Source organism: Argiope bruennichi, chromosome 2 (genome assembly GCF_947563725.1).
Source record: "Argiope bruennichi chromosome 2, qqArgBrue1.1, whole genome shotgun sequence".
Classification (NCBI taxonomy): domain Eukaryota; kingdom Metazoa; phylum Arthropoda; class Arachnida; order Araneae; family Araneidae; genus Argiope; species Argiope bruennichi.
The window spans coordinates 18,460,888-18,532,976 of NC_079152.1; the positions used below are offsets into that span (position 1 = coordinate 18,460,888).

Genomic DNA, 72,089 nt, shown 5'->3' on the forward strand with positions numbered 1-72,089 from the left:
AAAAATTTGAACTAGAGATTTTGACGAGTATCCACATTGTAGGCTTCTCTGAGTTCGAAAACTTATTTTTGGAAAATGTCCATCTGTCTGCACGTGACACGATAACTCAAAAATGCTTTGACTTGGATGGACGAAATTTGGTATACGGTCTTTATACCAAATTTGTAGATATCTTTCAAATTTTGAGCAAAATCCGCTATGAGGAAGTCTGTCAGGCTTTTCGAATATAGTTTTACACGATAACCACAAAATTAAAAAGATAAAAATTAGATTACTGAATAAACATCTAGAGGCAAGACACCTATCAAATTTTGAGCCAAATCGAATAAAGGATTGACCGTCTGTCGATCAGTAAGTCTCAAGTCAAAGTCGCAATGGCTATATCAAATTTGGTATGTGATTTTGTCTCTACACGTGACATTTTTAGTCAAATTTTTATTTCAATCGGTTGGGAAAAATACTTTTAAAACAAAAATTCGATTTTCGGATACTATCAATCGCATACCAGGGATTAACAGCCAAATAACTCGCCAATGATGACACGATGGATTCGATAAAAATGATAAATTCAGGCCAAAGATTAATATTTCGTAACTGTTATAAGCCAATAATCTGTAAGGCGTTGTAGCGGATTGTTAGGAGCAAGGATAGAACCTGGGACCTTGTGGTTCGCAGCTGAGTAACAAGACCACAAGGCAAAAGCAATTGCCCGTGTCCAGTAGCTGTTATCTGGCTTATAAGCTTCACAATATTACTCTCCCTCTAGTGGGCCGAACGATATTGCTGTTGAATGTTGATGTATTAGCTGTTGAGTCTAATGCCCTGTACACATTTGAGTAGCGCCAAGCGTTATGGCGAGCGTTTGTGGGTGAGTGGTTACTGTTGCGTCAAGTGAGTCAAACGACTTTGGATTGTTGTGGGTAGATGGAGCCACAACAGCTATCCGAAGGTCCGAGGTCACCAATGTGAAGGTTGAATTGGCTGGAATAGAACCGGGGACCTTGTGGTTCACTGCCGAGTAACAAGACAAAAGAAATTACTCGTGTCCCCTACCTGTTATCTGGCTTATAAGCTTTTATTACAGCGTTCTATAGGACAGTACATTTAAGCAGTACGAGAAAGTTTTGGTTAGACCATTACGGCTGGGTTTTGTATGTTCAAATGTGAGAAAATAAATAAAAATAAAATAAATGAATAAAATCCTCTCACTTTTTTTTATTGAATTACTCTTTTTTCTACCTCTTCTCAAATTTATATCGTTTAATCAAAAATAATCTTAATATCAATTATTTAAAAATATAAAATTGATTGCGAAAAAGTCAGATTTATCAGAAATCTTTAAAAAAGAGGAAGTACTAATAGTTGACTGATAATGCCGAGTATCAGAAACTTCAACCGAAACGATTTCAACGCAAATATTGCAATTATTTTTCTACTTTATGATCAAAGAGTAGAATTCTCAGTCTTGTTTAATCAATTAATGCCCTTATATGTTCATATTTTCATTGGTTGTTAAGAAGTCTTAATCACATGCTAAAAATTAACTGCAATATCATTGATCCTACAGCGCACATTGCTTTAAATTGTGCCGTGATAACACGGTCTTCATCCTCCTGCATGTAAAATGGATTCAAAACGAAAATCAGCACTGGTTTTTTTATGTGCATCACGTGATTATGGATGGATTCCATTAAGAAAGAAACGCTTTATTTTTCAAAAGAAAAAAGCCAATTTGTGTCCAGATGTAAATGTTTGTTTTGAAGAGTACATTAAAGATGCAGCGTGCATAAAGAAGCCAATCTATATTGCGTTTTCAAGAAAACATTCCGCTGCTTCTAGACTGTTGTTTACCCTGGATACGCTGCTGCATTCAAAATAGAAAAGAAAATTTGGCTTTGTTTTGGCGCGTATTTTCGGTTGTTTGTGATGAATAAATTAGCTCATGTTTTATAAATCCCACAAAGAGTTATTTAAAAAAATCTAGCGGAACAAAATGCATAACTTCCTTAGAAATTTTGCTATAAAAAATGGTGGTCTAAACTATTTTCTATAATTATTCCATTATAGTTTGAGTAAAAGATTCAAAGATATATTTTTTACTTTTCAATTAGAATTATATTGCATGCGCAAAAGGTTCTTATGGTACCAACAAAATTCTGTATTTAAAATATAGAAAGTTTTTAAATTTTGATTATATACAAAAAAGAAATTAGAAATTTGCATTCGAGATTTTGACGAATCTCCAACTTTTTAAATCTTCCTGAATTCGAAAAAACACTTTTTTCAAAAACTTTCGCCTGTCTGTCTGTGACAAAGATAACTCAAAACGCTTTGAGCTAGAAAGTTGAAATTTGGTATACGGTCACTTTTATAAACTTATTTATTTGGTTTATATTTTTATTTATTTGGTATAAACACTTTTTTCTTTAAACCGAATTAGCAGTTTTTTAAAAACAAATTTCAGTAAAATCTGCTCAAAAGAAGTCCATCTGTCCAAATAACACGATAATTACAAAACGATTAACTGTTAACATGATAATTACAAAACGAAGAGAACTAAATAGATAAAATTCGGTGCATATATTTAACATCTATAGTGCAGACACCTGTCAGATTTTGGACCAAATCCAATAAAGGGCTGACTGTCAGTCGGCCTGTACTTTCATAAGCATGTAAAGACGATAATTCAAAAACGATATGATTTAAATATATCAACTTTCAGATGGGATTTTCTGACTACAAGTGCAGTTTTGTGTCAAATTTTTGTTTCAATCGGTTAAACAAAGCGCGTCTAAAACGCAAATTCCATTTTCAGATATTATTAACTTTAAGCCAAGGATGAATAGACCAAATAACTCGCCAAGGATGACAGAATAGATTTAGAAAAAAGGCCAAATTCACGTCAAAAGTTAATATTTCATCACTATTAAACTATATGTAATACTTTCTTTGGCATGCCAAGTTCATTAGATAGTATGCGAGAAAGTTTTGGGAAGACCACTCAAGCAACTCAGAATTAATATAATATTATGGAAACTAGTTGTGTTCATATGTTTAGATAATATGAAACAAAATAGGTTTACTATGATCGTGCGTAAGATTCATCAGAGCAGAATTTGTAATTTTGGACAAAAAAATTAGTTTGGGGGGGGGGAGGGGTATGAAAATGATTTATATATCATTTAATGAACAGACAATTATTTTTTCAATAATTTGAATTTAACTATGGTACAATTTTTCTTTAATTTTTAAGACGAAATTTAATTGTTGTACAATTTTTTCTTTAGTTTTTATAAATTTTACAAAATTTATTTTAAACACATTCTGTATCAAACCTTTCTATTGTTTTAATTAAATTAAAACTCATTGTATTGCTTCACCATACCCGCTTTTCATATATTTTTGCCATTTCTAAAGTAATGAGAGAAATATTATTTTCTGGAAAATTAACTTCGGATCAATATTTTTCATTTACTTTTTTTTTTCTCTCGTATCCTCCTTTTAATATACACACACAGCAATCCAGTGCTTTAGTTTAATTATGAAGCGAATTGATTAATCAATTTCTATGTTTCGTTTAATTTTCAAGGAATTTTTAAATTATCTTTATTAGTGAGTGAGACCATTCAAGGATACTGATTCCTTTTTTATCAAAGAGAAGAGATTCAGAGGGAAAAAAAGAGGAAAACTGAGAAGAGTTTTAAGATCAGGCATGTAAACACAAAAAAGAAGGGAATAGTATTTCAGAACATAATAATAAAAATCATAATATTCAGTATTTTGTTCCCGAAGCAATAATAGAAAAGGTAATATGGTTTTCTGTGATTGTGTTCAAACTAGAGAGATAAAAGTAAGAGAGGTGTTTAGCCAGTGGTCGAAAAATTTACAAAGTTTAAATTTTGGGATGATATCTTTTTTTCTAATTCATAAATTAAAGGTTAACCGCTGTGACTCTGAGAGAGTTCAAACACCCTATTAGAAGTGTATATTTGGAAAACGAGTGACGGCTCAGTGGGCGCCCTTGTCATCTGAAAGGTCGTCACGGTTGAAAATAACAAGGCTTTTACCCAATAACCCTATTTAGTTTAGAAAAGTACTGTTCACATGGCAAAATCAAACATTGCAGAGATTGTTTTCATGACAAATAATAATAAAAAGATCCCATCCTATAGAAAATTTTCTTCTTCATTAATTAAATAATCCATTCGTGATGCATTAATTTTCGAAAATGCCCCGCGAAGACCTTGCTGTCGAAAATAATAGCGAAGAAAAACTTTTCTCTTTCGCATCGCTAGATTCGCGTGCTATCACCCTTAGCAACGAATAGAATAAAAGCAAGGGGCAGGTGTTAACCTTACTTCATTCCATTCGAAACAATGACGGACACCAGGAGCCGGGTAAGCAAAATATTTTTACCCTCTAATAGCAAGCATGTGCCAAACGAGATTTTGAGGACAGAATTTTTTATTAAGGAAGAGTTTGTTAGTAGAAAATAATTTAAGGTGAATTTTGTAGGTTTGTTTAAAACATGAGTTACAAGTCGGGTGCAATTAAAAAGAAATAGAATTATTTTGCTATGTGGAATTATTTATGTAGCAAACTTATTAAAAAGCTTTTTTTTATAAAGAATTATAATTAAATAGTTTACAAGTAGTTTTGAATACTAAATAAAGCTTGTAAAAATTATGTTTATATAGGATGGTTGTATGTCTATTTTTATAAATTGCTGTCTTTTACGTCTAAATCTTTCAATATTTGTAAAAAAAAAAAAAACTGTTATCGTTTGGGAATTTAATAAATAAAATGTAAGACATATAAATATTTATAATAATTTAAAACTATTTTTTTTCAGATAAAATATCACGTGCATTAGGTATAAAAACAATCTAAATACAACTATTTTATATTTCTTTCCTATTTATTTTACTTACTGAAATTCGATGAATGCATTATAAAAGATAATCTGGTGGAAATGTTTTAAATTTTTTACTCTAAATAACTTTTTTTTCATATTATGTAAAAAATGTTTTAAATGTTTAAAATGTTTTTTAATGTAATAAATGTTTTTAAATTTTGTATTAAATAAGGAAGTATATAACTAATATTAAAAAATAATTATTTTTGTAAATCAAATAATTGGAAACATTTAAAGCATCCATTTTAAAGGATCATTCACTGTCTGTAGATTGTCTTAATTGTAAGATACTCACGCGTCATTAAATTTTTAATTTGTTTTATTCTCATATTTATTGAATGAATATTTAATAGCGTTATGCATAAAATTACTCTATAGTATCTGCGACAAATGTATGCACATAAAATCGAATTTTTGTAATGCGTGTTAATACATTTTCCTTTCTTTGACAATCAGTTGATTTGTCCGGAATATTCCTTATGTTTAAATTACTTTAAATATATTAAGCTCGCATAGCTTTCTTCATGTTCATGATTTTTCAAAAGATCATTTTTAAAAATATTCGTTGGAAAAAGTATTAAGTATGATATATTATAGTGTGTTAGTTTAATAACCTTGCATTTATTCTATTTATTGTATAAATGAATCTTCCTAATGGAGTCAAGTCCCATAGCATCATAATGCTATTAAAACCACTGAAGCAATGAAAATGGCTAGAATTTCACTGTAACAATAACAAACATATTGAATGTTCCAATCCTCCCTGAGGCCCAAGCATAAAGGCCGCCATGACAGCATTGGCAGGAACTAAGGTTGAGTTATAAGAGCCATCATCGGCCAAAGATACAACCCTTCCCATGAGAAGTACGTCTCGTCATTGGTATGGGGTAGTTGACCCGATACCATTTCTCTGCTCACCAGAATGGCTAGAACCAGCCATCATGTCGGGAGCTTCTCATACTCATATCTGAGGTGCCTCCTCCCCCCCCCCAGTGGGTCACTGTAACAATGAAATATGATATTGAAAAATTACACTAAAAATAGATTTAAATAATTATCAAAATTCAGAAAAAAATTACCTGACAAATAATTTATTTTCCTTAAAAAATAATTGTTAATTTCAAAACAGTTTAAAAATCAATTTTATATAATAACATTTTCGGAAAATACTACAAAATTTTTTCAAAAAATCTTAGAATTTTTAATTGATTAAAAATTTTTAAAAACTCACTCTAGCTGCACATTTTTATCCACCAAAAGATATATTTTGCATTTAATAAATTTGTTGGTTCTTGATCAAAAAATCTGGCCTGCAGAGCACTAACAAGTGCACACATACTCACATTTCCTTTTATTATCAATTCATTCCTCTGGCCTTTGGAAACCGTTAGTTCACCCTAATTAATTATTGTTAAAACTGTAATGAAATATTTTTTCAAATATGTTTTAATTGCACCAAGGCGAGGCATTTTCAAATTTTGGTAGTTGTATAACTCATACTAGTATAAAGTCCGTTATACTATACATTACGGTGTTATTTTCTCTGTCTTTAACACAATAAATCCAATCATATCATAGAGAAGAGCAGGATTAAAAAAAAATGCTTCACTACTGCAAGACTCTGAAGTTAAATCTCAATTGTAAATACAGCAAGATTTAAAATTTTATTAAAAGCAAAAGTTACACTGAAACCTACTAAACATGAAAATTTAAACCCAATCTTTATATTTTGATCAACAATGGAAAAAAGACCGGCAGGATGAAATATTAGTAGTAACGATGAATCAGGGGGAGCGTAATCGTCAAAACTTTCTCTCATATCTATACTTATAATAAAGCTCAATGTGTGCGTGTGTGTGTGTGTGTTGGCGCTCTACAGGCCAGACCGTTTGATCTACAGCTACCAAATTTGGCACATGCATACCTTGGAGATCGGGAATGTGCACCTGGGGTCTCTTTTTTTGAATTTCTGATTAGAATTTTAATTATTAATTAAAAACTAACTTTCTCTCCAAAAAAATCTTTTCATTTCCCAACCGCCAAATAAGTAAGTCTTCAGTTTTTTTCCCACGCTAAAGAGGATAGGCTTAATAAATTTTCGGCCGCTTATTTCAAACGATTCTGTTTATTTTCTTAATGTTTGATGCATTTAAAATTAAACATTGTTAATGAATCGATCTTTCAGATTCATTCTGAAATAATTTTGAATAAAAATAAAACAGAATAAAGGAAATTAAAAATTTCTAATCTGCAAAGCGTTACCCCAACTGGCGTAGAAAAATTCACGCATTTGCGTTACCGTAAGTGGCGAAGAAAATTCACGCATGCGCATTGTTTTCTGATTGTTGCCATGACAACCATTATCAACGGATGATTTTAATTATTTTTAGGTTAGTTGCATGCTTTTGTAAGTAAATTGTATTTATGTTAGTTATATATTTTTTGTATATGCTTATAGTTTTAAGTACATCGTTTTTTAAGTAGTTTTTTTAACCTGTTTTCAATGATTTAAATTATTTTTAGGTTAGTTGCATGCTTTTGTAATTAAATTGTATTTATGTTAGTTATATATTTTTTTGTATATGCTTATAGTTTTAAGTACATCGTTTTTTAAGTAGTTTTTTTAAACCTGTTTTCGGCCGATTATTTCAAACGATTCTGTTTATTTTCTTAATGTTTGATGAATTTAAAATTAAACATTGTTAATGAATCGATCTTTCAGATTCATTCTGAAATACTTTTGAATAAAAATAAAACAGAATAAAGGAAATTAAAAATTTCTAATCTGCATAGCGTTACCCCAACTGGCGTAGAAAATTTACGCATTTGTGTTACCATAATTGGCGTTGAAAATTCACGCATGCGCATTGTGTTCTGATTGTTGACAACGGATACGGACTTGGTTTTGAAGGTTTAATATGTTTTCGACAGATTATTTCAAACGATTCTGTTTATTTTTTTAGTTTTTGATGCATTTAAAACTAAACATTGTTAATGAATCGATCTGTTCATGATGAATCTGAGAAAATTTTGTTGAAAACTTCTTGAGATATTATATAAATTAAGAAAAATATTCTTTAGTGCCCATAAGGTTTAAATACTCAGCGATTCTCTTTTCAGTACTAATTTTTAAAAAAATGCTTCGTTTCAATAAAAAAAAAATATTATTATATTAATTGCAGTTTAATCATTTCCACTTTAATTTAAAGCATAAATTCTACGGGAGCTAACAGAAAATGAGAGAGATACATATTACGTTATGGCTGAAGGCCTTTATAATATTATGAGTGAATTATATATCTATTAAAATTTGAAGTTTTAAAATATTTTAATGAAGAAGCAATTAAAATGGGAGTTCCGTAAAATATTTAATTATTAAAATTTTAATGTGCATTAAGATTGGCGAACCGGCTGGTCGCCTAACGCGGCTAGTTCTCTAATAAAGGTGTTATCCCCCAACCTCCACAAAAAGTTGTTGACCATGGGTGAAGCATAAAACGCCATTGGCGTTGTTGAAACTTTATTTACATCACTCGAGGTCCAAAGTTTTCTGTCCAAGGGCGCTGTGTCCCCCTCTGGGTTTGTTTGTCTTACCCAGTCTTGTTGTGTACGTGGTGATGTCATGTTGTATTGTCTTTGTGCGCTTTCCTGTATAAATGCTGTGCGTTCCTGTTCCCTGCTCTATAGTGGTTTAAAATATTCTGCTTCCGCCTTTCTGACAGAGGCTCTGACTTTTTTTAAACATTCCAGATCCATTTTAGCTAATTCGCATCTAGTTTAGTTTCGCATCTAAAGGTATATCCGATCGAATGGGGCGTTTCCCGGGTCTCGGCACCAAAAAATGATTAGATTTCAATCCAATTTCTATTAGCCAATGGAAATGATTCAAAGAACTCTTACCAGTCAGAAAGGAACTGGGGTCAACTATTGGATTTTTCACATTTTATTCACACTCAGCAGGAAACAGGAACACATAGCGTTTATACAGGACAGCGCACAAAGATAATACAACATGACATCACCACGTACACAACAAGACTGGCTAAAGCGGCTTTCGTACGACCTGTCCACCCGGCAGACGAGGCACGCGTTCCCCCCTCGACCCCTCTTGTGGTTTTCTGGGGTGCTTTGATGTTTGTCCAGGTTACCGAGAATTTGTTGGTAAACTAGACAGGCATCAAAACCTCGCCTGAAAATTCCCCGGTCGTAGGAACGCCGCTTATTACAAACAAAACCCAGACGTGGACATAGCGCCCTCTGGCGGAAAACCTTGGACCTCAAGGGGTGTAAATAAAGTTTCAACAGGCGTATGAGAGTTCCGAAATACTACTATTTGGCTTGAATTTTGCATTTCAGTACTGGATTTCTTGGGGATTAATTCCTGGCTGGCAAAAATCGAATTTGTGTTTTAGACACGGTTTTGTTCAACCGTTTGAAAAAATAAAATTACATACCAGATTTTACATACATAAGTCATTACGTTTTAGAGCTTCTGAAGCATGACAGGTCAACAAACAAACGGTCAATACCTATCTAAATTTGGCTCAAAACTTGATTAATGTTATATATGTGCAACGAATTTTATCCATTTAGCTCTTTTTGTTTGTAGTTGTAGTATCAAATTATATTAGGACAGCCGGACAAGACACTTGGTGGATTTTTCTAAAAATTTGATAGAAATTTATCAATTTGGTCAAAGGACTATATATTAAATTATATTCGTGTCGCTCAAAGTATTTTTGAGTCATATTTGTCACAAACAGAAGGACAGACAGACTGACATAATACCAAAAATGTGTTAGGTAAAAAAAGGTAAGGGAGATCTAAAATGTAAAGATTCTGGGCAAAGATAAACTCGAGTTCGAATTTTTTGATGACTACAATGCTTTCTCTGAACAAGAAATTAAAAAGATTTAAGATTCACTTAAGCAATGAAATATACTGTTTTAAAATACCTTTAAATTATTTTTTTTTTAAAATCGACTAAAAATAGAAAAAAAATATAAAACAAAAATCTTAATATCATTGGAGAAGTAATTTATTTGATTTTAAGATGACGCAGAAATCTTTTTTGTTGCTGTTGTTATTGAAATATTTTCAGATATTATTGCGCCAAAATTTCGCTCAGTTTTTAATTAGTTAAAATATTAAGAAATTCTTCCAATTTGCACATTTTTACTTGCCAAAGTATATATGTGTCACGATTGACCGCGCAGAATTAAACGGTCTACCCTGTAACGCTCCAATACTTACACATGTTCATTTTTATTATTAATAGAGATAAAGATGAGGGGATGTAAAAGGGAATAAATAAGTGAAAAAAGAGATTAAACTGTATTGTGCTATTATAAATTATCGGTATATAAAAAGATAATAAAAAAAATTCAGTATTTTTTCCAATATTTATTATCTCATTAGAAGTAACCTGCTATTCTATGTTAAACATCAATATGTGCACGGTTAGATATAATTTTCGATGATAAATTCTAAAATCATAAAATTGTGGTTACTTCCTGATTGTATTGTTTAGTACAAATGACGAAATAATAGTTAATTGCTTCATAGCTCGTTTTCTTAATCTGTGAATTTCAATCCCATATGGACTCATGAAGTATAAATTTGGCTTGTGAACACTTTTATCGCATGATTATCAGCCTGCTGCTTCAATATTAATAATTCAAAAGTGCCAAAATTCCTTTTATAAATTGTCCACTAAGCAATTGTATTTAATGGACCGTTTGTCCAATTGACCAATTGATGAAGACTGAAGATCAGATCGACTCGGATATGTGGAAATTCAGAAATTAAGTAAAAAACAAACAAAAAAAATGAATTTGAGTTTATGAAATTAACCTTAAGATTTATGAAAAAAAAGCATACAATTTAAATTATATAGGAGTACTCATTACACATACACTTTTGGAAAATTCCATTTGAATAATAAGATGTTTTTTTTACCCTCTTTTGGTTGAAACATATAAAAAAAAGGTGCGCAAATATTGAAAAATATAACTCATTTCCGCTAACAAGGCCTTGTAGGCAGTTGACAAAAGGCTGATACTCTTTCTGATACTCTTCTTTTCTAACATTTTTAATGCTCTTGAACTCTTCTTGGTACGTAGGATAGTTTCATCTTATATCTCTCCTCCAGTTCTCCCCGTCATCCCTTTGCTCTATCAACTCGGTGAAAGAACAACATGTTTCTGTTTTGAGACCATTTTGGACTTCAAATCTTAAAAGGCGTCACTGAGTTCGGAAAATTACACCGGAGTAATTAAATACAAAATCAACATGCAATATAATCATTGAAATGGATGTCATGCAACATCAAGGAAAGCAAAGAATATGGAGGGAATGAGTTGTCCCAAAGAAGAGGCGGGTCCCTTAGTGTTATGTATATTCTCCTTTGGTGGAAAGAAACGAGTCAAAGCCACTGTCCAGTTTCGCTTCAATTATCATCTCCCGAATCACTTTCTTTCAAAGTCGAGTAGAGGCCATTGATCATTCGTTCTCCAATTAATATTTTCCCCTCAAATCACGCCAAGGCCACTGATTATTCGGTCGGCAGTTATTATTTTCCCAATCGCTTTTTTTTCCTGGAAATTACGGCAGGGCCACGGATCATTAGCTCTCTAATTATTATTTTTTCTATTACTTTTACTCCCAAAATCGCATTCAAAGGCTATTGAACATCCGTTCTCTAATTATTATATTCCCAATTACTATTGTCTCGATGTCACCTCAAGGTCACTTGATATTCGGTGCCTAGTTATTATTTTCTCAGGGTTTTTCCCCCCCTAAAAATTGATTTAGCAGTTGGAGAGTCGTACAGCTGAACTTCGGATACTCGGAGTTCTACTATATATTAAAAGATATTCCTTTTTTTCTCTTGAATTTTTCTTACGCAACTTTATGTTTGGGTCACGGAAAAACTTCCATGACATAAAGAAGAATCGTGGAAATTTTTTAAATCGAAAGGAGATTGAAAATTAGTGAAAGTTCAAGAAACTTTTGTTTGATCAATTACATATTAGATCACAGAATTAACATATTAGATTATATCTTACTTCAAATTGACTGAATATAGAGAAACCATATTGGTATGTAATTTGTGACTTAACACTGGAGGATAACTGGAAGTCTTTAAATCGCAACAAAACTAGAGAGCCATATGTATCGTTTGAGATAAAATTACTCTAAGATAATTAAAGTAATTTAATTAATTCCAAGTAAAATGTATGTGAAATATATTTTCAGTTTCTGAATACTTAAAATTTCTCCAATGACGGCATCAATGAAAAAAAATTAATGCTTGATAAAACATTGAAGTTGAAAACATTGAAGAACCGACAAGTGAAAAAGTTCTCTAGTAACATATCACCAGTCTATGGTTATCTGAGGGAGGGAATCAAGCAAATACGATTTCGGAATTTCCATCAATAGTCTGAGACAAAAATGCACCAGGCGAATTGATCTTCTTGGATATAACATGGTTCGCCCTAGATTAAATCTTGTAAAAGTCGAAATAAAAAGATGAACACGCAACAGTTCTACGCTTTATCAGTAACTTTGTTGAATGTTACTATTTTATACCAGGTTTTTCTTCCATTATTTAGGGTTTATTTGAACTATAACCGTAACATGTACGTATTCACTTTATGTATTATGTCAGCAGGAACAAGGTTATATATAACCTTTGTGATTTTTCGTGTTATTTAATCCTAGGATTTCTCTCTCTCTCTATATATATATATATACATATATATAAATTATTTCGTGTATTTCGGAAACGGTTCGAACGATTTGATCAAATTTTATATTTAAATAAGGTTTCGCTTTATAAGTTTATCTGTATAGGTGTCTTTCTACAGAAAAACCCATTTCACACACAAAAAACATTCTTTTATAATAAACTATTTGGATAAGTATATTCAACTATTCAACTTCCGCTTCGAAGTGTGGGCAGTACAGTATAGTGATCAGAACCACATGAATGGCGCATGTATTGCGGGTCCTTGGTTTGAGTCGCCCTTTTTACTTTTTTTTTTTTTTTTTACTTATGTATTTATATTTAATATTTTTGCTTTTAAAGTTTATCTATATAACTGTTTTTCTTGATAAAACGTGATTTTACACATAAAAAAAAAACTTTTTTATAATTATTAGAGCTTTTTTCTATCTGCTTTCATGCTGACAATGTCATGCAGTGCCATCTCGGACCCGATTTCACCATAATAAAACTGAGTGTAATATAAGTAATGATACATAAATTGTAAAATGAATACTGTAATACAGCAGATTGTTTCAAAATAACATGCTAGACTAAGTGAATTCATGATTTTTTTTAAATTAAATTACTAGTTCACATATGGGTAAGATTGAAAGGTATTCATATGCAATCAATATGTGATTCGTATCTAAATATTTTGTCCAAAAAACATTATTTTACAAAAAAAAAAAAAAAAAAATGCCGAGCGAAGCTTTGTCTTTCAGATATTAAAAATTTTATGAATAGAAATGTTATTTCATATGCGCCCACATGTTCATTCGCTGCAATTTTACAACTTATAACTTTCTGAGTGAACACTTTCTATATGGCATTTGTTCATTTACACTTAAAAGATAAAAAATTTCCTGTTTGAAAAAACAAATTTTTTGTCTTCTTTTAACCACTTAATTGTATAAAAAATAAAAGCGACTAAAGTCTTACTTTAAAACTAAAAGCATTACAAGTAATTTGATATTATAAGGAAGAATGAAGATATTTTAAAATATTATAAATTGAAGTAATTAAATTTTGTTGCAGTTTATTGGTTTTAATTGTGAATTTATAATTCCAGTCAGGATAGTGAAAATGGAAGCAATTAAAGAACAACTTTTGCAATGAATTTTAAGTCAAAACTTTTATTATTATTAAAATACAATGTAAAATTCGAACTTTTTAAAAATATGTAAATTAATACCTTAAAGTCTAAAGACCGAATACATATCCTGATTACAATGTATACATTTTTTGTTAATTTCTTCAATTTAAAGACAACGCCTACTAATTTAAGCATATGGGCGTTATCCGCGATTGAACTTTAATGTTTTTAGGAAATGTTCTGAATACTGAAGAGATAAAGGAAATGATTTAACAAATGAGTTCCGCATAGAAATTATTTTCGCTTTTATAATTTTCATGATCTTCCACTTTTAGTCATGATTTTAATAACAGCGTAAATTCAGAATAAATTGTATCATTTTAATATTTATTACTCTGAAAATTACTCTGAAATATCATAACCGTGCTTGTAATAAAAGCATGTAAAATATTTCTTTTAATTTTCAGACATCATTTTAAGGTCTTTGCATTATGTATTTTTTGCTTAATTTTTCCCCTTATATTTTAATACAAATCAATATTTTGATACTTAATAGAAATGAGAAATCTAATCAGAAAAATATAAAATTGTTTCTGTTTCACTTTTTATGAATAAAATCTTAGTTTTGTATGCCCCTTATTTCACGAAACATACCAACAGTGCCAACTCAAGATGGCCGACCATATAAACAATACTCTGAAGCAATTACAGTTACACACCATTTTTTTCACCTGTAATGAGCCTTTAAAAACCCAATTTACATTAAATACCCACCATTTTTTTAAAATTATTAGATTTATTGATCAACATTTTTTTTTCTAAGAACAATTTTTAAAATTTTATGGATCATAATTGCTAATTTCTTTTGAGTTCTGAAATCACAAACTTCTGCAAGCTGGTTTGTATTTTAGACAGCAAAATTCGAACATGCGATGCCTTCGGTATCTGAAGGAGCTGCGAACAGAATCTTATAACTTATAAAAAAACATACTTGCAGCGGGAGCGGGAAACTAGATTTGCTAGCACATTGAACATAAGGAGTTATTTTTCGAATAACTCAAAAAAATGGAATAAATTGAGTAAACGATGCCTTCTGCATCTAAAGAAAACACGTAATATAATTTTTTTTTATCTTAAAACAACATCCTACGGCTTCGCTAGCATTTGAAGAAGGAGCCTAATAGTTTCGCTAACTCATTAAATTTGAAGATTCTGAGATTAACAAGAACAGCACAAGGAAAAATGAAAACATCCATTACTAGTAGCATCACTACTAAAGACTGATGCTTTTCTTAAGAAGAAATTTGAAGGAGTAAATGCACTTACCGAATACAACTAATTCTTCATTTGAGCTGGGAACTATTTTGGAATTTCCATGAAAAAAAGCAGTGAAACTTTTCAGTGAAGTCGTTCTGTCGGTGTCATATATATTTCAAAATGTAGGCATCGAATTCTCAAATCCAATATCCATCATAATATTTGTGATCATAATATTACTGATTATACCAATCTTCAGACTTTAGATTATTGAATACTCACAAACCCGTCGAATTATCAAAGGACATCCACGAAAAAGACAACAAATGGTAAAAAATTCCGTTAGAATGGTAGGATAATATTAAAATGAAAAACTGCAAAATAAAGACAAACGATTTTAAAATATTCGAGCAGATGTTTTTAAGTTGTTTTATTTTTTTTCTGTTCTTACAAAATTCTGTTCCGACATTACTTTTATTCTGTTCCGACAGAAATTCGTTAAGCAGAAGATTTTAATTAGAATGAAATCATTCGAACAAGAAATACAAAAGGATAAATATTATCTTCTCGTAGTTCACTTTAAATTAACTCTGATTGTTTTATTAGCAGTAATGTTACTTTTAATAAAAAAAACCAGATTTAATTAAATTTTTAATGGATGTTTATTTCGCGATTATTTTTAATTTTCATTTCTAAAAATTCTCAACAAGCGAAAAAAATTCTAAACAAATCGGTATTACGGTTATTGGGAAAATAATTCTGATTGCTTTTTCGGGCTGCCATATTGGCGACCAGCTTGGGGGCACACTAAACTAGGATTCAACCTTCTTATTTTGCTTAAGTATAATAGTTTTATGAATAAAGAAATATACTGTGAATTATATGTTTGAAATCGACACGAACAGAAGCGAAAATGAATATATAATTTCAAACAATAATTTATTGATGTGTAATCACCGAAAATACAAAACTAATCATGACAATTTTGTCTGGAAATTTTTGTGCTAATATGAGCTTATATTTTACATTTTTAAATAATAATTAAAAACTTCTAGCAAGAACCGAATCAATCTTATTCCAAATATTGTAAATAAAATAACAAAATTCAGATAAGAGCTAATACCATTGCTAAATATTTCGGAATAATGTTAGGAATAAACCCCAAATCTGTCCGATGGGTAGGTGTAGTGAAAAATCTAACAGGATCAGTAATAAATAACGACTCTTTATTCTTCATAAAAGCACGCATAACGCAGAAGCAAAGCGCAACCGAAGTTTACAAAAAACAGCATTTGCAGTAAACAGCAGCATACAAGAAGAAAACTGTTTATAAACAACTGCAACAGCGCAAAGCGTCAGACTCTCTGGAGACTTTGCTCAACAGCGATAATTTTCAAAATTATTATCTTAAAACAGAAAATTTTACACCTTTTTAAAATTTAAAAAGTAATTTTTCCATGATGCCAATTTAATAGTAGTGCGAATTTTGGCAATTATTTAGAACTTTTTTATTTTGCCTGATTTTCAACAATATTATTACTCTGAAGTTCAAAACGTTCTATTTGTTTGATTAACTACTTGATTGCAAAAATTTTTTTTCCACTGTTGAAAACTAAAGATGAAAATTTCTATTAAATAACTATGTAGTTTACGAGATGTATAAAAAATCAAAGTGTCAAAATTATGAAATTCGGAAGATAGATGACCGGATATTTACATATTTAATAGCGCTGTGACGTCATGGAACAGAACTCCATTAGAAAGATTAAGAAAGCATAAGAAAAACATAAACTAATTAAGACAATTGAAAGGAAACGGCTTTATTGTGAGACAATTTAGCAGAATCATGAACATGGAATTATAAAAATCGATTCACTTGAAAAACTAATATAATCAATATTCCTGAAAAATCAATTAGTCGCCTAAGGCAATAAATGTAATATACAAACGACTTGAATGTCAAAAAAACTCCTAAGAAAAATACCATATATATATATAGAGAGAGAGAGGAGAGAGAGAGAAAAGGTTGTGAAAAAGGAAAAATATACCATTTTATACTCCTGTTTAAGTGTCACAAAAAAGGTATCCTTTCTAGTAAATGGTGGCAGTTTCCCTAGTGCATTTCATACTTGTTCATGAAATTAAGAACATTTATAAAATGTTCATGACTCATAAGATGTTTTACAGGAGTATTGCTGTTTTCAAATACGAGATTTTCTATCTGCTTGTGCAGTGAGTTTCTGCAAAAACTGTTGTGTTGTTTTTTGTACACTTTGGAACAATATCTATAGCCCAAACCCAAAAAATCGCCAAACTCTAAATTTTTTAAAGCTAATTAAGAAGATCGAACTTAAATTTATGTCACTAATTATACATTTAATTGCTTTCAAATTGTATTTGCGGTTTTGGGTTACCGTTTTATTATGAGCTTTTGTTTGTTTCGAATATATCCATCAAAACAGAACAAAAGCTCAATTTTTTTCCAGCCCAAGCTTGTAAACAATCGTGACAAAAACTAAAAGCTGCAAGCTTTAACATATTTCTTTGTTTCCTTTAACTGGGAGGAAGTATTTTAATTGAAAGCTGTCAAAAGCAAGAACTCAGACTTTTAGTCAAACACTTAAAGCAACATTAGCTACAAAAATTGTAACAACTTAATGGAAATTTTCCTTAAGAGAAGTCGCCAATCCATTCATAGAGATTTTGTCAGTGTGAAAGTAAACGATTAATCAACTTAGTTCACGTGCGTGAAGAAAATGTTTTCATACGTTTTTATATCAGCAAAATGGACGTCAGAACAATGGCTGAACCTAAAAACATATTTAGTTAATCTGCATTAACGTCATTCCATGCCAAATCCATTTAATTGGCTCGGATTTAAATTCTCTACGTTGGAACCTCAGTTACTAAGAAACAAGACGGTTAAAGTTAAAAGCGTTAGAGACTAATGGAATGTTACAATTCTAATCTGTTTGCAATCAAATTGACGGCTCGCGTGACAGAGTTTTGCTTTCTTCTCTTATCTTGATATGTATTTTAACCTGGTTCCTGTCATACGGATAACGCGGCATGAGATAATGATTTAGACTTTTGCTTGTTTTTGACCTTTTCAGATTGTTATTTGAAAGATTTAGAAATGTTCTGGAAAAGTAACTATTCTTCCTTGACTTACACAAAATGTTGTATTTCGATTCAAAGCAGAAAAGTGATAACATCCATTAGAAAGAGAGTCTTTTTTTTATTGAATTGGATTTCCAAAATAATCTTCAAAATGAATAAAGATGTGTATATAAAATTGGGAATCCATTTCTTTGCTTGTATGTTTGAACCATTTTGACATATTCAGAGGAAATTTGGTGCACTTATATTTCTTAGTATTTAGAAGAATTTACTGCGCTATTTAAAAGGTTCTACTTTCTACTACCATTTTTCTACTACTATTAAAAAGTTTCGCTTTTAACTTTAAAAGATGCGAAAAGAGGACTCGGAGATTTTATGTTGTTTCAAAATAACTTCTAAACAAATAATTATATAAAAATTATTTTTACATCTTCTTAACATTTTAAAAAACTTTTGCTTTTTAGCGACATGAATTTTATTTCTAAACTGTAATTTTTCTAATTTTAATTAATTTTAATACATTTTAAGTTATTTTTTTATAAAATATCAAACTTATTTTACTGTTTAATTGCAACTACCACTCACGCACCTTTACCATTGTTGAAATTAATTTTATTTTTTCCTACACATTTTTTTTTTTTTTTTTTTTGCTTTTATTATGTAATTTTTTAAAATTTGAATTGAGTATTCTTGTTTGAGCTTCCTAAAGTTCTTCGAAAAAATCTTTAAATAAGGTTGAATTCAGAATAATTAGAAGGCACTTTCTTCGTGTTTGTTATAATTAATGCTTTACAAGTATTTTAACGAGCTATACTAAATCATAAATATTTTGAGGATGTACTAAATTTCGATATAAAAAATTTAATGAAAAAGTCTTTGGCATAATATACAGATAATCGAAAAGCAATCAACAACAACAAAAAATTACCAGTAATAACGTAATGTAATGGGTAAAAGGGAAAAAAAATAGCGTGAATAATGATAATCTCTTGAAATAGACAAAATTGTATTTACCTTCACTTTACTTTATTGCGAGTGAATGTTAATTCAAAAACAATTGGAGAAATTATCAATAGTTGCACATTTTGAATGAAAAACGATGCAAAGATAAGATTTACCCCTTTTTTAAAACTATCATTCCGTTGTTTTGCATAACTATCACACGTTGAGGCCGGGATAGCCTGGTTGGTAGGGCGATGGATTCACGTCACTTTGGTTGCGAGTTCTAACCCGGCCTGCCAAAGACTCTCCGTGTGTGGTGGCTGGCGCACTTTTAAATCTTCCGTGGTCACAAAATACTCCATGTCAAGAGAAATACCACTGGGGGTACTGGATCAGGGGTGATCGTTCTCTGACTCACGTGTAAGTTACAATCTGTGAATGAAATGAATGAATGAAGTCCGCCCCGTAAAGCGGGTTGTGATGTGTGTGTGTGTAGCTAAGTAGTACTCTTGGCTTTAGATGGCGCTACTGAAAAAAGAAGAGACGCACCCTTGGCTTAAAATCACTGACTTCTAAAGTCAGTGGGCTTGTCTATGACAAGTGTCATTAGTATCAACAACATCACAAGTTGACTACACCGACTCTCCCTGAGGCACACGATAAATCTGAATAACCGAACTGCCGAAACAGCACTGGTGGGACTGAGGTTAAGTCACCTCACTTCCTAAGAGGCCGTCACCGGCTAAGGTATAACCCCTCCTTTAAGAGAAACATCTCGTCATCGGTAGGGAGTAGTCGACCCCATAACGTTTCTCTTCCCACCCGCTTGGCCAGAACCAATCACCGTACCAGAAGCTTATCATTCTCATATCTGAGGTGAACCGCCTGGGAGGATCTGCCTTAACTATCCTTTATAAGGTCTAATTGGTAATTAAATTTGTCCCACATATTCTTCGTTGTTTTTGTAGTTAACTACACCAAAGCTATTGACATGCTACCGACATCCAAAGGAAGCACAAACTCTTTTATACATCCCCATGGGAAAAAATCAATTGTAGTAATATCAAGAATGGAATAACACAAAGCAATTTCTTGAGGTTCTCAATGATCGATTAATCGGTTTGGAAGATGCTGATTAAACAAACGGGAATAGTCTCTCCGAAACTTTCTCGGATACTTTCCAATAAAGGTCTTATTCCTCCTCCTTCACATAAAATTGGGGACCATGGGTAAAATCGCTTATACCGTGCATGGCATTGGTGAACGATAGTTACAAAATATATATCTTTAGGGTGAAATATTCATCTTCAGCTTTTGAATGTATTGCAAGAATATGTATTTTGGACGTCTTTGATATTTTAAATTCAAAATTATACTACAGTTATATTCATAAGGTAACTTTTAAGAATGTGAAGTCATTCCGCAGGCTCTGGTCTCTGATTTTCTGCGCTTGTTGTAAGGCGACATACATTTTTAATTTTCTTTTACTTTTCCTTATAAACATCTTGAAATCATTCAATTCAAATCGTCAATTAAAAAGTTAAAGTAGTTTGTAATCAGTATTGAAGTTTCGAATAACTTTCTTTTTAGGTTTAAAAAAAAGATTTCGAATAACTCTTTTTAATTAAAAACAGAGTTTTATATTTTAAGAAACCAAAGCTATCTCTGATTGATTGTAAAATATGTGTTGAAAAGTACTTTGGGGCAAATTTGATTGTTTTTTTATATTTTAGATTATTTATTTCTGAAATCTTGAATCATGGATATAATTTTTTTTTTCATTTTAACTTTTTTTAAAAAAATTATTTTACAAGGAAATTTGTGCTTCATGCAATATTTTAAAGCAATTATTTTAAATTCTATTTTGTTGGGCTTCGATTGAGAAAATTAAAATCATTTTTTCCGTTACCGATAAAAATTTTCGTAAAGCATTAATTAAGATTGATAAATACATCATAAATTTGTGGTAAAAACAGATGAATTAAACCATAGTAAATAAGGTCTATATATAGATGATTATAACTGTATAATGTTATATGATTATAGCTGAATATATGATATATAACTGTATATATGATTTAAACGAAATGTTTCTTTATAATTATTTTTGGTACATTTCAGGGAACTATTTTGCCTGTTACCAACTTCAATGCAGAAAAAGTTGCTTCCAGGTTAAGGAGAGCAATGCGCGGAATAGGTGAGATTATTTAATACACTTTTTAATTTGTAAGTGAAGTATAAAGAATTAGAAATTGGTTAGATTCTTGATTAAGATTCTTCTTGATAATTCTTCATTAATAATAGTAGGTTGTCCTCTTATCTGAAGTTAAGCAAAGATTATGACGAGATGGGCATTTAAATCATAAACCATAATCAGATTACAATATCGATCTCTGAATTTCAATCTAAAGTTTATCTACAATTTAATATTAATTATAAACTACAATAAAATATATTTTAGATGGAAATTCGGAATAAAAATCAAGACATTTTTCGAGGGTGATGAGCGTTCACATCCAGAAATTCAATATGATATATTATAAATTATTATGTTCCATTATGGAACCCGTTGTGTGGACAGAATTTCGATGTAATGCAAAGTTACTATTAAAAAATTTTCAAATATTAATGTGAAAAATTGATATCTGAAGCTACTTACAATAATCTAACTGGTATTGAGAATTTTGATATTCTCGATAGAATATCAAAATGCCAAATTCGCGACGTATAACCAAATTCAACCCACTTCTATTATTTTTGGTTAATTTTACTTTGCAAATGAGTAACGAGCTGTGAATAACCAGTGCGAGTGATCTTTTCAAAACTTTCCCTCATGCTCTCTAATAAAGCTGTTATGCCCCAGAATCCCTTGCATGGCATTGGTGTACAATGCCTACGAAATATCAACCTTTGGCGAGAATTTAGCGCTTTTACTGAAACTGTCGTGTGATCCTTAGCGAGTATTTTAGCAATTAATCCCCGGCATGACGTTAATAGTATTTAAAAATCTAATTGATGTAATAATTTCAAAAGTCTAATCTATGTCACGTCATAACGATTGAAACAAAAATTTGACATAAAACCATATTTGTAGCCACAAGATCATGTTTGAGTTATCGTGTTTACACGCTTCTGAGAACACAGATCGACAGATGGACAACCCCTCTTTAGATTCGGTTCAATATTAGATAGGTGTTTACACTATCGATATTAATTCTGTCTCGAATTTTATCTCTCTAGATCTCTTCGTTTTTCAGTTATCGCGTTAAATTATATTTGAAAAGCCGGACAGGCAGATCATTTATAAACAGTTTTTGTACAAAACGTGACAGAAATCTCAGAATTTGGAATAAAGACCAAATTTCATCCGTCTCCGTATAAGCGTTTTCCAATTATCTTTGTTACAGACAAACAGATGGACATTTTACAAAAATGTGTTTTTCAAATTCATGGAGGTCTAAAATATGAAGATTCGTCAAAATCTCGAATTCAAATGTTTTTGGCGCTTACAATACTTTATCTTTATTTCGTATATGTAAAACTAAAAACAGAGCAGCATTTGGTTCTTTGCTAAGCCTTGCTCTTTGTTTTATTTGATGTGGGTTGTTTTTTTTTTTCAATCCTTTTTCCCTCTTTGTCATTTTTGATTCGTATTATCTGATTTTGACTCAAAATTTCTGTATTTTTATACGGTAAGTTAAAGTGCATAAGAAGAGAAATTATTGCAATAAATAAAATTATATAACATTAATAACAGAATAACATAGTGTTACGGAATTTCCGGGGTTCGTTTGGATAGTGGGAGTTATATGGTGTGGAGAACGCTCAATCAGCAGGCGGCAGTAGAAAATAAAACAACGACGCTTATTTACACGAAGATACACAGGATAGCACAAAGATGACAACTATATACAGCACAGAAAACGATTATCTTCAGCCGAGACGTGCAGCATACAACAGCATGCACAGCAGCATACAACAGTATACACAGCAGTATTCAACAGTATACACAGCAGCTTTACACCGTCGCTGCTCCTCTAGTCCCTGGAAGAGTTCTTCAGCTTCGCTTCCGACTACTCTTCGACTCCACTGGTCCACGACTCAATTCACCTTCCGTTCACCACTACTGGGCCACGACTCCAATTCACCACTGGTTCACCACTCGACTAACCACTCCTCTGCTCTGCTCTGCCGCTTCCGACTTCTTCTCAATTCACCGTCCCGGTTCACGACTGCCCGGCAGCTCAGGTGTCGTCCTCGTCATCTGACCGCGGTTCAAAATTACAAGGTCCGTCCCAAAATAGTACTAGTGTTGCTTTACAACGGGACGTTAATATAACTAAACTAAAACAAACTAAGATATATCGTGTTTCATTTTACATAATGTTGAAATATCGAATATAATAATATACAAGGTGTTTCAGTGAACCGTTTCAGAACTTCTAAGAGGGGTAGGGTACATCCTGACGAACCAAAATCATATGCCCATGGGCAGTCAGAAATGCTTTCCTGACGCCGTAGATGGCCATATCTGGGCGGTCGGGAACCCACATGCAATACACGTCGTGCAGCACAGAATTGATTTTCGGTCAATGTATGGGCCGGTATTGTGGGAGATCACCTCATCGGACCTTACCTGTTACCGGGTCGTCTAACCGGACCTACGTGTTTGCTCTTTCTGCAGCAAGTATTGCCACAACTTTTGAGAGATGAACAGATTTCTGCATCGACGCAACAGACAATGTGGTTCCAACACGATGGAGCCCCTGCCCATTACAGCGGAGATGTTCGTAACTACTTGGATGTCACATTTGGTCAACGGTGGATCGGACGTGGGGGTTCCATGCGTTGGCCTGCTCGGTCACCCGACTTATCATGTCTTGATTTTTATTTCTGGGGTCATATGAAATCGCTAGTTTATGACATCCCTGTTGACACTGCTGAGGAGCTCGTTGCAAGAATCGCAGTAGCTGCCGAAGAGATTCGAAATATGCCTGGAGTATTCCAGAATGTTCGGATGTCCATGCGTCGGAGATGTGAGGCGTGCATTGTAGCCCGTGGAAGACACTTCGAACACTTACTTTAATCCATGTACCTTTTGCTTCTTTTCATGTATTATTAAAACGATTTCTCATTTATGGTCTTTTTTCTTTATGGTGCTTCTGCGTACAACACCGCTTCAGGAAAGCATTTCCGACCCCGCATTGCTCTATAATTTCGAGTTGTCAGGATGTACCCTACCCCTCTTAGAAGTTCTGAAACGGTTCACTGAAACACCCTGTATAATTTGCATTTATTTTGGTAAACTCAATTTGAAAACAAAACAAAAAAATTATATTAAAAGTTTTTTTTTTCTTTCTGAATTTTTACCCATTCATTAAAAGCCTGTATCCTCTTAGGCAAATTATCATTAATGAATAATCCTTCAGGGTATTCATTCAGATGCAGTACTATAAAAAGTAATGCACTATGAAAGTACTATTTGTGTTTAAGTACTATTTGCATACTAAACTATTTGCATTGAGTAATAAAAGTATTTGAGTACTATAAAAGGCATTCAATAAAAATTCCACATTTCAAAAAAAACTTTGAACATGTTAACTGTTTATGATGTTTAATTACTTATTTCTTAAAATTAATATTTTCAATTATAATTATTTTACGTTTTCAGATTTAAACTACTGACAGTTTATTTACTATTAGAAATTCTTTATTAAAACCGTTAAATATTTTTTTAAAACTTTACTAAGATTAATTAAAAGAAAATTCATTTTATGAATTCAAACTTTCAGACGGAGTTGTTATTGCCCAATTAGTTTAGAATTAGCCACTGTTTACGGAATGAAATTTTGTATACAGTTTTGTTGCTTACAGGTACAGACGAAAAAGTCATTATTGATGTTCTCACAAGCCATAGCAACGTCCAGAGACAGATCATAAAGAAAAAATACAAAGTCATGTATGGAACGGTAAGTAAAACCTTTTAAAAACAAGTTTTAGCTTTAGTTGCGTTGTTACCGAAACTATTTATAAAAGATGAGTAAACTGAATAGAGTATAAAACATTTTAACGAGAAATTTATCATTACTAAATTCGGATTTTGCAGAAATAAATTAAATGCATATTAGCAGAAAAAAGAAGTGCTTATTTTTAAGAAGTTTTAATCTTTCGGCGTTTTTAAACACCGATCTTAATTGTATAACTGATTATTACTAGATTGAATATTAGATTAATGATTAAAATAGTTTTGCATTGAAAATAAAAATCTATAAAACATCTTCATTTTCTTTAAACATTAATTAATTTATAATATTTTGAAATGTTATCACTAAATTTATATAAATGTTTTATGAGTAATATTTCTAATTTTATATCATCTCTATTTTTATGTTTTTTTTAATATAATTAAAATGTTGTATGATTTTTAAATGATTATTTGAAAGACGAAAAGAAACTATTAATTTATGTCTATGCTTCTTTGAATAAACCTATAAATTATAATAAACAATGAATTGTAGATTGCAAATAATATTGCTAGTTATTGTTAGTTTAAATTTACGTTTTGAGTTAAATAAGAAACAAAAATAAATAAAGAAAGAAAAACAAATTGTATGCTTTAATAAATGGACTGTAAATTTTATTTGCATGTTTTAAACGTTATTACATATATTGTGCAAGTCGTAGACAAAAATAAATCTTTATTTACTATGATAATCTTTTCCTTTCATATACAATGTATTTATCAATATCCTAATATTCCTAAATGATCGATTAAATGCTCTTATTTTTTGAAAAATAAAATCAGTTGTGACTGCACTGCTATGTCGTCCTTAAAAAGGAATTTTTTACAAAATTTTATAAAATTTCAATAAAATTCATTTATTTACCATCATGTATCTAGCCATTTGTACAATCAACTAATTATTTGTTTTTTATTTTCTCGCATACGTAATATAGACAAAGATATATTGTAATCGTCAAACTGGAAATTCTTCCTGAGCTCGAAAAGCACGTTTTTTGGAAAATGTTCGTCTGTGTATCTGTGATAAGGTTAACTAAAAAACGCTTTCAACTAGAACGGATGAAATTCAGAATACGGTTTTTACACCGAAGTCGTAGATTTCTAACAAATTTTGAGCGAAATCTTTTCTGAGGAAGTCCGTTTGTCGGGTTGTTCGGAAAGTTAACACGATAATTACAAAACGAAGAAGTTGAGATGGATACAATTCGATGCACAATTTATAATGTCGACATCTATCAAATTTTGAACGAAATCCAAAAAGGGGTTGACCGTCCCTCAGTCTGTACTTTCAGAAACTTGAAAACGCAATAACTCAAAAACATAGTGTCTTAAATATGTCACATTTGGTATGGAATTTTGTTACTACAAGTGTAGTTTTAGGCCAAATTTTTATTTCAATCGGTTATTAAAAACGCGGGCCGGGATAGCCTGGTTGGTAGGTCGTTGGATTCGCGCCCATTGGGTTGTGAGTTCGAACACCGCCGGCCGAAGATTCTCCAGGTGCGTGTGGCTGACACACGTATGAATCTGTCGTGGTCACAAAGTCCTCCATGTCGTGTGTAATACCACTGGGGGTGCTGGATCAGGGGTGATCGTTCTCTGATTCAGGTCTAAGTTACGATCTGTGGATGAGTGAATGCAATGCATGAATGAATTCCGCCCGTAAAAAGGATTGTGACGTGTGTGTAGCTAAGTTGCACTCTTTGGCCCTAGATGGCGCTACTGAAAAACAAGAGACGCACTCTTGGTTTAAAATCCCTGACTTCTAAAGTCAGTGGGCTTGTCTAAGACAAGTGCGATTAGAAACAACAGGAAAAATTAATCTAAAACACAAATTAGACTTTCAGGTATTATTAAACTGACGCCAGGTATTGGTCACCATAAAACTCGCAGGAATAACATGACAGAGTTGGTAAATATGTTAAATTCATGCCATAGGCTAATATTTGCATACAGAACGGTCTCTAGTCTGTTCTCAGTCTTTTTTACAGATTATGCTTGAAAGTTTTCGGGAGATCATTCCCACTGGTAAAAAGTGACAAATACATATTTATTGACTCTCTAAAATCCAAACTTTGAAGTTATGATAGTAAATACGCCAATACATAACCTCATCAAGGCATATGGTTTCATGTTCTTGAACATAAGAATATCCAGAAAAACTATTCGGATCTGATATAAAAAGCTTGTATCAATATTGAATTGTTTTTGTTATCAAAATAAATGAATTATTGCTATTTTTATGATCCTCAAGCGAACGTTCGTTTTCACTGCTCTTCTCAAACAAAAGCACATTTTATTGTTTTTCAGCAATAACAGCCATAAAGTCGGCTATAAAAATATTTTTCAAATCCTGTAAAAAGAAAAATCTTTCAAGAATTTTGAATCAGTGAATTTATCGATTCATCAGAAATCATCTTTATCATAGAAACAATGGCTGCTTAGAAAGAAAAACGTTAGCAGCCATTCGGTTAATGCAGAATCAAACTGAGAGTTACCTTTACCATTTGGTGTTGAATCAAATAAATGAAAATTCAGCATGACGTCATAAGTCCATTTTAGACCTTGAAAATCATGGAAATGCAATCGCGTTTCAGTTACTGAGAATAGTGACGAACAATGTCAGTTTTTTGCTGAATGTGAGTATAGTAAATTCGTTGTATCCGACACAAACAGTTAAACCACCGATTCCAATACTTGGTTTCCAAGTTGATACGATCTTATTTCTGTTACCTTTTCGCTCTGGAATCAATGTAAATTATTCCTTTGAGATTTTTATCAGCATAATGCAGAATTTCATAACGTCAATCATCTTTGTTACCGAGAGAGTTTAAATCACAGTCTGATATTTTAAAAAATATTTCAGAATTATTTTTTAATTAATATAGAGAAAGTATAGTAATCGTCAAAAAACTGGAACTCGAGATTTTGAGGAATTTCCGCGTTTTAGATCTCCCTGAGCTTGAAAAACACATTTTTGGAAAATGTCTGTGTATGAGAAAGATAACTCAAAAACGCTTTGAGCTAGAAGGTTGAAATTTGGTATACGGTCTTTACATCAAATTTGCAGAATTCAATCAAATTTTGAGTCAGATCTGTTCAGGAGAAAATTCATCTGTCCGGATATTTCAATATAACACGATAACTACAAAATGAAGAGAGCCGCATAGGTAAAAACTAGATATACAGATTTAGCATCTATAATGTAGACACGTATAAAAGGTGAGCTAAATCTGGCAACGGGTGATTGTCTGTCACTCTGTACTTTCAGAAGCATGTAAATGCTACAATTAAACAAATGAATCAATTAAATATATCTAATTTGATATGAGATTTTGTGATTACAAATGAAGTTTTATGTCAAATCTTTATTCCAATTGGGGAAAACTTGTCTAAGCCACGAATTCGATTTTCGGATAATATTAATTGCAAGCCAGGGATTAATCTCCAAGAAACTCATCAAGGATGACACGATAAATTCAGTAAAAATGCTAAATTTAAGCCAAAAGTTAATATTTCGTAACTATTGTTCGCCAACGTTATGCAATGCGTTCACTGACATGATAACTTCATTAGAGAGTATGCGAGAAAGTTTTTCGGAGACCACTCCTGCTGGCTTTACTTCTGTAGTCTTGCAAAGGAGTTTACGTATTCAATTTGAATAACGTCTGAAATGGTTTGTTTCAAATCATTCTCCTGTTTCCTTTTCTAATCTCTTTACTCACCACCACAAATAATACTGTAAATAACTTATCAAATAAATCTCTTTATAGCTATTATTATTATCATTGCTGTTATCCCAGAGTATCGTTAACAATTTCAATTGCATTTTTGAGGTTCACCGAATGAACCATAATCGCTAGCTACACTACCATTCCACATTTCTTTTTCCACTACTATAATGCTGAACATACTATAATAGATATGAAACTTTTACTAAATTCACGCGATTTGCTAAGTATTTTTTTTTCATAAATAAAATCAGAAAATAATTTGATTTTGGAAGATAATGACCTATTGCTTGCCAAAACCCTCCGCACTTTTGTGTATGCGTTAGGATGGGTTTAATTCGACAAAATAGGGGTGAGAGGAAAGATGAAAGGAGATTACATTTAACAATGAAAGAAAATTCCGGAAATGAGCACAATCTTCCGCGTCTCACCCCTTAATGAGATAGACTAGTCGAAAAGTGGATACTGAAACGAACAGTAGTCAAAATTTGCCTTTCTGATCTTTTGTGACTATAATGTTATTAGATATTTAATCGCTTTATGAAAATGATAATCTTATACAAATGGAAGTTATATAACTTATATAAGGATGTATCAATGACACTTTTTATTGCAGAATAAGGTCATTATTCATCTAAAGTTATTATTAAATCTGGCAATGAAATCATTTTACATCTGCATAAAATTCATTTGTCGTATATCAAAAATTCAATAATCTAATCTCCATATGGTTTTCGCCATATGTGTTTTATACACTGTGTTAAATGTACAAGTATTTACTTTTCACGGATATTTTTGCTTCAGATTGTATAGCTCACCTTGCAATTCATATCTGAATGAAGTGTTTATTGGCAATGGAAACATGTTGACTCTTGAATGAACTAATAAAATTAGCTATTCAAAATTGCTGCAAAATGAATTTGCAAGATTAGAATGGATCCAAATATTTATTTTTAATACATTAACAGACCGGGCAGATATAGTAATCAAATATTTATCCCATCCATATTACACAAGCACCGGAATACCAAAAATGTATTTTGGACTTCTTTTTTTTTCACCGAGTAAAACCAACCTTTGAAACATAACTAAAATTATAATCACAAAATCACATGCCACATTTGATTTAGTTAAGTCATGGCGCTTTTGAATAATCACGTTTATACATTTCTGAAATTACAGATGAACGAACGGTCAACACTTTTTTGGATTTGGTCAAGATTTGATGGATATATACAGTATTGATGTTACATCTGTGTGCCGAATTTTATCTATCTAGTTTTCTTCGCTTTGTCATTAGCGTATTATATTCGGGCAGACTTCCCCTGAACGGAATTTTCTCAAAATTTGAAAGAAATCTTCAAATTGAATGTAAAGGTAGTGTGGTGAAGCTTATAAGCCATCTAACAGCTACGGGACACGAGTATTTACTTTTGTCTTGTGGTCTTGTTACTCGGGTGCGAACCACAAGGTCACAGGTTCTATTCCAGCTCAATTCACCAATAATCCACAGTAGTATATCAAATTTCATCCGTTGTATAATTCAACGCATTTTAAGAAATCTTTGCCACAAACAGATAGACCTTATTTCCAAAATGTATTTTTCTGACTCTCGGAGGTCTGTAGCATGAAAATTCGTCAAAATGTCGAATTCCGATTTTTTTTTTATTATTACAATACTTTCTCTGTATATACGAGAAAAAAAAATAATGCTACCATGATTATTTTACATTATTTTCAGCAAATTATTTCCAAAAATTAAATGTGGCTAAAGTATTATCCTATTTTTTTTTATCATTGCGGCAATCAGCATGTTAATATATGTCTATACAGCTGAGTCTTAGGAAAATCTACAATAAGTGATTGCATACTTCTAAATAATTTTCTTGCATTTTAGAGCTTGGAGGAAGATATCAAGGCGGAACTGGGCGGACATTTTGAGGATGTGTGCTTGGCTCTTTTAACACCAGTAGCGGAATACATTGTCGAGTGTCTGCATTCTGCATTAAAGGTAGATATTATATTCCTTTCTTAACGATATACATTGCTATATTTTTGGCAAGGGAGTCATTTCATGCTACTAACCAGTCATGTGATAATAAGTCATTGCGACTGCATAAAGATATTCATTACTAGCTTGGAAATCACTATAATAGCATAACTGACTGTATAATCATGCTATTCTGTGAAACATAATAGATTCCAAAATATGTGTGATTCTCTTGACGTTTATCACGTGATAGTATGGATTCACATGTATTCTATAATCAGCGCATTTATTTCCACAGGGATACAGAGCGGATGAAAACTGCATAATCGAAATTTTAGTTTCTTTGGAATATATGGTAAGGAAAATCACATTCTACCTATGTTACTTATACCACAGTTTGATCAAATGATTATTGTAAAAGTAGATTAATTATTGCAGATTATCGATAAAATTATTATAGATTATAAATAAAATTATTGTAGGTCATAGTTAAAATTATTTCATACTGATGTGTAAGATTTTTTCTGGACATGTCAAAATTTTAGTATAAAAAAAAACCAATGTCTTATCAATTGGCTTGAAACTTTTATTAATATCTCTAGCTTTACTTTTACTGTCAGTTTTCTGTCTAATTTTTAAAGATTTGTACTTTAATAGGTGACATATAGAAATCGATAGAGAAATTAAATGCTAATTGAGTGTAGGGACCCTTTATTTTAACCCTTTAAAGGGCCATTTTTTTCTAGTCATACTATGTTAAAATATTTTTAGGTTTGAAATTAGAATAAGAAAAGGGATTCATTTAGCTTATTAGATAAATTAAATTAAATTAATTAATTAATTTTGTTAATTAATAATTAAGTAACAAATCAAGACACATCATTTTGTGTAAGATAAAGAACTGAAGCATCTAAGTTTCTGTCTTTCTAACAAAAATTGTCAGAACTTATGCCAGCCTACATAATTTCATACAAAGATTGATAAATTTGGTGGGAAGCATACTTTCCACAGCCCTAGAAAGGGTTAATATTCTAATCCCTTTCTACTGTTCTAAACATTTTTATTGAAAAATAGTCACAGATATGCAATTACAAATAGATTCTTTCTTTTCATAAATAGAAAAAACTAAAGAAATCTTGTTTTGAAGCAAGTCTTGATATTTATATCCAACGACAAAGAATAAATTGTCGATTTTAGATTTCAATCTTTTGAAGGGTTCTTTAATGGAACACAACAATATGTTCAACACCAATTTCGAATATAAATTTGATCATCAAGTAAATGCCACCATCTATTTATTATTATAAAATAATTCGCATAAATTTTAAGACATTTATATAGATTTTAACTCATTTTTAGTAAAAATATTATCATTTAACCATAAGAAAACTAGCTGGACCAGGATTTATAGTATTTGCATTTTTGGCTCTTTTTGCACAGTAGCTGTGTAATAATTCTTCAATATTAAGAGTTGTCATACTTTGTATTCAGTCGTAAAATCCGCTTTCTGCTTGCAGTCGCGTGTTGGAAATAAATTTACTGCTTAAAGGAAAGCAGTTGTCAGGTTGATAAAGAGGTTTTTATTTTTGCTCGAGAATCACATTCTCTCTGAATTTTTTAACTTTTCTGAATGTCACTTCGTACTAGCCGCACTTGGCGAATAGTTGGCTCGCAGATATTGGTCAGATCAATCAAACTGATTAAATATAAATTTATGTCTATAATTTTTTTTAAATTGTCACAAATTAAAGCCGCGTTATTTTAATAGTTCTACATGTGTTCTTCGCCTATATTGAATATTCGCCTATAATGAATCGCCAAATAACTCGCCAAGTTAATCAAAGGAAAGATTCATTAAAAATGCTAAATTCAAGCCAAAAGTTAAATTACTATTGTGCGCCAATGCTATGCAGGGCGTTTTATGGGATAACATCTTTATGAGAGAGAAAGTTTTCGAAAGACCACTCTCGTTAGATTTTTATGTTGGCTGCATAGACATTAAACAGAATCCCTTTTTTTTTTCTTTTACGTTAAACATTAAAAGAAAATTATGCGATTCAATATTTGATGGAACAATAATAACAGTTTAAATTTCAGGGCAATAATGTTAAATTGCTAAAAATTATTAAATAGAAAAAAATCTATTAAATAAAAATAATTAACCTACGATAGAGGTCTCCCAAAACTTTCTCGCATACTCGCATAAAGTAGTTATCCCAAAGAAAGCAATGTATGTTATAGTTGCGAAATTTTATTCTTTGGCGCGAATTTACCATTTTTACTGAATACATTGTGCGATTCTTGGCGAGTTTTTTTAGCGATTAATCTTTCGCATATGATTAATTGTAACCCAAAGTCAAATTTATATTATAGATGCGTTTTTTCTCACTGAATTTGTATCAAAACAAAATTTTGATACAACACTACACTTGTAATCACAAAATCCTATACCAAATTTAATAAACTTAAGTCATTGGATTCTTGAGTTGCCACTTTTACATGTTTCTGAAAGTACAGACCAACAGACAGTCACCTCCTTAATAAATATCAAAATTTTATAGATATTTACAATATAGACTGTGGCGAATTGTGATGCGCGAGGATAGAACCTGGGACATTGTAGTTCGCAGTCCAGTAACATGACCACGATACAAAAGCAATTGCTTGGATAGCGTAGTTGTTAACTGGCTTATATGCTATTCACTATAAGACATTAAATCTGTATAATCAAATCCATTTAGCTCTCTTTTTTTTGTGATAGAGATCTACAAATTTAGCGAAAAGTTCGGCCGCTGGATCACGAAAATTTCCATGCTTTTCCATGTTCGAGAGCCCTTTGAGTTTGAAACGTCCTTTTCTGAATTACATTTGTTCGTCTGTCTTTGAACACGATAATTAAAAAAAAGAAGTGTTCTAGAAAATTGATATTTGGTACACTATCTTTGCACCAAAAATTAAGTTCACTATCGAATTTTAGGCGTAATTAATGTACTCAATTCTTTTCATTGCACGACGAAGTTAAACATAAAATGCATCACATTTAGAGATATACGATTGCAGAGAAGAAAGCACTCCTACAATCATTAGTATATATATATATATATATATATATATATATATATATATAATTTTAATGAAATTAGTGTCATTTTTCTTCTTACTTTTAAAAATATCTTTTTTAGGAACTACGTTACATTAAAGCAGTTTTTAAAGAAAGTAAGTTATCTTTTTCACTGTTTTTTTTTTTCAAATTATATCATTGATTTTGAAATAAGATAATACAAGCAAAATATTGTCATTGATGTAACGATGCTATGTCATTCTTTGTATTCTAATTCGAAATAATTTATAGTTTTTCATTGAAATAACGCTATTGTTATAACAGTTTGAAAATTAACAAGAAGTTCATTCTTGTAGAATACAAACACGATTTGGGTGAATTTCTGAGCAGTGGCTTAAGAGGCGATATCCAGAAATTGGTCTCCGCACTGACAGATAAAGACAGAGAATATTTTGCTGAAGTAGACCACGAACTAGCTGTAATGGAAGCTCACCACCTTTATGACGTAAGTATATAAGAAGCTCATTATCTGGTATTATGCCTTCAACAAGTTCAGTTACAAATTCATTAAAAACTGTAAACAGAAAAGAATGCACTTTATAGTTTTCATAATCGTTGAATGGGAAAGTAATTCGATTGTATTCGTACATGCTGTATTTCAATTTTTGTTCAGCATTTGCAACCAGACAGCTGGTTTTGAAATTGCAGCTGCATTACTAATACAATATCGATTGCGTAATATTATTTATGAAAGTAATGATTCACTTTTTTTTTAATTTTTACAATCAATGGATGATAAAAAAATGTTCTATTTCGAATGTATTATCTGCAAAAAATATCTGAGCGTCTTTAATTGATACAATAGTTAAATATAGGGATACAGATATAGGGTGAATTAATAAAGTGCAAAAACGGAATATCTATTACAAAGCTCTACTCAATTTGTGGTATCATGGCATTTCTATATCCAATTTTGAATAGTCCTTTTTATTACATTGATTACTATCCTTTATATCTACTGAACACTTTTTTTAAAAATCTTTTTTTCGAAAGAAAGAAAGAAAAATTAAAACTTATATACTATTATGACAAATAGCTTTCGATTATTCTTTTAAATTTCTTCCTACATTTCAGAATCCTCATTCCTAAATAATAACTATTAATTATCAGTTCTAAAACATTCAGACATATTACATATTTAATCGTAATCGTAATTTAATTATAATTTCATCTTTTTAATAATTATTAATTGTCAGTCTAAAACTTTCGGATATTTATACATATTTAATCGTAATCGTACTTTAATTTTATCGTTTGGCGTATATATGCAATTCTTGATTTGAGACATAAATTAGAAATTGGAAAAGAATGGATATTTTTAGTTTGATACCAACCATTTTATGATCGACTTATTAAGTTTATTAAACATTATTCCAAAACCGAAAGGAATTGGAAATTGAAAGCACTGAAAATCGAACGGCATATCGCTTGAGATAAGAGAATAATGGGAAATGTAGATGTTCTCTCCTGTACTTTCCTGTAAAGATAAATAAAAATAAATCTTTAAAGCTATTGAATCTAATGACAAATCTGGCGAGACTTCTTTGAAAGGAATCAAATTTTGTAGTCGTATCGTGATTTTAAATCTAGCCAACTGTCATTTAAAAAGAAATAACTGTCAAATTGTCGAAATAATATAATAAATTTCGTAAGGAGTAAGACTTTTCAGTACTCATTGTCAAAATGGCTAAAAAGAAAAGACAACCTATTTATAACAATTCCAAGATTATAATGGAACTAAAAAAAATTGCAATTAGCAGACGAAAAAAACAAAACAAATGTTCTTTTATCATATTATAAATGATGTAATCTTGTAGCTAGTGGAATAGAATATTTCACGAAGCAAACTTATTACATAAACGATTATGTAATGAAATAAGCGGCATTTCATTCAATGATTTCGATTTAAATGTTTGTAACATCAAACTGTATGTTAGGGAAAATATAATTTGGAGTTAATGTTGAAAGTTCATTAAAGATAAAGAAAATCAAACCTTGGTAGTTTTTCATTAAAAATTTTGTCAGCTATTCTTTTTCAACACAAATAAAATGTTGCCAAAAGTATTTACAAAATAAAACATCAAAGACAAAAATTAAATTTATGCAAATATCATGAGTTTACAAGTGTAAGTGTATATATCGTCTCAAACAAAAGTAATCATTGTAAAAATGAAAATTAACTGTAACTTGAGAAATATAGGGAATAAAATTCCTCAGATGAATAACTACAAAACCATGACATTTGATTTTCCTGGCAAGGAAAGCATTGTCGCAAATCATAAAAAAATATTTTAAAAAAATTCTTCAAATTACGGGAAAATTTGTGCGACAGTTAAATTAATACATATTATAAAATAATTTTTTAAATGTTTAGATTAGTGAATAAACAGAACTCACTAATCTAATCTTATTTTGAACATGATTCATCTCTCATTAAATGAATTGCAGAATTATTTTTCTGACTGTGTGGGTACGAATGAGATATCCCAAGAGCCTTATAAACAATGTAATTAGATTAATGAATTAACAGAATTCGTTAATCTACCAAATTTTGAACAGAATTCATCACCAGAGTAAATGAATTACAGATTTATTTTTCTGATTGTTTGGATGTGTGTAAAATAATTCAAGAGCCCTATAATCTATGCAATATTAGCACTAAAATAATAAATCTATACTAAAATTTGGATCAGCCTACTCAGTGAACAGAGAGAGATCCAAAATACAAATTCGATTTTTTTTGCTATACTCTCCTAAGCTAAATCTAAGTATATGACAAAATCAAGAGAATAATCATTCCAAATGTGAATAATATGTTAACGATAGCTTTTCTATTAAAGCATGTGGAAATCGAAGCTTTTGTTGATACAAACTCGGAAAAACCACCGCCATTTTAAATTTTTGTAGTTTATTAATGTCAACAGACATGCAGAAATAAATAATTTTAGCACAGAAAAAGTTTTTGTATTAAAAAAAATCTTTATTACATTTTCGTAAATTTAAATGCGCAATTAATAAAAGAATTCAAGATAAAATTTGAATATTTAAACACAAACGTGAATTCTTTGTATAGTTTACTTATTTATGACATTTTTCGAATGCTTGTAGGCAGGCCTGTCGAAAAGTTGGGGATCAGATCAGGATCTTTTCATTACAGTTCTGGCAACTCGAAGCCGTGAGCAGCTGAGAGCGACCATAGCGGCTTACGAGAAAATCTCCGGTCATCTAATGGAAGAAGCCATTAAATCGGAATTCGGTGGAAACATCAAACATGCTCTACTAGCCATAGGTGCCACATTTCTTATGATTTGTTTTATTTGATTAGTGTGATTATTTCTAGATTAAACTTTTCTTGTTGGTTTCGATGCCATGACTTTTATTTGTAAAAAATCTCATTATAATATAAATTAATTTATTAAAATTTTATTCTGTGATCCTCGTAATCTTGCTTCTAAGAAAAATAGCGTTCTATTTCCAAATATATATATATGTAAGGATATTTTAATTTAATTAATTTTCAAGATTTTATCTTAATTTAGCCCATAGTAACTTCATTCTAAAATATGATCTTATTTCGTGATCCAATTCCACTATCTCTACTTATTAATTCAAGAGAAGCTTTGTTAAATTGCTGAATCAGCTAAAAGTCTAACTTTCCCACACTCCGCGTAAAGAGACAAAATACCGCTGACGATAAAAAATCTCCCTGTGTTTCCCCTGCCTCTTCAACGCGTGTAAAGAAAATCCCTCTCGAAATCTCATTATATATTAGCACTGTAAAGAAATATTTTCTCTATCAAAATCTGAGGTTATATAAGACCAGGGATAAAATATCCAAGAGCCTTTTCTTCATTCTTTTCTGTGTCGTTCTGTGTGCTCATCGCTTGTGCATATGCCTGCTTCTTCAAAATGAAATAAAACGACGTCACGAAATCAATATATATATATATATAAAATAGATACTATAGCAAGGAAGTTTGTCGCTTCTTTTTCTATAGAAAATATACAAATATACAATTCACTATTCAGCCATAAATGTCATTATTCAGTCATTATTTTCTGTAGAGGAAAGTAATTTTTCTGTCAATAAAAGTCACTGTAGTAACTATTTTCCATAGAGCTATTTTCCCCCTTAAAAATAATAGTAACTGCGTAATTGGAAAATGAAAACGGAAAAAAAATTATATGCACATGGTTATGCAGGGAAAAAAAGCAATTCTAAAGTATTTAGCCTTAAATAATGTTTCTAATGCTGCAATGTCCTCCCAGAAACTTTTTACTTACATTATTGACCTAATCGGAACTATAAAACCTTTGCCGTTGATTTAATTTTTTTTGAATAAACTATACTCGGTAAGGTCCGATATCTAATCGTGGATTAGAAATCTTAAAATGGCAGTTAGCTCATGCCAATTTCAATTGCGACCCATTTAACAGACTTTAATAGAAGGGAAAAAATAAAACCAAACTAAAATTATTATTTAGGAATTACCTTTAGTAACTTTTAAATCAAAATTCTTTCCCATTACTTTTTCGACAACAAAAACTAATTAATCTGTAATATCCAAAATATTTTTACTTAAACTTTTCAATTTATTTGAAAAAAAAAGAAAAAGATTCGATAAAAAAATTTCTCAACCCTTTTTTAAGAAACCATAATATAAAGTAGAGACAAAAACAGTGATTATTTTATTACAAAAATTATATATTATGTAATTTTTATAGCTATAAATATTTTTTGAAGATGATTTTTGGCCAGGATAGCCTGGTTGGTAGGGCATTGTACTCGCATATCTTAGGTTGTGATTTCGAACTCCGCCGGCCAAAGACTATGAGTACGTGTGTGGAGGCTGGCACACGTTTAGATTTGTTGTGGTCATAAAATCCTTCATGTCGAGAGTAATACCACTGGGGGTACTGGATCAGGGGTGTTCGTTCTCTGATTCAAGTCTAAATTACGATCTGTGGATGAAATGCATGAATGAAGTCCGCCTCGTAAAAAGGTTGGTTGGTGCTACTGAAAAAACAAAAGACACTCACTCGGCTTAAATCGCTGACAGATAACAGTCAGTGGGCTTGTAAAGTGCCATAAGTCACAACAGCGAAAGTTATTTTACATATATATATAATTACGTTTAACTATTTTATTGCTATTGCATTTATATTTTGAATTACCTTTAGTATTTAATTTTTAATCATTTTCAGTGGAATGCATAGACAATAGACCAGCATTTTTCGCAAGACAACTGCACGAAGCTCTGAACGGACCTGGCACGGATGACAAGACCATCATCAGAATACTCGTTTCAAGATCTGAAGTACGTTCATTTTATATTATTTAAATTCCCCACTTCTTTAGTACCTGTTTAAAACCAGCATGGAAAATAAAAAGTGGGATCTTTTCTACAATGCATTTGGGGAATTGTTTATCGGCATTTGCCAAGCATAAGCAGCACTCTTCTCTAGAATTCTGTAAACAATAACAGAGTCAAACCTCCCTTAACAAGTGAACAAAAACGAACAAAACAAATTATAAAAAAGTGACTCACTTAACAAGCGACGTCACATACTTAATTGTTCTGTATCAATCAGTGTTTAGTATTCGTTTAGAGAAAACATTTATAACTATATGGTAGAAGTTATGGCCGTATAGCGCAGTTAAATGCAAATCCAGGTACTTTAAACAAGTGTCTGTGAAACCTCAATCGGCAAGATTTTATCTCTGGCCAAGGTTATTTATTGGGCTAGAGATGGATAGCCAGGACATCGAAGAGCTGATGGAAGAACATAGCCACAACTATTGAAGAACTTATGGTGTACATTTTGTGTCACAGTAAAATGTTGAGGAGGAGAAATAAGAGACTTTTCGAAAGAAATAATAGACGTATAGATAATTGCGGAAGAAATAATAGACGCAGCGATGAAACAACTTTTCAGTGAAATAAAGTACATACTGAAAATAAGAGAAAGTATTGCATCATATGTTGAGAATCATCAACCTGATGGGGCGGTGTTTTGAGATAATTTTCTTGCAAAGAAAAACATGCACGAATGCATTTTTATATATGAATTTGAATATTTTCTTTTTTGGAATGGAATGTATTGGACATATTACATGGATTCCTATGGAACAAATTTCTCATTACGAATAAGATCCTGGAACGAATGCATGTTCGTTAAACGAGGATCTATTGTATTTTAGGAGCACCAACAATATCCCAAGCACCATTTTTAGCAGCTATTGCTATATTGTTTTAGCCATTTGATGTTATTTATCGATCTACAGGAAATGCCTCTTACAGGTTACCCTCTACAGGTAATGCAATTTTTAGTTATTTCCTGGTGATACTAAATGCCATTTGGAATTTATTTCATTAGCAGTTCTTTCGTTCGAAAGGTTCGTTTGAAATAAACCAACTTCAAGTCTTCAGATGGCTCTCCGTTTCAATGCATTATAAAGCGATGCCAAGAATTTATTTTAACTACAATTAATCATATTATTACTTACTCGAGCCGGCGTCCTGGCTTAGGGGTAGCGCATCTTCCACGTGATCTGGGCGTCCTGCGTTCGAGTACCGGTTCGGGCATGGTTCTTCTTCATCCGTGTTCTATCTGTGAGGTGTGTGAATGTGCCCCCCTGTAAAAAGAGATTGTGCAAGCGAGTGTGCGAGTGCCAACTTCATATGAGCTAGAAGTCAGACTTCTGCCCTCGGGTGCTCAGGGGTCTTTACCCTCGGAAGCTACTGCACCCCCTTTCCGTGGAAACGCAGACACGACATCATCATCATTACTTACTCGTATACGTAGTGTAGTAATCGTCAAAGAATTCGAACTCCAGCTTTTTACGAATCTTCTCGGTTTAGACCTCTCTGAGTTCGAAAAACTCCGTCAGTGACAATGATAACTCAAACATGCTTTGATCCAAGCGGGTGAAATTTATATACGGTCTTTATACCAAATTTGCAAATTTCTAACAAATTTTGAGTCAAAACTATTATTTAGAGAAAATTCGTCTTTCCGGCTATTTGAATATAAGTTAACACAATAACTGTAAAACGAAGAGAGCTAGATAAATAAGATTCGGTATACAAATTTAACATATATCGTGTAGACACTTGTCATATGTTGAGCCAAATCCAACCACGGATTGACTGTCTGTACTTTCAGAAATAAGTGAACATGACAATACACAAACTCAGTGACTTGAATATAACAAATTTGGTACGGGATTTTGTGACTACAAGTGCAATTAGTTATGTGTCAAATTTTTGTTCTAATCGGTTAGGAAAAACACGCCTAAAATACAACTAGGATTTTCGGATACTATTAACAACTTGCCAGGGATTAATCGCCAAGTATCGCACAATAAATTCAGCAAAAATGATAAATTCAAAGCAAAAGTTAATATTTCTTAACTATTATATACCAGTGCCATGTAAAACGCTCTCTGGTTGAAACATTTATTCGAAAGTTTACGAGAAAGTTTTGGAGAAACCCGACTGCTTTTTCTTGGAAGGGACACATATTTATTTGCGAAGAACAAAGAAAAAAGTAAAGCAATTTCTTTTTCTTCTTTAAAAATTTACACTTTTAACTGATAATCAATAGATGCTTGCATATTTTCAGCATGCTCCAACATGTATATGATGCCAATTTTTTAAATATTAGGCTTTTTATTTTGACTCAATTGAAAAGGGCGGTTCAAACTTTTACTTTGGATACCAGTGAAATTATCTTTCAGAAATTTCAGCATGTTTTATTTCTTTACGTATTTAATTTTTCTACGTGTGAGTGAGAATATATATATATATGTAACAATTTCGAAATCCTGTCGGCTTTTTTAATATATAATATTATTTGTTGTGAAGCAGAATGCATTGTGACCAGCAGTGAAGAGACTTTTTATCTTTTAAAATTCTTTTTAATCCATCGGTAAAGCATAATTATTTACAAGCAGAGACGCGGACAAGACGTCCGCCACAGCGCAGTACAAAAGCCGAAGTGGGGAAGAAGGGCCGAAATAAATTATCCCTCTCCTTATATAAAATTAGATTTTGATAGGGAAAATATTTCTCCACAGTGGTAATATATTATTAAGATTCTGATAGGGATTTCTGATACATGTCAATCACATGTAAGGGAACCACAGGGATCTTTTAAGAAAGAATGTGCTTACTGGACATTTTTACTCCTTCACGCCGAGCGTGTGAAAATATCGGCGTTTAGCTGACTAAGCAATTTTATAAAGATTCTCTTGAATTAATTAAGTAGGAATTGGATCACGAAATAAGAGAATATTTTAGAATGAAGTTACTATGGGCTAAATTAAGATAAAATCTTGGAAATTAATTAAATTGAAGTTAAGAGTTTAAAATATCATTACATATATATATTATCTCACCTTCTATTAAGATGGTTTCAAGTATTAACAATCATAACTTAATTAATTTGACTGAAAAAGAACCTTTGAAACCATGTACTTATAGAGTTTTTGTTATCTCAGACACATTGTCTAAAAGGAAAAAGGATTTTCAATACATGAATGAAAAATTACTCTGTAGTCAAACATTTACTATGCTTTATAATCAAACGCTATTTCATACCTGAACGTTAATTAAAGTAAAGGGACCTGGGACACTTGCCAAAAAACGTCTGCATGAAAGACAGTTCGTCTGAACCAATAGAATATGGCTAAATGATATTTAAAGAATATTAAATTCAACAACAGAATTTCTCTGGCTATTTTTAATGTAATATCAATACATCTGAATGCTTTTTAAAAGGAGTTTTTGATATTTTTGTTGCAACTTATTAAAAGGTGCATATTCCTTATTTTAAACAATGGGATTTTGCCATTATTGACAGATTAAAGAAAATGTCAGTTTTATTTTTATTATCGTCCTAGTTTTACAAAATATTGCAACATAATTTTGTTCCTATAAAAAAGGAGAAATCAAACTTATTGTAACTTGCAATGTATTTTTCTGTTAGAGAACTACAATTTCTTCATAATCTTTAAAATTAAAAAAAAAAAATGTTTATTTCATGATCTTATTTGGCATAATTCAAAAACTGCATAAAAATGGCCTTCTTTTCATTAAAAAAACATCTAAATTTCTCTCCTTTTTTTAAAATTCTAGATCGACTTGTCAGATATACAAGAATGGTATCACATGAAGTATGACGAGGATTTAAATGAAGCGATCTACGCGGACACCAGCGGGGACTACAGGAAGATACTGCTAAAAATTCTCTGCCCTTGAGATCTACTTTTTCACAAAAATCAAAACACTATCTCATACACACATCAATCGTCAAATGTAAAACACAAAATAAAAATATATACCTCTTTTTTCTATTAAAAATAAAGATTTTAAAATAAGTTTATCTTCTCTCGTTAATTCATGAGAATTTTCTTTCATGTATTAAAAAAAATGTTTTTAAATAGTTACGTTTCGAAAATGAACAATTAAAATGATTCCAGAGTCACGTGGTAAACGTCACCACGTTATATAATATTTAACAACTTGCTATCATATATGATATTAAGATATAATATAATAAAAGCAAAAACAAAATGTATAATACATCTAAAATTGAAATTGAATTGAATAAGTACGAATTGAGTCCATTTAATTTATATTTGACCTTGAAAGTGTCAAAGGAATTAAATAATTCGAAATATCTATATCTGAAATATTATCTATAATAATTATTTCAGGGATTTAAACATGTTCGCTCGCTTTCGTTCAGTGGGGGGGGGGGGGTGAAAAAAAAGAATAAATGAGAATTTTTTATAAAACTATTTGTCTACTTGATTTCGACTCAACAAACTCACTAAAAACAATTAACAATTTACTAAATAATTAGCAAAAACAAAACTAAGAATACAATATACTTACAAGACTGAGAAACAAGTTTCTATTAAATTAAACAGGAAAAAGCAATGCTCAAAATGATACTAACGTAACCTTTTCTCCTTTGGAATACGAATTGGAACACAAACATGCTTTTGCGTTTGTTTGGAACACAAACATGCTTTTGCGTTTGTTTGGAACACAAACATGCTTTTGCGTTTGTTTGGAACACAAACATGCTTTTATATCGATTTACAAAATTGCAATTAAATGTCGTCTGCCTTTTATCGGTATGTACAAACTAGAATGAAATAAAAAACAAATCTGTTTTTTATTTGTATTTACAAAATAACTATTAAATATCATGTATGCCACCTATTGATGAAAATACATTATTATCATTACTTCAGAAAGTTTTATATTTTTAAATATGTGATCTGCTTTAAAATATTAAGGTAAAAAATAGTCAATCTCTATAAAATTTCAATATTTCTTGTGACTTTCCTTCATGTTTGATTCTTTTTTTTTTTTCTAAAAAAAATCATTTATATTCGTGACGGATAGAAATTTTTTGGTGTAATTAAAAATAAATAAATAAATATCCATTTAAAGTTAATTTCTAATATTATTAGAATACGATTCAATTTAATAACAAAAGAATTTTTTTTCTTTTAATTATTTTGTTGAGATTTTGAAGGAAATATAATGTAGCTTTAAAAAAAATTAACAATATATTGTAATCACCTTCTTACTATCTGCTTTTAATATTAAGGTAAAAGATAGTTAATTTCTATTAAATTTCAAAATTTCTTATGAACTTTTCATGTTCGATTCTCTTTTTTTACAAATATATATATATATATTCTTGGCGGATAAAAATTTTTTGCTGTAATTAAAAATGAATGAATGAATAAATAACCATTTAAAATTTGTTTCTAATATCATTAGAATCTGATGCAGTTTAATAGCAAAAGACTTTTTATTTTAATTTTTTTACTAAGCGCTTGAAAGAAGTATATTACATCTTTATAAAAACCACAATATACTGCGATCACTAACTTAGTTAAATTAATTATTAAATTATGACTAATTAACACATTACATTTATAATAAAATAATCTTTCGAACAATAGCATAACTGAAATTGCAATAAACAGTAAAATGTTTATGATTACTTAATAAAATATTAATCTGTACATTCTTTCAAATGTCATTAAATAACTATTAATTAACCAACTCATGAGAAATATAGTCCAATATTTCAATTTCACGACTGTCTGTTACTTAAATTGCCTAACTCCTTTTTTTGGCGTAAAAGTACGCTTTCAAAGAAGAAAAAAAGAAAAGTCTAAAAATTCTTTACCCTTCCGAACCATTCCATGCTGGACAAACGGCAGAAGGTCAATCGATTTGTCACGGTAGGTCCCACCTTGAATGACGTGACGAAGTGAAGGACGTCGCTCGAATCCCTAATGAAGTCGCGTTACACACCGCGGAACACAATCGACATAATTGACTCCAATTTTTTGCGGCTTTTCTACTACGATTCAGAGAGTAATGAATCACAAAAAAACGTTTTAGAGGTCAACAGAAATTTTAGATACTCTAAAATTAACGAAACGAATCATTATTGCTGTTAATGACAAATGAACTATTGACAAAGATTTTTCTATCAAAATATTGCTTAGAACCAAGACCGTTTTAAGTGAATGACAGTGACAATCTGAGGTTCCATTTTCTTCTTTAATATCTCAAAAACCAAATATTGTATTCAGTTTTAATTTAATCTTTAGATAAATGGTTTTAAGTAGAGAATTTTGAAAACTAAATGCTGTAATTCACTTCTGAAAAAATTATTTTCAATATATTGTTTGTAAAAAAAAATGCAAAGTTGAAATTAAAAAGCAATTTTAAACAAAATAGTAGGGGGGGGGAAAAGGAAAAATTTTCTGAGACTATCTAAAAAATATTTAATAACAGGATTGGATAATCTGTTAAATTATAAAGCATCACGTGTTTTTAGAATTATAAATTAACACAAAACTTGCAAATAGTAATTAATTAGGAAAGTTATTAAAATAATGATTCAAAATTAATTTTAAAAAATGATTTAGTTGGATTAAGCTCAATTTCATGACCATTATAATTAAAGACAAGCACAAAATTAAACCAAGCAAAGCTTTCTAAACATCGCAGTAGTTTTGTCTACTTAAAATTCGATCTGATTTAGAACTAATAGTTCTGAAATCTCTGATTAAATCCAAATTACTCTACAAAGTTAGAATATTTTTTAATAATACTGGCTATGAAATAAAAAAAATTATTTATTAATTTTGCTTATTTATAATTTTACGTGTTTTATTGTCAGAAAAAATTAAACGGCATTAATATTGCTTTATTTATCAAAGTATTGCTTAGGACAAATATTACTGAATTTTTGTTTTCTAAAATCTAAGATTTTTTTTCAAATTTTAATAATTTATTTTGGGAAATTAGGAATATAATACATTAACCATTTAAAGGGACATTTTTTTCTAGTTATATTATGCTAAAATATTTTTAGGCTTGAAATTAGAATAAGAAAAAGGATTCATTTAGCTTATTAGAAAAATTTAATTTGATTAATTAATTAATTTGGTTAATTAATAATTAAGTAACAAATCAAGGCACATCATTTTGTTTGAGATAAAGAACTGAAGCATCTAAGTTTCTGACTTACTAAAAAAATTTGTCAGAACTTATGCCAACCTACATAATTTCATGCAAAGATTGATAAATTTGGTCCCTAGAAAGGGTTAAAAGAAATAAATATCAATAATTTCATTTATTAATATTTCATAAAAACATAAACTAAGTTAGTTTCAAACTAAACAATTATTTACTAAAAATTTGTTTTAAAAATATTGCAAAAGATCAAAATTTCATAATTTTTTTTCACTAAAATATATGTAATTTTTCAGATTTTTAAACATTTTTAAGAGCGAAGTGCATGGAATAAAAAAAATTAATCATTTTATACATTTCATTTACAAAATTACACACAATGTTTTGAAAGTGCATCGATGACTTTAAAATTTAAACGATTTAAAAGCACGCATAACTTAATTCCAGCAAAATATTTCTTTAAATGTTTCAGAATTTTTTTAATAAAACAAAAACTTTTCGACAAATTTGCATTTTTTTACAAAATAAATACTTTTTAAAACTAAGCAATATAAATAATTTAATCATTTCCATTCTTAATATTATACTACAATACTGAACTCAAGGACGCTGTGAAGGATTGGGTCTCCTCACTGCTACAGAAATTCTGGGAACAAGAAATCCTTCGGCACGTTAATCAATGGGATCGTTGTGCTCAGGCCTATGGTGTATACTTTGAATAAAGTCTTCATTTATACCCACAGTGTCGTTTCGTACCTTTTCATTAAAACATCCTTGTAATATTCCTTACTTCATTTGGACCATCTTTCCTATTACATATATGTGCTTAATACTACTATTTAGAAATTAAGTGTTGGAAGCAAATGCAGTAGACATTCTACGTATAATAAATCGTGTTTGCTTTTAATAATATACAGTTATTCAATCAATAATGCAGATGTTTTAAAAGTTCACAGAAACCTTTTTTTCCCTTATATTTTTAGAAAATGTCATGTTTCATATTATTTCATTTATAATAGATAATTGCTGAAAATTACACTTTTTTAAATTGAGATTTCAATAAGAGTTGAATTAATCTTTTAATTTGAGCTTTGTTCAACCCGATGGCAATATAAAATCTAATTTTTCTAAAGCACACGTAAAACGCTCTTGTAAATTGGATTTTGTTTTGTGTGAAAAATGTTGTAGAGAAATATGCTTAAAATATATAAGTGAAAAAAAATTATATGACTAAATCATAGATATAATTGAAAAGATATATTTATTTTTAATTTTAAGATGATGTAAATATCATCTTTGTGATATTTGTGTAATATTATAGAAAATTATCGCCCAAAAACATATAATTTAAAGCATATATATCAAAACATATATATCAAAATTTCAGCTTAATTTTTAATTAATTAAAATTTTAATTTAAATGTAATAAGTCACTCGGAAATACACATTCCCACCCTTAAAAGTATACATATGCCAAGTTAGGTAACTGCAGGTCAAATGGCCTGGCCTGTAGATTGCCAATACACAAACACACATTCAACATTATTATAAGTAAAAATAAAGATAAATAAAGACTATGAAACTCTTAAATGAATTTTCTCTTATATTCCCTGTCAAACAGCTCCTATCATATAAAACTGAATTAAAATGACTCGATTATTTCATCATTATGCTATAAAATACTATTTTACTGTCTTCAAGAACTCACATTTTAAAAATTCAATGTATCTGGGAATGAAAAAAACTATCAGATGGAAATAAAATTTCATCATTATAAGCTTGAAAAGAGTTAAATTGAAATAAAATTGTGATAATTTTACGTAAATCATCTTCAAATCTATATATGATGAAAAATTTTCGACGTTACGTAATGAAATGTCATCAGAAACATTGAATCTTGTGTGGGATATGCTGTTTGATAATGATGTAAAGCAAGTTAAAGAATAGAATCGCATTTCTAGATTACTTTTCTCAAAAAACAGCTGCAAACATTACATATTCAGTAAAATAAATGGACAATAATTCCTCCACCCCTTTTCGAATTTTTCGTGTATTTATATTCCAAGGCTATCTTTTAAAACGTGCGGTCAAAAATAATTTTGTCTAGATGTTGCACAACTAAATATTCCAGATTGATATCGGTGAAATATCTGCAATTTTCTAGAATAATCTTTTCTACTGATGATGCGTCAGTTTTGCTTTTATGTCCTGATTTTGCTGTTTTCCCTTTATGATATATTTATGGAAACTGCAAATTGAAAAAACGCTTTTAGGTCACCATAGAAAAAAAATTCAAAACATTATTATTCAATGGTTATTTTAATTATTTTGAATTGTTATTATATTGCAGATTTCGAAAAAATAGAAGGAGAACTGTGATTTTTAGTTACTGCACCAATTACGAGTTCAAAAATAAATCCATTTAAGTCTCAATTTAATTGAATCTTACCGTTATATTTTAAAACTATATTATAAAGAAACTTAATAAATAAAAATTAAATTAATTAAAATTCTATTTAATTAAAATTAATTAAATAAAAATTTGCAAATTAAGCTTTGAAAATACTTAAAAAGCCACTGAAATTTCTTTATCCGCTTTATTAAATTTAACAAACATGTTAAAATGTTAAAAAAAAATAGTAATACTAGTTAGTACAAGTTAAATGTAAGGAGTACATTTTTCGTAAAAAATTTTTATCTTTCGCAAGAATTGAAATTATTATCTGTAATATTTTCTTAAACTGTTAACTCTACCATAATTGCTAGAGTTAACAATTCAAGAAATTTGGTAATTAACTCTACCATAATTGCTAGAGTTAACAATTCACGAAATTTGGTAATTAACTCTACCATAATTGCTAGAGTTAACAATTCACGAAATTTGGTAATTAACTCTACCAAACATTGCTCCTTAGAAAAGGTTTTTGAAAACTTCTTCATTATCTCACTACAGTTGTTTTCAATACCTTTCAATACACTTCGCAATGCGTCATTTTCTATAGAATATTTAGCAATAAACTTGGTAAAAATTAGGTAATTTTTTTCGGCAACCGATTTGGTTGTTTTATTGTAACGTCAACAAAGGAGAAGCCATAAAATGTTTTTAAACTAGCGGGAGTCGTCCCCCCAAAACTTCCTCGCATACTCTCTAATAAAGTTGTCATTCCAGAGGAAGCTTTACATGGTATTGGCGTGCAATAATTACAAAATATTTAGCTTTGGCGCGAATTTAGAAATTTTACTAAATCCATCGTGTCATCCTTGGCTAATTTTTGGCGATTAATCCTTGGTATACAGTTAATAGTATTCTAACATCGAATTTGTGATTTAAACGCGTTTTTCCAAACAGATTTTTTTTTTATGTATAAACTCCTTGTGTGCCAACACGTATATCACAAGGCTTACAGATGTGATTCAGTACGCAATTGACAGTTGAATAAATTTCAAATACAAGGACGCAGGTACAAATGCAAAGAAAGAAAAATGGGGGGAAGCAAGTAGATACACAAACAAAAGCCAAAATGAAACAAAATTTCTCACATAGTAATAGAACATACAGTAGATGATATAAAACAATTGCAGAAGCATGATCAAATAAAATATTTAAAATACAAATACAAAAGTATATATGCAAATATATGTAGGCAAACACACTGAAGTAAAGTTTAAATCATACGGGGGGAAATACTATTATTATATGTACAAAAGGAAATGAAAGATGATTTACTCTATTCAAAGGCAGATAAATGAGGAGGCAAAGCTATATTGTTCTTTAGAAGGCAGTTCCTGAGTTTACGCCTTTCCGGAATAAACTTGGTGCATTCAAATATCAAATGCTTGGCATCCTGGATTGCACCATTGTAGCACGAACACCTGTCAGTCGGCGACAAATTGAATCGTTTTAAATATGCTTTAAAGTTTCCATGCCCAGTGAGAAACTGGATAAGCTTAAAATTTGACTCAAAGTAGTTAGCCTTTAGGCGTCTCTGTATGGATGGAATAAATTCCTTAGTGAGCTGCGCATGAGTCGATGCTTGATATAAAGTATTCCATTCATATATAACTTTATCTTTAAAGACATTCTTTAAATAAGATTTCGGAATGCTCATAGGAATGGAATGAACAAGTTTTGTCGCTTCTATGGCAAGCCAGTCGGCGCGTTCATTGCCATAGATTCCCATATGGCCTCTAACAAAAGAAAAGGAAACTTGCACACCTCTGCCTTGAAGAAAACTCAGGTTGGATTGTGCTTTAACAATTATTTGGTTTAGGGAATCGATGTTATTTAAGGCATGTAAAGATGAAAAGGAGTCGCTGCAAATTAAGAACTTCGATGAAAGTTTTCATTGTCACAAATCCAAGAAACCGACTGAAAATTCCAAACCGATTGAAACAAAAATTTGACACAGAACTATAATTATAGTCCATATCAAATTTGATATAATTAAGTCAGTGCGTTTTAGATTTATAGGCCGACATACAGTCAACACCTTATTGAATTTGTCTCAAATTTAACAGGTGTCTATACTATGGATTTTAAATGTATGTGCCAAATTTTATCCGTTTAGCTCTCTTGATTTTCCAGTTGTCATTTTAAATTATATTCGAGTAGCTGGACTGACAGACTTCCTTTGAAAGAATTTGGTTCAACATTCCACAGAAATCTACGAATTTGGTGTAAAGGTCGTATACGAAATTTCATCCGTCTAGCTCAAATAGTTTTTGAGTTATCTTTGCCACAGACAGATAGACAGGCAGACAGACATTTTCCATTTTACAGAAAGACATTTTCCTGTTTTTCGAACTCATACTATTCTAAAACACGGAGATTCGTCAAAATCTGGAGTTCGAATTTTTTGACGATTATTATACTTTGCAAAGTATACGTACTCTGTATATGAGAAAGTAGAAATCAAGAATTGGCAAATGATAATAATTCAATAGGAAAAATTCATTACTTGGAAACAATATCTCTTAATATGAAGAGTAAATAGCGTATAAATGTCGTTTAAAACGAAGATTCAGTAGAAAAAGATCTGTGTGAACTGTAAGTATATCGAATGAAGATTTCCCATTTTATTTAATTTCGTAGAAGTTTATGCGAATGAAAGAAGTAATTAGAATTGATTATATTTTTTAAGATGTGAAAGACAAAGCTCATTTTTGTTTTTGTGGTTGTGACTATTGATAAAAGATCAATAATCACATCTTAATAGTTTTATAGATTAATGAAGAAAATGAAATGTGTGTTCAATTAAATACATTTTTAGTAGGTGAGTTCGGTCAAAAATTTCATTTACCGGTGTTGAGACTCTACCTGTATTTCATTTCATTCAGTCGTTTCTCCGCTAATAAGATTCAAAGATGTGGGATCGTAATGTGAAATAATCCACTCGTTATTAATCTGACTCCATTTTATTATCTATCTATCTATATTACAATTCTATTCACATGCTATATTTATATTTAGTTGCTTGCTTTTGCATAGTTGCCATATACAAAAACATACATTGGTTTCGCGCGCAGTTAATTCTGCTTTTAGAGTTCTAAAAGCAAGTTATAGCTCTGGTATGATTAAAGTTAAAATTAGTTTTTTAGCCAAAGGCTCTCGTAACAACCGGTATAAAAAATAAAGTTAAATAATTCTTTGCCTCATTTTTTTATTTATTTTAAAATTCAATATGACTTAAAACAAAATATTCTACAGTGAACAATAACAACTTCTATACAGTTCTTTTACTCCCACATTTATAGAAAAATTATTGAAAGAAGGAAATGAATGTAAAAAGCCCACTAATATACCTTACCATAATAAGGATTAATGATCATTTCATGTTTAACTTAGTTCGAAAAAAACATTTTAAGATATCTCTATTTGCCTGTGAACTCAATAAACTAAAAATACAACTACCTATCTAGATGAAATTTGATATGCGATTTCAACAATAAATTTTATATCTGTTTCAAAGTTAAGACCAAAATAGACTTTGAATAAACACTTAGAACAAACTATTTATTTATTTTTTAATAAAAAAAATATCTCAAATGTGCAACAAACAAAATGGAAGAATATGACTCTTATATCTAAATTGAAGGTCCTTATCAACTTTTCTATCATAATCATCAAGAAGAGGTTGTAACATTCCCCGTTTCCCAGTACTGATAAGATATTTACAGCCAGCTGTGTCGACGCTGTTAAATACTAAATTCCTCGAGATACCTAGATGGTAGATATTTTCACCTGGGTGGTCTCGCATCTGTTCATTAGCGACTACAGTGAAAGACCACATGTGGAATTTCTCGTCCAAGAGGTACTGATCGTACCTTCAATGAGAAAGAAGTGTCCAAACATCTGGATGCTAAATGTTTCTCATTGTGAAAGGACTATGATAACTCCGTGTTCCAGAATGGTCAGTTGTGAAAGGTGCGTCACAGAAAGGACCTTCCCATGACCGACTGGCGCCGCTGAGAGTGCATATGGCTGAACTCCGATTGGTCGAAAGAGAGCTCAAATGACCAATGTAAATTAAGAGGCGGAGATTGGCGCCGAAATAAAGTGCGGAGATTTTGTTTTTGTTTTTTAGGAGAAGAGAAGAAACGAATTGCAGGCAGATTGTTGGACTACGCCCACCAGTTCGGATTCCGAGAACCAACTGAGTTTCAAGAAAAACCTTCGACTTTGACTGTTGTGTCTCCTACTACAGGTGTAAATAATTATTTATTTAACCAAGATTAGAACAAGTTGTTCTTTTGTATATATAGGGCTGTAAAATAAAGAATTGTCTGGAAATTCTGCTTCGTTATTTGATCAGTCTAGATGAAGACATTACAAGGTACTTGCCGAAATGCATATATATTTCATTTCCTTAATTATAAAGAATTTGCATAAAAAAGCGCTTTTTTTATGAAATTGCTTTTAACATATGTATTGTCACTAATAATTTGAAAATATCAAATACATTTTAAATTATTTTCTTCAGTTAATTGAGCATTTCTGTTTTTATAATGTAAAAATATACTCTTTCCATAACATATTTAAGGGCAAAACTCAAAAAGAAATTGTAAAGTCACATAAAATTAAATACTTTTTCTGTAACTAAAATCCACACTGACTTGTACAGCTATTCGCTAACTATGACACAATCAACAAATTGCGTGCCAAGGCAATTACAACTTGCGCCATTAACTTCCCCGATGGCAATTTACAAAGTTGTTACTAGTACGAAATTACTATAGAAACATTCAGGTCTAATCATCATATCTTTGAACATTTCCTTGCAAGTTTCCTGTCGCGTGCAAACGATCGAATTCACTCATTTGTTCTCATTTTTCAAATAATTGAAGAACTGTTCACTACTGCGCTAGTCAAGGTCATATTCCTTACACTTTAATTAAAATAATTACAAAATTTTGTAGTCTTGTTCTTGATAAAGGACGTTGAAACATAACAACAAAAATTTATATTATTGAGAATTAAATATAACCAGCGGGTGTGGTCTTCTCAAAACTTTCTCGCATAAAGATGTTACCCCAGAGAATGCCTTCCACGACACTGGCCTACAATAGTTATGAAATATTGCCCTTTGGCGTGAATTTAACATTTTTACTTAATCTATCATGCCATCTTTGGCGAATTATTTGACGATTAATCCTTGGCATACGGTTAATAGTATCTGAAATTCGTTTTTATGTTTTATGTTTTAGATACGTTTTTTCTGAACCAATTGAAGCAAAAATTTGACACAAAACTAGACTTGTAGTCAAAAAAACTACATACCAAATTTGATATATTTAAGTCATTGCGTCTTTACGTTTTCGCGTTTAATTGTTTCTAAAAGAACAGACCGACAGACGATCAATTCCTTGAAAAATTTGACCAAAAATTTGATGGGTGTCTAGATTATAGATGTTAATTCTGTATATATAATTTTATCTATCTAGTTCTCTTCGTTTAGTAGTTGTCATGTTAAATTATAATCAAACAGCCGGACATACAGACTTCCTCAGGGCGAATTTTACTTAAAACGTGATAAAAGGCTACAAATTTGGTATAAAAACCATATACCAAATTACAACCGTCTAGCTCAAAGCGTTTTTGAGTTATATTTGTCACAGACAGACAGACGAATATTTTCCAAAAAAGTGTTTTCCGAACTTAGGGAAGTCTAAAACTTGGAATCTGAGAATCGAATTTTTTGACGATTACTATACTTTCTTTATATTACATAATAAAAATAAAGAGCATAAAATAGTATAAACTCCAGTTGCGTCATCATTACTTAAAGGAAATCAAAATTTAAAAGCAAATTTAATGAAAATATGCCACGTAAACACTATGCAAAATAATATTATCGCTTTTTTTTTTCTTATAAAAGGAATATACAAAAGAAAATTTCAGCAATCGCTGAAGAATTTGAACTCAAAAAAATGATAAATATTGAAAATTTTGGCAATAACCAAAAAGAAAACATTTTTGAGCTATAACTGGATTATTGTCTGTTTGTCCCTTCATGTGCATGTGAGCACGTTAAAATGGGCTAGATGTATGAAATTTGGCACTTGTGTTTGTGTTTGAAATTCAATGAAAATCACAGTCTTTTATTGAATTTCATCCAAATCTGTTAACACGGCACAATCTGAAATTACACTAGTAAGAAAGAATTAGAAATATGGCCGATTGCAGATGTCGATATAGAACTCTCTATTGATTATGACTAGATTGACGGACTATTGGCAATGAGGTTTTTGAGTTATGAATGTCTGCCCATTCATGTGCATGTGAACATTGTAATATGAGCTAGATATATGAAATTTGGAATGTGATTTTTACATTAAAATCTCAAGCTTTCATTGAATTTCTTCAAAATGAATTACTGTGAATCTCAATCTAAAATTACCCAAGAAAAACAATTAGAAATATGGTCATTTCAGAATTCTATATGAGAAATTATCGTCCGTTTAAAAAGCAAAAGATATTTTAAAATTGGATGCAATTGCATAAATCTAAGCAATTCCGAAAAAACGGAATTGTTTAACACTGCAATGGAAAAGAAAATTTGAGAACTTTGTTCATAGAATCTAAAGTAAGGAATTTAAAATTATTTTCGGTTTTTCATTTAAGAGAAAATTTAAAAAAATGAAATGCAAAAATGGATTTTTTGGTATTATCAAATTAGTAATTTATTGTTAATAGTTAAAATAAAAAATAGCTTCGCATTATTTATCTTCCCATTGAGCAGTAGAATTTGAGGCAGACAAAGCAAATATCATACTTTTAAATGAATTATTAAATTTTGGGGGGAGAGGGGGGAAAGGGGGGAGGAATCAATAAAATAAAATAAAAAGGTTTCGAGTGAAAAAAAATTCATTCTAAACCTTGCTTTATACGGTGTCAAAACTGTTAGGAAAAATAACTATTTGATCTCTGTATTAGTTCATTTAACATTACGAATAATTCTTAATATAATTATGAATTCTCTGTTTATCCTAATTCATCAAATTTTAAAATAAATTTATTATTTATTATTATCATCACTTATTATTATTTATCAATTTGTTATTATCAATAATCAATTATTCATCAAATTATTGTAGAATAATAGTTAAGAATAGGAGCAATAAAAAAGACGTTTCGAATGAAAACATTTTCACGGAAAGACTTATTTTATATAGTGTCAAAATTGTTTTAAAATATAACTATTCATTTAACATCACAAATGATAATTAATAAAATTGCGGATTTACTTTTAACCCTTATCAATCAAAATTTTAAAACGAAGTCATTTTTTATTATTATTTATCAATTTATTATTAGTATCAATAATCAATTATTCATCAGATCTGTTTTTGAAACTATTGTAAAATAATAATCAAGCGAGATGCAATAAATAAACATGTCGAGTGAAAACATTTTCATGTAAATACATGTTTTAGACAGTTTCAAAATTGTTTAAAAAATATTTGTTCTCTAAATTAATTCATTTAAAATTACAAGTAGTTATTAATATAAACAGGAATTTTCCTTTAATCTCTATTCATCAAATTTTAAAATCTTTTAATTTTTATTTATTTTGTTATTTCTACAATTTGAAAAAATAAGGTCAAGGTTTTTCAAAGGAAAAAAGATTTCACCGTAAACACAAACGCTTAATGGAACTGAAAGCGGATTATACCTTTAATGGCAACTTTAGAGATGGATGCAAGCTTTTAACTTTATTGTTAAAACAGGCAGAGAAGATAACATTTCTTTTTTTGAGGGATAAATAACCATTCAATAGTTCACAGTTAGTTGAGCTGATACCTATCATTGATTGCATTAGAGATTTTGGAAGCAGATTCAATAGAATTTCATGGGACTTAAATACCATTAAACACGGATGTATGGCAGTTGGTATCCCTCCAGTTACAACTGAGGTTAGCAAATCTGGAAGAATCATTGGAGCTATCAAAAAGTTGAGTAACTGCGCAAGCGCTGAAATTTCTTTAAAGATATCTGTTTTAACACTTTTCCAATCACAATCTTTCCGATTTACGTAATTTAGAGTTTTTTCCTCAGAAATATATCCCAGTCTACCTTTCCAACCAAATATATCCAACACTATCCTTCAAACACGATAAAAAGTAAGTAACTTTTTTTTTCATCACTTCAGTTATTTACTTTAATAGATATATCTGTTGTAAATATTTTAATTTTTGTCCATGTATTATTGATTAAATTTTAACCATTAATCTCAATGCCAGTAAATAAATGATTAAATTAAAATTTTAACCATAATGTTATGTTAATCTATTATGCTCATGTTTTTCCTCTAAATCCATTTTTCGATATATATATATATATATGTATATATGTGTTTGGGAATTATTAGAGTATTTTTAACTCTACTGTGTCGATAAATTGTTATTGTTATTGCACAAGTTCTTTAAATTTCTTTTTAAACTAACAATAATATATATCTATGATTTAGACTTATTTTAATTAAATCAAAACAAAAAATTATCGTTTTTTTAATTGTGTTTATTAATTGAGTTCATCTGAATTTCTTGGCTTCAGTGAAATGAAAACTGAATAATTTTTAAATGTCACTCAAGGACATTACTCCTGAATAATATAATCAATCAAAAGAAATTTCTTATTTTTTTAAAAAATTAATTATTTAAAAGTTAGTTGTTTTAATTAGTTTAATGAGACTTTCAATTATTTTTCTAAAATTACTTTTTTTTTATTAAAATTAAACTCACATTGCATTTCAATTATATATTTTTTATTTTGATGTTTGATTATGCAATTATTGTTTTCATATTTCTGCATTATATATGTTTGCCATTGTATTATATAGTCCCTTAAGTGTGGTGTTCTAGTGTAATACGTGTATCGAATAATTATACTTTTCAAATAACAAGCTAAAATTTAGTCATTCACATCTATAACTCAAATTACATATAAATACGATATTGTTTTTAAAAATTCACAGATATCAGCGAATTAGATAGCAGCGAAAATTATACTGTTAAAAGGTTAAAATTATCTATTTATTTATTAAAATTATTGATAATATAAATTTATTGATAAATTATCATTTATTAAATCAATAAAAATTAATAATAAAAACAGATTAAATAATTAAAATTAATAATACAAATTAAACTTTATAGACATTTTAAAAATAAAACATATCGTTTATTCTTATTGTGTTCATATTTATATTCTGCTTTTCTGAATTTGAATTTTTGTATAAATCAAATTTTTCTTGTAGTCCCTTTCAGTTTCATATTCAATAAATTCCACGTTTTTAATGTTTAAAATAAACAGTAGAATTTTTAATTATTGGTATTACTTAAATTAATATAAAATGAACTTCAAATAAACATCTTAAATATTATAAAAAACTGGTTATCCTAAACATTTCAAAAAATTCTTACAAAAATAATAAGCAATATTAACTAAAGTTTCATATATCGCATTAATTAATATAAAAGTAGGTTTTTAATTATTTTCAGAAGTGTTCCAATTTTTTTACCGTCATTAAATGGAAATTGTTGAAAGAGGCGACAGCTGCTATTGTTGCTGTGGCTATGCATTCACATAGTACTCGAAACATTCTTTTTTGACACTTGTTCTCAATTCACTCTTCCAGCTAATCTTCAATTCTTAATATTATTTTTCTATTTTCCTATAAAAAGTCATTTATCGAGGCGATATCAGATGAGTGTGGGTATTACATCTCTCTAATAAATTTTTCCCTCAAGATAGGTTCTCAAATTACTATGGTAATTGATGAGGTAATTAATGTGTGCTAAAAAATTTCATGTACGATATAATTTATTGTTTAACAGTTATTCAGTGCTTAATGATATTAATAGTTTTTTTGTTGTAAAGTTTCACAGTAAATTTCTAACACCAAACGATAAGTGTTAAAAACATCTGTCATTTAAAAAATATTTTTTTCAAATCTGAATATTTCAGAATTATCAAATACCCAGAATCAAAAACCTCCATTTAGAAGTTCAAAATTCATCTTGAATGAAGGACAGTGCCTAACTGGCCTCAGTGGTGAGCAGATGGCCTAATTCTGCAAAAGAAATGAAATTCGAAAAAATTAAGTAAGTAAATTTGAGTTTAGAATTCAGTTAAATTTCAGTTAGAATTTCAGTTTAAAATTTCATATATCTTGGCATTGATAACGAAAAAAAATTAAATAAATATAATTTGAGTTTCAGGTTAAAACTGCATACCTCTTACATAGATAATGAAATAATAATTTTAGTAAGGTTTATTATTAAAACTTTTTAACTTCTTAATTTAAATTTTAAATATAGTAAGGCTTTTTAAAACATTCTTTTATTTGTGTATTAAAATGTAGATTTTTTTAATCAAAAATATGATTTTAACAAATTAAACAATAATTTTTAACAAATTAATTATACGAGATGCTGATAGAAATACTCTAAGAAAAGAGGAAATTTTCCCACATTTAATTTTTAATGAGCATTTAGGATTTTTTTTCTTGTAATAACTATTGTAACTTAATTTCCTTACACTATAACTTCCAGTTCCCATCTTTTTATAATTTCGTTTTAACCTCCACATCTTTGATATACATATTTAAAAATCAGTTTTTTGCGTTTTACTAGATTAATATATCATGCACAAAAATTTTCATTTTCTATTATTTTGTTCTTTTTAATTATTATGTAATTAATTAATTATTAGGTAATTAGGCAGGCTTTTTAATTATTAGGTAATCCCATTAATACCTAACTTGATAAAACCATAGATTTCAGTGAAATTTTTTCTTTAAATTAAAATACTGTAAAATAGAAAAAAGAAAGTTTTAAAAAATTATGTTTGTAGAAACATTATCAGAAACTCGGTAAAAAGTCATTCAAAAAATTCCCTTGGTAAATATTAAAAAAATTTTGGAAATATAATAAAATCTTAATAAAAAAAGACAGCATTCGAATTCTTTCCATTACTTCGAAAATAAATCAAACTCAAAAAGAATAAAATTCAAAAGAAGCATTTTGACTTCAAAATCCGCCTAGTGGTTGATATATTCCGATTGAATATTGTTTAGCAATTTGGGAAAATATTCATTTATTAGACAAACCAAAAAAAAAGATATACAATAGAATGATTCAATTTAGCCACGGAATGGAGATGCAACCGTATACTATAATTAGAACGCTAGGCGTTAATGATTAATACGCTATATAATTAATATGTATAAATGTTACGTAATTTTAAAACCAGTTTTTCTCAAATTCACTATCAGGTGGTATCATTCATAAGTAATCCCTTTATCCCTTTTCAATTAAAATGAACCAACTGAAATAATTGTCAAATTTTAAAACCATTTCAATACTGCATTATCATTGAAAAGGATTTCGAAATATCTAGTTACACTCCAGGGTTTTTGTTTCTCATAATTTTAGAATTTCTCTCAGAAATCCTGATTTTTAGAATTGTAGTCTAGAACACACATATTAGAACTCTGGTATATAAATATTTTAATGATTCGGAAAAAAAGAACTTGAGTTAAATTTAATTCATTAAATACCATTGTATAAAAAAGAGATACTTACTTTTCAGTATTAGATTCGCTTTTTATTTATTCGTGTAGAATTGATTAAATACTACATTATCTAATATAGTTGAAAAGAAAGAGAAAACAGAACAAGAAATTCGGGAATTTAAAAGAGAGCTTATTAAGTCATATATAGTTGCCATAGATTTAATAATAAAAAATCAAATATACAAAAATATTTTTAAATAAACATAAAATATTTCCAAGCAGTTATCGAGGAGAAGAAAGAAGAAGAAAAGCAACTGAAGAATTTGAATACAAAATGAATTAAGTAAACATTGTTACGAACTAAGAAGAAAAGCAACCAAAGAATTTGAATAAAAATGAATTAAGTAAACATTGTTACAAACTTATAATATTGCTTCCCTAAGCAGAAAGTCTCTAAGAGAAGAGAATTTTGGAATAGATTTTTTACAAAAAACTCTAATGGATGCTGAATGGATGCCAGGTCAATGACTCCCAGCCTCGACTATGGTGACCATTTGGTGACTAGGAGACTTCATCGAAGAAATAAAAGTGTGGATTCCAAATATTAGAGTTTCTTAGCAATATCTACATTAGAACTCAAATTTGTGCATTTATTCCAGAAAAGGCTATTTCATGGGAGCTATAAAATTGAATTCTTAGAGATGAAAAATAGAGCCCTGTAATGTACGCTTCGTACAGTTCTTATCACTCACGCGTCACTCTAACAAATTCCTTAGTGTACTTATTAATTAAATTTCGTTGTGAATGGTGGGAAGATTTGTGAAATCTCAATAGATATTTGTGATGAAATTCAGAATAGGATAGAATGATGGGTCTCATCTGTGCTTTGTTAATGTTTTACTTACTTATCATTTTAATCATTGCTTCTGGTGGCTTTTTAGTACAAGGAATAAAATTGTAAATTAGTTTTGTAAGTTTTCGCACGGGTTTCATTTACTTGCAAGAAACACTCATTTCTGTCGGCCTGACGTGTGTTTAAAGATTATAAATGGCATTTCCCTAAACAAAGACTTGTTCAAAATCTCTGGCAGTAAGTTGCATTATCTAAAAAAACTACCATATGTTGGAACGAAAGAGAGAGATTCATAGTTATGGCAAAAGTGAACATCTAAACATATTATTAAAATTGGCATTAAAAGCTCAATATAAACTTTTTATATAGATATATTATCAGCAGTACGTTTTGGTTTGCATACTGCCATCCCAGAGGTTATCGATTATTTTGTTGTTTAAATGCCTTATAATCAAAATACAGATGCAGTGTTTTTCAATAAATCTAGCATTCAAACAAGATCGGAGAACTATCTAAATAATCTCTAGAAGTCAATGGAATCTGTGCAACGGTCTCATAAAAATTCATATCAACAAATAATCTGTACATAATAATTTGGGAAAACGTTTCTCGTGTTTTTCAATGTACAAATAAATCTAAAAGTAAAAGATACGATCATTTTCCATAGCTGACCAAAAAATAAATATTTTATGAAAGGCAAAAATGTTAATCTGTCACTTAGATTGTTTGAAACTTGTCTATATTTTAGTTTTAAAAATCAAGCAGACGATAAACAGGGACCAGAACAAATCATCGATATTATTTCAATATTAAAAATCGTTTTCGTTAAAACGATAGTTCGATAGAACTAGTCTTTTATCCTGTCGATACTGCTACGTTCAGTGGTGGCGGGGTAGTCGGCTGTACGCAAGAAGAAGAACTATTTTACATATAGATTTAAGCCTGATGAAAACATAAATTATTATTTGTTGTTGATATTCAATAACACATTTATACTGTAACACTGCTGATTTCCAAATCTTCATATGATTAACTCATTATTAAGAGAGTAATCTATTTTCTGAATTATGCTACAAGCAATAATTATTTTAATTTCAACAACTATTTTAGCTTATTCGATATTGTAAATATTTAATTAATGTTTAGCAACACGACAAAAAAATGATATGATATATATTTGGCTTTTGTGATGTCTTGAATTGGTTCTTAGTAAGAAATAGAATATTTTTTGCTTATTTTATAATTTTTATTTTATTTGTCCAAATCAATTTTTTTATCTTTTATACGCAATAAGAATAATACTGTAAGAACAGAGATTTTCGTGTCAATTATTAAAAAGGGAAGAAGAACATTCGTTAATTCAAAATATTCGTTGAAGAAAATCATAGTGAATTTCGACCAAAGTTTCGATATATATCTACAATTGTTAATATATTCAAAGATTAGATTGCATTGATGGAAATATATGGATACGTATGCACTTGTCTAGGACGTAATCTATTTGCTACTTTTTAAAAGAAATTTTTCAAATGCAAATAGTCAGATTGTTTCTAAAATGATGTTTTTAGACAGTTAGAAACAGAACTATCATTTTAATACATTTATATAATTAATTCAAATTTACATCGATGTAAATTAGAATGTATGATAATTAGAAAAATATTCATACATATTTTATGCATCTTTCAGGCGCTGAATTCTGAATGTAACCAAATATAGACGCCTGACAAAACTAAAGAGAAATTTGGCATCAAGACAATACTTTCTGTTGTTGAAACAAATTTTGAAGGAACCTACTGAAGAAATAACAAGAAAAAGTGAATTCAATGAAAAGACAGACCTTTGACAAGTGCTAATGCAAAAGAAGATATATTTTCTCATTTAGAAATAAAGTTGTAAATAAAAAGAAAGAAAAAAGAAGGAAAGACAATTTTTGTTTGAAAAAATTCTACATTATTGGTAATACAAAAGATATTGAAGATTAGTGCTGATCTTTAAAAAAAGTGACATTTCTCTGTCAAACTTTAACCTAAACTGCTAAAACTTTAAATTCAAAAATAGAGGAATCAAGAACAATATTCATTTGAGAATACACACAGTATTATATTTTCCATTATTTTTCATTCATTACTGATATCATGTTATTTTGTGTCTGAGAGAAATCATTAGTTTTCCTCAAAATTATTTACTTTTAAATTAATACCAATGCATCCTTACGAAAATGTAACGAATTTTGGCGATGAAGATTTCATTGATAGTGATTTGGTCTACATTATAATTTTAGCTGCATTACTCATATCATTCCTTCTGTGCCATCTCATAATATATATTGATTAGAACAACTAAGTAAAAGTTGGATTACATTAGAAATTATTCTGAAAAGGTGTTTTTACGATTCGGGTATTTTCAAAAATTCCATCTATTTTCAGCAATTCACTTATTTTCATTCAATATCAAACCACTATCAAAAATTTATTCCATATTGATTTGCTTTCTAAGAATTCTTATGTTTCTATATTTTATTTATTTTGTCTTTTATTTCACAGCTGATGTAGCTAGATTATCTCGAAATAGAATTTCAACTATTCGCTCCATTTCACCAAAATCAAATTATTAAGGAATATTTGTTCCATCTCCATCTTTATATCTTAAAACATTCTGAAATATCTTAATTTAAATTTGAATTTTTATTTATAATATTAAAGCATTGCAAAAATATTTTTTATAATTTATTTATTATAAAAAAGGATTTATTTGTAATAATATTTTCTAGAATCTTAAAAAGGCAATATTTTCATTTGATTTTAGAAAAAGAAAATATTGTATAAAATCGAAACATTTCTAAATCCTAATAATTTAATTTCATTCAAATTCTGTTCTAAAACAGTACTTTGAATTTACATTTTACATAATTATCGAATCGGTAGATATTCGATTAATGCCACGAATGAAATAAGATATATTGATATGAAGTATTTCTGGAGTTTTTAATGTGGTTATAAATTATATTTATATTTAATTAAATTAAATATATTGGATTAAAGTGTTAATTTTAAAAAACTATAAGAACTAATCAAAACAAGATCTTAAATCAATGGACTTTATTTTGACTTACTTGGTTTAGAACATCTCTTTAAGAAAATTAATTATTAACAAATTAATTAAAAACATCTCTTTTAGTTCTTGATTTTTTACATCTTCTTTTAGAACAGTAAAATATCATTAAAAAGATTTAAAAGAACATTAAAAAGATGAATGCTATTTCAGTAACTAGTCTAAACTAGAATAATAAATAAGTAATACTTAGAAAATAACTGAAACTGAACAGATAAATACATGAATAAACATTCTAGATCAAAAATCGTTTGTCATTTGAAAAAAATATAAATAAAAGTTAACAAAACTCATTTTGATCATCAGTGGAAAAAAATTATAAACAGTGGTAAAAAATCAGTGGAAAAAATTATAAACAAAGCATGAAACATAATAAAACATATTTCTTTCTAGCTATTTAACTAAACACAGCAATATTTATATTATGATCAAGCGGAAAATGTTTCCCAACCCAAATGCTAAATTATTTCTCATCAATTTTTCAACACATCATTAATACTTTAAAAAAAGAGCAGCAAATGTTGCATTAAATCTAAAGTTGTTAAATTGTACTCTTTACTATGAGTAGTATAATACCCAATGGATGGTTTCCTAATATCGTCTTAAATGGCACCCATTTGAAGGAAGTAAAACTTTTCAATCTAATCTACATTTCTTTTTCGGGAGTGCTGTGTATTGTAGTTGTTGTATTTCTAATACTGAAGATTTTGCGCAAGACTGTCTATCAAGTCTCGGTAGTTTAATTCATTCTTCGTAAAATTGAATCTTTTGAATAATGAGATCAAATTTCCCTACAGAGGCTCGACGAATACTTTCTAGCAAAAAGAATAGAGTAGATTATTATATTGTTTTAAGAATATAATTTGTAGTGAAGATTTTTGTAAACGGAATAAATTATTTCAGCTTTAAGGCATAATTATTACTATTTTGAATTTGATCATATTTAAGCCTTAACATCTTTGATGTGAGTATATGTAGACATTAACATCTTTAATATGGTTTAATATATATGAATATTAAATGTTTTAACGTAGTTATATATAAACATCGTTTATTATTAATTGCTAGCATCTTTGATGTGATTATATATAATATTAGCAGGTTTGATATGGTTATATATGTTACGGTAAATATAATAATCCGGTGATTAAATATCACAAGTGATTTTCTGTAACATTCACAACTTTTATGTGGTTATCTATGAATATTAAAATCTTTGATGTGATTTTATATAAACTTAAAAAAATTTGTATTCTTAAATACTAATATTTTTGATGTGATTGCATATAACATTGCCATCTTTAAGGCAATTAATTATATGTGAAATTTAGGCCTAGTAGCACACAAATACTGTACAATATTGTATGACATTGATCAATATTCGCAATATTGTTTAATATGGTGGAATATTGTTCAATATCATATAATAGCGCATAATATTGTGCAACAGGCTGTGCTACCTAGGGTGATTAAATATAAAATTTATCATCTTCCATTCTTAACTATAAGTATTTTTGATGTGATTATAAATTAGCATCTTTGATGTGATTATTTATATATATAGCATCTTAGTATATCTATAGTAACGTTAGTATCTTTGGTGCGTAAATATTAGCGTATCTTTCATTTCTTTTAAAACGCATTTTTCATATAAATTGCATATGTATTTATATTTTGCGATCAAAATATAAATACGCAACAAAGATACTAACTGTATTTTAAAAAGATATTTCTGAGAAACAATGATGGATGTTAATTTAAGCGTGATGGAATTTTTAAAATATTTTTTCTCGTTTTCAGAATGAAAAAATATTTTGGAAAATAAGAAAAAAAATCGTTTGCAGGGTTTTCCTTTCAGAATTGCACAATGTTTAAATTTTTAAACTAAAACTCTTGCTCACAAAAAATTATAATTAAAAATTCTGAAGGTGTCATAGTAATGCCAAGACGGTGTGTCTGTTTGACCTTACCAATATATTGTTATTTCAATAATTATCTGCAATAACACACGGTTCAGACTTAAGATCTGAAGACCAGAATTCTTGTCCATTTTAGCTTCAAAAATGTTTTGAAGTATAATTAATCTCTTGCGTTATTTCCTGCAATCGTGAAGTTAATTTATACCTGGGGTTTCTTTTTTCGCTATTGTTGAATTCAATAAAATGATGTTTATTATTTTCATCTTATTTATTTTGAAGCTTGACAGCTTAAATTCAAACAGTATTCTTAATGCTACTGTTAATGCTACTGAATTGCGAATTCAATTTACGAGCATGTTAATATATACAGGGTGTTTCAGTGAACCGTTTCAGAACTTCTAAGAGGGGTAGGGTATATCCTGACGAACCAAAATCATATACCCATGGGCAGTCAGAAATGCTTTCCTGACGCGGTAGATGGCGTTTTGCGAAAAGTCCGAGCTTTCGTGCAGGGAATCTTCAGTTCGCACAAGAACGCCAAGTTAGTAGGATGCATGATTACACGATTGCAGAATTACACGTCGTGCAGCGCAGAATCGATTTTCGGTCAATGTATGGGCCGGTATTGTGGGAGATCCCCTCATTGGACCTTACTTGTTACCGGGTCGTCTAACCGGACCTACGTACTTGCTCTTTCTGCAACAAGTATTGCCACAACTTTTGAGAGATGAACAGATTTCTGCATCGACGCAACAGACAATGTGGTTCACGATGGAGCCCCTGCCCATTATAGCGGAGATGTTCGTAACTACCTGGATGTCACATTTGGTCAACGGTGGATCGGACGTGGGGGTCCCGTGCGTTGGCCTGCTCGGTCACCCGACTTATCATGTCTTGATTTTTATTTCTGGGGTGATATGAAATCACTAGTTTATGACACCCCTGTTGACACTGCTGAGGAGCTTGTTGCAAGAATCGCAGTAGCTGCCGAAGAGATTCGAGATATGCCTGGAGTATGCCAGAATGTTCGGATGTCCATGCGTCGGAGATGTGAGGCGTGCATTGTAGCCCGTGGAAGAAACTTCGAACATTTACTTTAATCCATGTACCTTTTGCTTCTTTTCATGTATTATTAAAACGATTTCTCATTTATGGTCTCTTTTCTTTATGGTGCTTCTGTGTACAACACCGCTTCAGGAAAGCATTTCCGACCCCACATTGCTATATGATTTCGAGTTGTCAGGATGTACCCTATCCCTCTTAGAAGTTCTGAAACAGTTCACTGAAACACCCTGTATGTGTGTGTGTGTGTGTGTGTGTGTGTGTGTGTGTGTGTGTGTGTGCTCGCGCGCGCGATAGTATTCGTTATAAATATGTAACTTTGTTCTATGTTTATATACTTATATAATAAATTAATAAATGTATCAAATTTATTGCTTTAATTGTTAATTATCGATGTTGTTAGCTTTGCAATTGAAAGAAATATATAGAATATTTCAAAAATAAATGTTATCACTTTTGATTAATTATCCATATTAGTTTCAATCGTCTTTTAATTAGAAATAGTTTGTTTGTTTTTCTGATGTTATCTTTTCAACGATAATAATCATGCTTCTTTAATAAATAACTATTAAAATTTCATAGAATTTTTATTTTACTATTTTCAATATTATAAAAATTTTAAAACGTTATAGTAAAAAATTGTGAATTGTATTCATCTTCCATTTTAGCAGTGTTATAAAAATATGTAATAAATGCATTTATGTTAAAATGAATGTTGATGTCTCACTCTATGCTAATTAATAATCTTCAAATGTTATTTCTTGTAAAAAGTTTATTCCTCATTTTTAATTATTAACTGCTAACCGAAATTCCAAAATAGAAAATATAGTCTAGAACCTTATATATATATATATAAACAGTTCAAGTAATTTCTAGCAAAATATAAACGATATTTGCAAACTTAAAAAAAGGAAATCTTGTAATTCATTTTTAAATTTAGAAAAAAAAATTATTTCACTGAAATTTAAAAAAAGGAATCGGTTAATATTTCTTTAATTCCTTTTTCCCAAAAGAGCATTTAATCTAACAGAACCGTATTTCTATATAATTATTTATTTCTAATAAAAAAAATATAAATAATTCTAGTAGTTTCTAGCAAAACATAAATGATGTTTGTAAACTTAAAAAAGGATTTCTAGCAAACGATTTTCTGCTGTAGAGAAAGATTTATTTCATTCAAATATCTTACAGTTTAAATTATGTTATTACAGTTCAAATATCTTACAGTTTAAATTATGTTATTACAGTTCAAATATCTTACAGTTTAATTATAAGAAATCTCACATATTCCTTTAAAAGAGAATATTGAGGAAAAAATAAGAAAGTGCTTTCCCTTTTTTTTTTTCAAGTAATTGGTCGAGCGTAGAGTGACTTATTCTAATATTCCGACATCTAAAAAAAATCATTAATGGGGTGATGGAATTGATAATAGGGGATATCGTATAGCGTGATAATAGGGCATAGTGATGGATCTGGACAAGGGGCGTAAATGCGGGAGATTAAGTTAAAATAGCTTACGCTAAGCTATTGTTTTTTCACTTTTAAAACTTGCCAAATATAACGAAATGGCCCAAAAAGTCGTAACATGTTCTTACGAGAGTTTACCGCCAGGCACATCAAAGGCGGGGGGGGGGGGAGGTCTCATATAACCCGAATGCATTTACCTACGCAACACCTCTGGGGCGGCTGCTATCTACATAGTGATTGGAAACTATTTATGATTAATGACTTCAACAAGAATCAACACTCCATGAGTGGTAGTTACACTTCCTGTTATCCGCACAATTCTAAAATTATCAGGAGTCTGTTTCGGTTGCTTTTATCCCTTTTTGGAAAAATTTTCTTTAATCAATTTTGTTATTTTGATGTTAACTGCATTGTAATGTTGCTCCTAATAGCATAATATACATATCCATCCACATATGTCCCTGTGTGATAATTTCAAAATATTACAAACTAAAACTAATTTATGCAATCTTAAATTCAATTCTTCTTCATAATCACTACCAGATGGCACCACTAGAATAGAATGAAAATTTAATTTAGTCAATAGAGTTTTTTGTTTAGTTTAGTTGCATTAACGACTCGTTTTAAAGCAAAGTTAGGGCTATTTTAGGATGGACCTCGTAATTCTGGACCCCGATCAGATGACTAGGATGACACCTGAGCTTGCACCTCCTCTCTAAACTTCCACAGCACACCACACCAGTGGGAGGATATTTGACCCCGACGGATTTAGCGTGAATCAGATCCGCTTACACAACGGTTCTTCGGCGGAATTTAGTCTCGAACCTGAAACTCCGGTTCCGCAGCCGAGGCCTTGCCACCAGGCCACAGCGGCCCTCATTAAAAGAGTAACCAATAATTAAAATGATTCGATTAAATATTTCTTTCTGTATTAACTTTAGAGAATACAGGAAGTAAATGAAACATCGACTACAAATTTCCATCACTGCAAACCTGATGCCATTAAATAAAAGTGTAAAAAAAGAAAAAAAAATGAATATGCAGTTTGATAATCCGTAACTTGTTCTGTAAAATAAAATGCCCCAAAATGAAAAAATAAACATTAAAAAATATGAATTATTTCAATATTTCTCTACAGTATTTACTCATTACTACCATTATATTTTCAGGCGAACATGAGATATCTTCATTTGTGACAGAAGAATACCAACTGGGTATTCAACTGATATGTGCAAGTACATAAAAAGAAAAGAATTAGTATAATTTTGTTGCTGAAAAGGACTGATTTTAGAAACCAATATTAAACTGCTGATGATCATCTCGTTTGCAATGAAAAATACCATTTATTCATAATTCAATACTAATGTTGCAAAAATATTATTTTTCTCAATTCAGTAATGGATAAATGTTATTCTATCAATTAATTCAATTTTCTGAACTAACATCCCATTTTGAAATTACGTAAGATCAACTCTAAGATGGATCTTCGAATTTTAAACCATGATCAGATGATGAGTTCGACATGTGAACCAGCACTTCACTTTGCAACATTCTGTGCTACACCAGCATGATACCGTCTGAACTATGTCGGTAGATTTCTAGAGACATCTTATCCACGTAAAGGTGTATCGTCAGTGAATCGAGTCTGGAAATATAAACTACAATAACAAGAAAATAGGTTTTCGGCAAAATTTAAAAAAGACATATTTTCGGCGAGTTTTACTTTCACGTAATATAGTAGATAAAAAGCGTTTACTTTTTAGCTATATCAAATTATAAAAAAATAATTGTTGAAAGTTTATATAAAAAATTAAACACAGACATCAAAATAACGGCAATACATTATTTTCAGCTAATTTCGTTGACGAAGAATACTTATTGACTACTTTATCAACTCTATTTATTGCTAATATTTTTATGATACACCATATTAACAAAAAAGAAAAGTGACTTCTGTAGGGAAAAAAACTACTTTTAAGTATCAAGATATGTTGTAAGAAATTACTTGGTGATTCACAGAAGAGAAAGTCTATTTTTGAGTATCAAGATACATTGCTAGGATAAATTTTGAGCTAAATGTAGTATGTTGGAAAAAAAGTACTTAATAACTCAAAAGCTTTTTCAATGAAGGATAGCTGAATATTAAATTTCAATATGTTTAAGATACTAAAGCAAGTTTACTCGAGTTACCTAAACAAACTTAAAACTTATTACAATGCCTATAAAATTAGTTCAATTAACGTCACCATCACGTGACAAGCATTATTACATGCATAGATCAACACGGATTTAATAGATAACACTTTTTCTGTGAATTTAAACCTTTTCTTCAATGGTAAAATCAGCGATGTTCTCCATAATTAATGTATTAAATGTTGTATTTAATTCAAGTTCTTTTTGAGATTCGTAAAACATATGTAACTCACAAGTCTCTTTACCTCTTTCAAGGAATGACACCGAAACTGTTCGTTTTTAGTACAGTAATTAATATACTAAATGGCAATAGTGTATCTGAAGTGTAGAACGTGAGTGTGAATCAGCTTCATATATTTTTTTGATCCAAATATAACTATAAAATGGACCATCTCAGCAACATTCTGAAGCAATATAAGGAAAACTTGAGAAGATTGACCAACGTAAAAAATATGGATCATAAATGTAGCTAAATTACATGTTTTAATAACCTCTCGCATGCATTAACAAAAGATTTGACCAAATCATTAGTAAACTTTCAGAAATTACACATTGAAATCATGAATGATTTTGAAAATTCCAACTTAAACGACTCGAGCCAAGTGGCAGACGAAAATGATGATATATCTTATTGGAATCAAACAATGAATAGAAATTATAACATTACTTACTTGAATCAAACATCAAACGAAGATTTCAATTTAAGTGAGATGGGGAACTTCAGCTTCCGAGATTTTCTCCAATTTTCTGTGCTTTCATTACTCGTTTTGCTTGCGGTTTATTGTATAAGTAGAACTTTGAAGTCAATATTGGATAGACTTCCGTTTCGAGAATAATTACCAAAATTATTCTCTGAATTCCTTGATTCTCTGGAATATTCCAAATTTTATTGTTTTAGAGTTTACTGTTAAAAATGTCGAATGGTGTCCAGATAACATGTCTTCTTTTTCGCTTCAGAACTCTGATAAACTTGTCATTGTGTT

General features: G+C 30.0%; 1 protein-coding gene across 1 annotated transcript; it reads left to right on the forward strand.

The window, feature by feature from the left end:
• The first annotated feature begins 4,376 nt into the window (after positions 1-4,376).
• Positions 4,377-43,296, forward strand: LOC129959032 (annexin-B12-like). Its single transcript, XM_056071809.1, has 10 exons — positions 4,377-4,397; positions 21,220-21,295; positions 24,973-25,067; positions 30,749-30,862; positions 31,140-31,196; positions 34,024-34,057; positions 34,259-34,407; positions 37,071-37,251; positions 39,168-39,280; positions 43,103-43,296. Exons 1-10 carry the CDS (start codon positions 4,377-4,379, stop codon positions 43,223-43,225), a joined length of 963 nt encoding a protein of 320 aa, XP_055927784.1. The 3' UTR covers positions 43,226-43,296.
• Positions 43,297-72,089: the final 28,793 nt, after the last annotated feature.

Bases quoted from the DNA above. Each gene is read 5' to 3' on its own strand.
- LOC129959032 (XM_056071809.1), top strand. From the start codon at position 4,377: ATGACGGACACCAGGAGCCGG. The intron at 25,068-30,748 runs GTAAGTAAAACC...CTTGCATTTTAG, and splicing joins ACAAAGTCATGTATGGAACG to AGCTTGGAGGAAGATATCAA. The intron at 39,281-43,102 runs GTACGTTCATTT...TTAAAATTCTAG, and splicing joins TACTCGTTTCAAGATCTGAA to ATCGACTTGTCAGATATACA.